This window comes from Mustela nivalis (assembly GCF_964662115.1).
Source record: "Mustela nivalis genome assembly, chromosome: 19".
Classification (NCBI taxonomy): Eukaryota; Metazoa; Chordata; class Mammalia; order Carnivora; family Mustelidae; genus Mustela; species Mustela nivalis.
This window is the reverse complement of record NC_139038.1, coordinates 27,177,555-27,247,017: the sequence shown is the minus strand read 5'-3', so window position 1 is coordinate 27,247,017 and position 69,463 is coordinate 27,177,555. Positions and strand designations below refer to the sequence as shown.

The 69,463-nt window shown below is 48.9% G+C and overlaps 2 protein-coding genes and 1 long non-coding RNA gene across 6 annotated transcripts in view; 2 read left to right on the top strand and 1 right to left on the bottom strand.

Annotated features, from left to right (window-relative positions):
* The window catches only part of ABCC6 (ATP binding cassette subfamily C member 6), a 45,309-nt gene extending 36,337 nt beyond the window's left edge, over positions 1–8,972 (bottom strand). For 2 of the 4 annotated variants that reach the window (XM_082714957.1, XM_082714960.1), the window contains exons 1-6: positions 8,775–8,972; positions 7,514–7,696; positions 5,562–5,687; positions 5,290–5,418; positions 3,458–3,583; positions 2,238–2,299 (exon numbers count right to left, since the gene is read on the bottom strand). In XM_082714957.1, the coding sequence (XP_082571083.1) occupies positions 2,238–2,299; positions 3,458–3,583; positions 5,290–5,418; positions 5,562–5,687; positions 7,514–7,696; positions 8,775–8,810 (662 nt within the window). In that variant the 5' untranslated portion in view covers positions 8,811–8,972. Of the gene's footprint in view, positions 1–2,237; positions 2,300–3,457; positions 3,584–5,289; positions 5,419–5,561; positions 5,688–7,513; positions 7,697–8,774 lie in introns of those variants that run through there. The other 2 variants (XM_082714958.1, XM_082714959.1) reach the window with 2 other exon arrangements.
* LOC309855071 lies at positions 125–5,280 on the top strand. Its single transcript, XR_014306599.1, has 3 exons — positions 125–634; positions 4,363–4,414; positions 4,626–5,280. It is a non-coding gene; the product is annotated as an uncharacterized lncRNA (long non-coding RNA).
* Positions 8,973–11,832: 2,860 nt separating the features above from the next.
* LOC309855044 (BOS complex subunit NOMO1) lies at positions 11,833–66,419 on the top strand. Its single transcript, XM_082714868.1, has 31 exons — positions 11,833–12,110; positions 14,394–14,483; positions 15,948–15,993; positions 18,941–19,041; positions 20,172–20,278; positions 22,385–22,457; positions 24,195–24,347; positions 24,886–25,023; positions 25,343–25,432; positions 28,066–28,171; positions 28,575–28,725; positions 32,990–33,164; positions 34,780–34,921; positions 36,381–36,512; positions 37,523–37,659; positions 39,151–39,238; positions 40,516–40,579; positions 41,582–41,677; positions 44,239–44,457; positions 44,548–44,630; positions 45,466–45,625; positions 45,748–45,874; positions 47,369–47,482; positions 48,326–48,453; positions 49,626–49,767; positions 53,093–53,176; positions 54,357–54,467; positions 56,766–56,867; positions 58,318–58,437; positions 62,992–63,084; positions 65,775–66,419. Exons 1-31 carry the CDS (start codon positions 11,946–11,948, stop codon positions 65,904–65,906), a joined length of 3,669 nt encoding a protein of 1,222 aa, XP_082570994.1. The 5' UTR covers positions 11,833–11,945; the 3' UTR covers positions 65,907–66,419.
* The last annotated feature ends 3,044 nt before the right edge of the window (positions 66,420–69,463 follow it).

Sequence of the window (69,463 nt, the reverse complement as noted above, 5' to 3'; positions counted from 1 at the left end):
TCCGAGTTGGACACCCGAACTCTACCCTAGCTTTCCCCATGATACACACGTTTCCTGAGCTCTTCTTTATAACACTGGCTGCAATTATGATTTACTTTGTTGGTCTGATCATTTACTGAGTGTCTTTCCCCTCCACTGGAGGGCAAGCTCCAAGGGGACAAGGTGTATTTACCTTTATCCTCCTCCTCTATATCCTAACCGGCCAACACAGGGCAAAAGATTTGCCAGATGAAGCCACTCACCAGCTCTGTGACCTTGGACAAGTCACGTCCCATTAGCAGACCTCAGTTTTCTCACTTGAAAAAATGAGAGCGTTTCCCAGCACTTAAGCCTAGGACATGAGATGACTGTAGGTGGCCCATTGTTGGAGGAGGGCACGGAGAGGACGTGACCTCTGGTTCTCGCATAAGCTGAACCTGGGCAATTGGAGCCTCCTTACCCCTCCCCCGTCCTTGGAATGTATGTGGTGCTCACCCTGTCGTTGCAAGGATGCAGCCTTGAGAGAGCGCTATGTCGTCGAGACTGTCTGGACGGTACATGTGACTGAACCGCAGTGAACCCTCCACGTGAACTAAGATTCTGGCCTGCAGGTGTGGAGATCCACTCGTCTTGTGGCCGCCCAGGGCCAAGCCTGGTAAGTTCCCTCACTTATTAAAACTGCCGCCTGCCAGTAGGAATGGCTTGCCTCATTCTATAGTCTCTCCTTGCCCTCCAGGTGTGGGGGCCAGTTTGCGAACCAACACACATACACAAGAAATTAATTATTATAGACTTCTCTAGAGGGAGTGTTGCTTACTTCTCAGGTCTCCGTGATCTTTCTGCCATAACACCAAGGCGAAGGTCTTGTTTGGTGCTGGTCCTTAGCTCCCCATCTGAGACTTTCTAAATTCCTTTTTCTTTCTTTATTTTTTTAGAGAGGTGCAGGGCAGAGGGAGGAGAGAGAATCTTAAGCAGGCTCCAGGCCCAGCATGGAGCCCAATGGAGGGCTCGATCTCACAACCCTGAGATTATGACCTGAGCCGAAATCAAGAGTTGGACACTTAACCGACTGAGCCACTCAGGCGCCCCTCTGAGTTCCTTTTTTTTTTATTGAACCTAGGGCAAACTCGTGCTGACCTAGAAGTCATTAACCTGGCTTGGTTTTCACTGGCATTTTTTGGGAAGGAGATCTACATGGCAAGCGATTCAGGAGATTTTTTTCCAACTTGCAGTGATAGAAAGTTTCCTTTTAAAAAAGATTATGAAAGTCAAAAAAGTGGGTTGATTTCAAGAAAAAAGACTTTAAGAGAGGAAAATACTACTCCAGTAAGGCAAAAAGCTTGAAGAATGGTCCATAAATGCCATGTTTGGGAGACAGAGGGCTAGGTCCTCTCTAGAGCTGGTTAGCAAGCCTGTATGCACTTCCCACCCATTCCTCACCCCCTACAGCATCCTAATTCTTTGTGTATTTACCAGCTACTTTGTAGGATGCTCGTTAAGGACTAGACGCTATGCTAAGTGCCTCACAAGATTTATTTCTCTTAATCCGAAAACCCTCCAAGGTAGATGCCATTATTATCCTTGTTTTACAGGCACAGGGACTGAGACACAGAGTGGTTAAGTAGCTTGCCCAGGGTCACACAGCCAGGAAGTGGTGGGGCTAGGATTCAAATCTAGGTGCTACCAAGATCTGACTGCAGTGTGGCCAAGAGGGGACCCAGCAGGTGGGCACACCCTCAGAGCCTGGTACACTGGCCCTGGAGAAACATCTGTCTTCTCCACCAGCCTGGGAGCCTCTGGGGAGTAAAGATGTGGTCTTTTACCTCTTCAGCCCTGGTGCTCCACACATAGTAGGTGTTTCACACATAGTAGGCGCTTCTTAGATGTTGGCAGAAGGCATGAAGCTGAGTAATTGATATGATTTTGTTGAGCACCTGCTGTGTACCAGCAGAAAGCAATTTACATGTAATGAGGATAGAGTTGTTCCCCTTTTACAGAGGGGCAAACTGAGACTCTGATTGTTTGCCATATGGGCTGGCTCAGAGCGAAAGCCAGGACTCAAACCCAGACCTCACCCCAGTGGGGGAATGGGAATGCGATGTGATATTGGGCATGTTGAAATCTGACAGGGAAGCACTGAGGCTGGGAGGAAGAGAGGCTGGCTGGCCTCCTTAGGCTTGGGAGGAAATGTCTCTGGGGAGAGCTGGGATGACAAATAAGACAGCAAATGCAGGTCCCTTTCCTGCTACTGTACTTACCCAGAAACCCACCAGAACGTGACCCTGGAGGGGAAGGAAGCTTCAGCCTCTGGACATGGATTCTGTAAAGACAAGAGATGGGGTGGAGGAAGGACTCGATCTCACGTTCCATGGTGGTCGTAAGGCAAGGGAACCAAGGTCAGGAAAACGGGATGAATGGACCGTGATCTTGGTACCAATTGCTCAATGGCATGCCCTGCTTATCCGTCAGAGGTGGGCTCCAGTGTGCTTGGAGGTTCCTAGCAGGCAAGGCGAAAAGGGACTATGCTACAAGTCTGACAGCATCCACAAGAACTAACAGCTATCAATACTGAGACCAAGAAGTTCTCAAGGCAGGAGCATGCATGACAGAGACACCAACATCCTCGAAATTATGCCTTGGGGCATATGGCGAGAAGGTGCAGAGGTCCTGAGATCTTGCCAGCTGCTCCAGAAAATTCTCATGCATCTATACCCTTCACTGATAGGGCACAAGACTGCCTATTTCACCATATGTTTGGCTCATTATCAATTTTTTATTTTTTGCTTCCATTCTCATGGAGCAAAGAAGCTCTACCCTAGTTTTCACTTGATTAATCACATAGCTGAGCATTTAAAAAAAATTTTTTTTAGGTTATTGAGGTGATCTCTTCCACAGAGAATTCCTGATTTCACAAGCTAGCTCAGGGCTCCCCAGTGCCAAGAACTCCTCCTCTGGGGTTCTTCCTCCAGTCATAATTTCACACACATTTGTAGAATTATGTGGTGAATGTCTGATTCCTCAACCTGGCTGTTAGCTGCCTGAGGATGGGAACCACATCTGCTTATTCACCCTCAGTCCTCAGCCCCTAGCTGGGGCACAGAGCAGGGACTGGCCAGCTGCAGCCCCCAGCCCAGATCCTGGCACACTGTCTGTCTCTGCAAATAAAGTTTTATTGGAACAGCCACGTTCCTTTGACATACTGTACTCTCCCCACTGCAACAGCAGAGCCGAAGTTGTCACAGAAACCATATGGCCCACAAGGCCTAAAATATTGTCTGTCTTGCTCTGATCAGAAAAACTGGCCAACCCTTGGCATAGAGTAAATGTACAATACACATTGTGCTGAATGAAAGACTGAATGAAACGTTATTAAAGGCTTGTGCTCTAGGCTACCCCCCTTCTGTCCCATGGGGAGAACCCAAGACCAGAACAGGAACAGGGACAAGGGAGGCCCCGGGTTGGAGGCATGGCAACTTACGGGCTGCTGGGGGTCTTCAGGGAAGAAGGGGGGGTGATCGACAAGGCAGGACAGCACAAACTGGGCCGCCACCAGCGACAAGCACAGGTAGGTTGACAGGTGGTAGAAAGGGTCGCTCCGGAAGCCCTGTGGGAGAGAGAGCGGAAGTCCCACTGAGTCTGGCATGCCGAAGTCCACAGCCTGAGGCCTGTGAAGAGCACAGGCTAGGCAGGGTACCTGTGAGGGAAGAGAAGGTCAAGGTCAAGGTCAAGTGGGGGTTTCTGAGATGAAGAGCAGTGCCCTGACAAGGAGTCAGAGCCACAGGGTTTGAGAGCCAGGGCCCCCACATTCCCGGTGTCCCGATGGATGAACACCTGACTTACACGCATTCTGGTTGTACAAATGGTACACAGGGGTTTCTCCTTAGCCCGGTGATAACTGGTGGCAGCCCCTGGAGTGTGAGTTCTCCTTTCTCCTTGCGCCACCCAGGAAAGCCTTTCTCCACAGCAGTCCCCGTCCTTACCTCTCCCATTCTGTTTCCTCATGGCCGGTGTTGTCCGATTTAAGAAGGGAACTGGTGTTGCGGTGCCTGAGTAGCTCAATTGGTTGAGTGTTTGACTCTTGATTTTGGCTCAGGTCATGATCTCAGGGTCGTGAGCTCGAGCCCCACATTGGGCTCTGTGCTCCGTGGGGAGTCTGCTTGAGATTCTCTCTCTCCCTCCCTGCTCCTTCCCCTTCTCATGTTCCCTTTCTGTCTCTAAAATAAATCTAAAAGTCTTTTTTAAAAAGTAGATGGGAACTGGTTTTATGGAGCTTTTATTTTCTCTGCCTGGTGCCAATGCAGGAGTCTTTTTCTTTTTCTTTTTCTTTCTTTCTTTCTTTTTCTTTTTTTTTTTTTTTTAAGTAGGCTGCATTTCCCTTTGCAGATAAAATGATGCATGGTGTCCCTTCACACGGAAATGCAACTTCCCAGGACAGGTAACAGAAGTACAGGCGGGTATGCAGAATGGGTTTGTATCTGTAGATGAGAGCATGGGTGAAGATACGGGAGAACGGGCAGAAACGTACACACACCGACAGAGCGTGCATAGGTGTGTTTTGGAGGAGATCACAGGAGGGGGGCAATCCAGGCTCCTTACTGCTTCCCCTTTCCTGGGAATGTACACTCCACCCACTCTTCCCGCACTAGGAGCCTTTCCAAGAACACAACTTTGAGAGAGTAACACGTCCTGGAGACCATGTGGACGTAGATATGACTGAACCCCACTAAGGCCTCTATAAACTTGGAAGGTTCTGGAAGGTGGGTGCAGAGATCTACCTGTCTTGGGGCACCTGGGATAAGCCTCGTAAGTCCTCGTGCTTACTAACCCTGCCCTGCACCGTCTGGAGGGCCCTGCCTCTTCATCTCTCCTTGCCCTCTATGGATGTGGCCACTTGCAGATTTCACCGGGGAAGTTCCCGCAGTTGTGAACCGATAGTGTGGTTGTGCCCAGGGTTGGAGGGAGGGGGCACTGGGTGGATGGGTGAATGGATGTCCAGTGTGGGAACGGCTGTGTGCAGGGGTAGGTGTCCCAGTCTGTGGTTGTATGATATGCGAAGCGGGGCATAAAAAGGTATGTGTCAGGGCAGTGCGAGCAAACTCTGTGACATGCATGGGTCAGGCAGTGGGAATTTGTGTCCGTGGAAAATGTTTGGGAAGATGGTGGCATCTGTACATCGCTGGAGTTTAAGAGTTTAAACAACTGTGGTGTGTGTTTCTGTGTGCCAAGAAGTCACGTGTGCAAAGGGGAGGAGGGAAGACGGGACCCAAGGCTTGAAACTGCCCTATTGGTTCCCCCGGGGCCTCCACTTACCCCTTGCAAGGTCAGCTGGGCGGCACTGGTAGCCGGCAGGAGAAAACAGAGCAGCCAGTATCCAAACAGCACCCCGGATGCCCGGACCCCCTTCTTCCTCTCCGTGTGGATCAGGAACATGGCGAAACTCTGGACAGGAGAGTTGGGATGGGCCCCTGGAGGTGGGGAGGGAGAAAGGGAGCCCCGCTCTGCCCCATGCCCTCCACCAGGGCGGGGGGGGGGCGGGGAAGCCACTGCCAGAAGCAAGACCCACAAGCCTGGGTCATCCTTACCATCGTGGTGAGCCACACGGTGGGATGAATGAGGAATTCTGGGGCCTGGGGCGTTCCCCGCTGGATTCTCCAAAGAGCCACAGACACGCTGGAGGTGCAGAGGATTATGAGGGCGAGCCCAAGCACCTGGGAAACAGGCTTAGGTAAGGCTGGTAGGCGAAAAGAAAGGTGATGATGGCCAACTGGACAGGGACCCTGTGTCCAATTGAACAGTGGCTCTGGATGGGGCACCTGTTCAGGTCCCAGTGTTATGATTTAACAGTGCCACTGTAAAGGATGCTAAGAAAAAGCATTAAGGGATGTTGCAAATGGACCTTGACCTGTCAGTGTCCTATAAATAATAAGCCACAGGGGTCTGAGCCAGCCCAATATTTCCCAAAATGCAGGGATGGGGTGGGGGTGTGCCAAGGGGTTTGCAGGAGGAATGCTGTAGTATGACAAAGTGGCAGAAACGACATTCATTCCGCAGGTGAAAAAGTTCCACTCGTGGGGCACCTGGGTGGCTCAGTTGGTTAAGCAACCGCCTTTGGCTTAGGTCACGGTCCCGGAGTCCCAGGATCGAGTCCCACATCAGGCTCCCAGCTCCATGGGGAGTCTGCTTCTCCCTCTGACCTTCTCGCCTCTCATGCTCTCTCTCACTGTCTCTCAAATAAACAAATAAAAATATTAAAAAAAAAAAGTTCCACTCGCTTCACTGAGTCCCTTTTGAACCCTCCAGTGAAATCAGAGAAACTTTCGGTTGGGACTGGTAGTCTCTAGACCCTTCTCGAAGATGCGGTGGTGTCTCTTTTGAAGGAAAGAAAGTGACAGGGTGCACGCAGGCGAGAGAGAAGTCGGGACCTGGGTGCATTGGAGAAGCTATGGCGAGCACCTCAGTTAGTCCAAAGCAGGGCTCCAACGACTACCAACAGGCTGAGTTTGACAGGCCGCCTGTTTTTGTATCACCTGTGAGCTAAGAATGGTTTCGACATGTTTCCTTCTTTCCTTTTCTTTTTTAAGTAGGCTCCGTGCCCAGCGTGGAGCCCAATGCAGGGCTTGAACTCATGACCCTGAGATCAAGACCTGAGCTGAGATCGAGAGTCAGATGCTTAAGCAACTGGGCCACCCAGGCGCCACCCAGGCTTTGACATTTTTCCATCAGTAAACAAAACTCAAAAAATTTACGTGAAATTTATCTGAAATTCAAATTTCAGTGACTATCGATAAAATGTTACTTGAAACACAGTCACGTCTATGTATTCACTGTTGTCTGTGGCTGCTTTCCTGCTGCAGAATCCTTGGGGCAGAGACCATGTGACCCTCAAAGCCTCAAATAGATACTATCTGGCCCTTTAAGGAAGAGTGTGCAACCACTTGGTAGGTCAGCAATGGGAGAAAAATTAACAAGGTGTTAAGGGGATAAATGAACTTTGAAGGACATTCTTATAGAAGTTTGGGGAAGGGGGCGGATGAGCAGAAAGTCTTGCATATGGAATGCCAGTGTTTTTGTAGCATGGGAAAACAAGTATGTAACAATTTTAAGAGCTGGCTTTTAGGACTGCGAGTGGAGAAGCATGAAAATCCATGCAAGCCTCTTAAAGAACTTAAAAAGTTCATCCCAGCGCGATCCTAAAATCACCCCGTGGATCCCAGGAGGAGACACCGCACTGTTTGGGGGAATGCCAGGTGTCCATAAACAGGCGAGGAACCCACGAGGGGCCAGATGGGTGTGTTTGCAGACATGGGGATTTTATTATCACGAAATCTTTGTGGGGCGGATCTTGTTTCTCAGAGGTTTTCCTCTGTAGCCTCTGGAGTATTGCTCTGTTTGATGAATTTCTTGTCCCCACACTGTGTATGCTCCTTGAAAAGGAGGATTGCCCACTTCGGGGGTCTCAGCTTGGTTCCAGCCTGCTCCCCCCATCCACCTCCCAACACTTGTCTGCTTACAGGCTCCCAGAGGCAGCAGTTACCAGTTTGGCCTTGAAGAGCAGGGACATCCGGAGGTAGCCTTGGCCATGGCGGTGGAGGTACAGGAGGTAGATGGGGCCAAGGACCCACAGGTACATAGGGGGCACCCAGACCCCTGCCGTTTTCAGGAAGCACACGTTCAGTAGGTGGAGAGCAGTGGGCTCAGGCTCTGTCTCGTTCCAGACCTGAGGGAACACCAGGGCCACCCTTGTGATGGTACAACGCAGGGGTTCCAAACTCACCTGATTAGGGGGCAAGGCAACCTTTTGGACTCCCCTCCGCCCTTTTAAAAAGATTTTCTTTATGTGTTGACATAGAGAGAGACCACAAGCAGGCAGAGCGACAGGCAGAGGCAGAGAGAGAAGCAGGCTCCCCGCTGAGCAGAGAGCCTGATCTGGGTCTCGATCCCAGGAGCCCAAGGGATCATGATTTGAGCCCAAGGCAGCTGCTTAACCAACTGAGTACCCAGGCACTCCAATCTTTTGGACTCCTAACATTGACATGAAAATGGACCAAGCACCCTTTGGAGTACCTCGACATTCTCAACTCCTTTAATGCTAATATCATCAACCCTAAGAAGCAGAGGCAATTATCACTGCGCTTTTGCACAGAAGGAAGCAGAAGCCCAGAAAGTAAATAGCTGGGGTGATTGTCATCCAGGTGGAAAGCGGAGGTGTGGGTTATCTTTCTTGACTGCTCCCCATTTCCCTGCTGGCCAACACTGGGACTTTCAACCTCCCTGTGCCTCAGTTTCCTCCCCTGAAAAGGAGAGGGGTGGTGTGAAGAGAGTCTACCTTTAAGGGTTGCATTAAATGGGTTAATACCAGTAAAGCACATAGTAGGACGTTGGGCACAAAGTAAGCCCTCAATTAACATCAGTTATTAATCCTGCCTTACCTATCGGGCCCCTGAAATCCTGGGATTTGGCGACTCTCGCTCCCACCCCCTGAACGTCACTCCCCAGAGTCCTTTGCTAAGAACCTGGATGAAAGAGAAAGCCAGCCAGAGAGGCGGGGGTCCAGAAGCTTTTATGCAAATAGAGGTCAAAGCCCGCTGGCAGCTGGGAAGTCTGGAGGCCCCATTAGCGGTGCTGGGGTCTGGGGGTGGGGCGCAGGACCTGTTAAAGGGGTCGGTCTCCCCGGGCTGTTCCTTTGGCTGCGAATTTGGTGGTCTCTCCCCTCCCCAGTATCGCCGCCTTAGAGAGCTGTCGGAGAGATCTACCAAGCCCGGAAAAGGAGACTGGGGCAGGAGGGGGACACTTACATCCTGTCCCACACAGGGCTCTGCAGACGCGGCCATCGCGCGTTCCCCAGCGCCCGTCTGTCTGTGCGCCCGGCGGTCGGCCCGTCGGTCCCCGGGCAGCCACCTCGGCCCAGCTCCGGGTCCTGAAAGGGGCGGCGACTGGCAGGCTCTTCTGAGATTTGAGCTCCGGGACTGCCAAGCCCAGGGCAAGGTCCCGCCGCGCAGGAGGGGTGGGGCGTGAAGGGGTGGGAGAAGGCGATTGGAGGGGGCGCTTTGGGTGGCCCGAGAGGGCACCGGGGGAGGGGATCCCGGAGACCCGAGAGTGCGGTGGCATCCCCGTAAAACCCTCCAGCCCCGCAACAAGTGGGACGAACACTGTCTGTTTGTAGGGTGGTGGGAAGATTTTCAGATCACGAGTAAAGAGTTTAGCGCAGTGTGCAGCACACAGTAAATGCTCACAAGAACTAGCGATTATTAGCACTGATGGTGTTATTTCATGCCTAGGCTAAGCAGGGGATCACAGTGCCATACCAGAAATATGATGTGGAAGGATGGTTGCTACATCCTAAATAAGAAGAAAGAAAGAAAGAAAGAAAGAAAGAAAGAAAGAAAGAAAGATTGTTATACAAAATAGGCTATGATATTTTTGCCAAAAAAAAAAATAAATAAAAGTAGAAAAGTATATGCTTAGGTTGGGGAAAGTGGGTAAAGAAGTCAAATCTTATCTTGGCCTTCCTTTCCTGGGTCTTAAAAGCAAGGTGTGTGCTCCCAGCCAGTAGCTCTTTTTGGAAAATCCTCTACGTAACACACATGCATAGATGAAAAATGGAAATGCACGGCCGCAGTGATCATGGGAATCCTAATTTTCTCTTCTTTTCCCTTTCCTATTCTGATGTCTTTCTTTCTGCCACAAGCATCGCATTCTTCTTGCGGTAGAAATGAAAAGACAGCTTTTTCAGACAACGTCGTCTGCACTCCGCATGCTGTCCTGTCCCTTCTCTGCAGGTGTTCACCCCTGACCTCCTGAATGCCTTCCACTGGGTGGGTTCTCTCTTTCTTTGGGGGGTTTCCTAACCTTAGTCTGGGGTCCAAGTCAGTATGCCTTTCAGCTGTCCTCCTGCCTGGGTCTTCTCCAAGAGCAGGGACGCAAAGGACAAACTCAGTTTTGAAGCTGAAGGTGGCAGGTCCGCTGTTTTCATTTACAAGTTTAGTCTGTTTATTTGAGGTGATTTGGGAGGAAGCTGGTGAAATTAGGGGGAGGCTTGAGCCCTCTCTCCCTCTGTGATCCCGCCTCCAGATGGCATTGCCACAGTCCTAATGCTTTATTTTATTGTATGTTTAAAGATGAATTTGAGGGGAACAGTGGAAATTTGAGGGGGAATATTCAAGAAGTGAGAAAGAACACAGAGGAAATCAGTTGGGTGAGCCAAGAACAGGACTCAGGCATCCCAGAGCCTTCTTTCCAGTCCTCTGAATAGTACGAGGCTGTGTGCAGAGCCCTAGACAAGCCCCTTCACGACCCCTCCCCCACCTGCTGGTTTCCTATTTTGTAAGGTAAGAAGTTTCCACAGGCCAGCATTTCCTTTTTTGTTTTTTGTTTGTTTTAAAAAATTTATTTTATTTGACAGATAGAGCCAGAGAGCACAAGCGAGGGGTGAGGGGAATGGAAGAGGGAAAGGGAGAAGACCCTGGGATCATGACCCCAGCCAAAGGCAGACGCCCAAGCAACTGAGCCACACAAGTGCCCCAAGGCCAGCATTTCCTAACTGGTGGCTTTCAACCCCCTGAAGATTTGCCAAGACAAACCAGGGATTCATGCTAGGGAGGAGAAAGGGCATCTGTTTCAATTGTAGTTATGAATAACAAACCCTAAGAATGCCTGGGTGGCTCAGTCAGTTAAGCATTAAGTGTCTGACTCTAGATTTTGGCTCAGGTCGTGATCTCAGGGTCATGAGACTAAGCCTCATACTGGGCTCCTCGCTGAGCATGGAGTCTGCTTGAGCGTTTCCCTCTCATTTTCCCTCTGCGCCCCCCTCCCCGAAATAACTAAATAAGTAAATAACCCAAATAAATAAAATAATTTAACTAGTTTCTCTTTATAACCAAAGGGTTGAGAATTCCACTGTATTTCGAGAATGCAGAGTGAGAAACTGAAATCAGATGTGCTCGCGAGTTGAGATCTTCAGTGGGTGGATCATTCCATTGCACCCACTATGAAAGTTTTCACTGTGGCATAGTTTAAACTCTCCGTGATGCATAATTGTATATAGCTTAAGTTTTAGTCACAATGGCGAATTCCAGGGGGAAAGTTTTTCTCTTACCTGGTCATGTAGAAACAAAATTTTAAAACTACCCAAATAAAGCACTTGATTCTTAGGACAAAAGTGAAGAATTCCAATATTAGGTCAGAAAAGCAATTTTTGTCTATTTTGATGTGGTGACTCGCAGTTAAATACAGTTTTCGTCCTAGTATACATTCGGTCTTGGGACAAAACACCGGATGCTGAGATTTGAACTTATTTTCTGACAACTCATGCTTCAGGTCACAGACAATGCAAAGTAAATTAACTGCTTGGATCTCTTGCTTATGGGAGGAAAACCCTCAAATTTGTTCTTATACCAATGTTAATAGAGATGAGATTAAAATAAGTTTTAAATACCCTTTTTTAAACATTATTATGACTTAAATGACCTATGTGTTGATTTTTAAAAAGTATTGATAGTTTATCACAGGAAAATGCACCGACTTAAATTCCTAACGGGTTTTTGTTTTTGTTTTTTGAGATTATATATCGTCTGCGAAATGTATGTGCCAAAAAGATACGGAAACGTTGTTGCATACTTCGATCAACAGTCTTTCGTCATCTCCAGTTTCAGCGATATTGACTTTCAAAGTATAATTCAACTTTGGAGTTTGTGCCTGTACTCCGGGACCTTGCGACAGCACCGGCCAGACGGTGCGCGGAGTCCTCCAGGCCTCCAGAGGGCACCAATGATTTCGTTTTGTTGCTGAGCTTGTGCCGTGGTTCATTTGTCGGGGCGGTGGGCTTGAAGCCGGAGCGCGCAAGCGCGGCGCCTAGGGGGCGGGGCCTGGGCTGTCAGCCGGCGGCAGAGGAGGAAGCTGCGGGCCGCGCGCGGAGCAAGGGGCGGGACTGGGAGGCCTGCGGCGGGTCGGGCGGCAGAGAACGGGCCATGCGGGCGTGCGGGGGCTTGGGGCCGCCGGGGCCGGTGGCGGTGGCCGCCGCTGTGGTCCTGCTGCTGGGCGTCGTGGGTCCGGCGCGCGGCTCTGAGGACATCGTGGTGGGCTGTGGGGGCTTCGTCAAGTCGGACGTGGAGATCAACTACTCGCTCATCGAGGTGAGCGCCCCACGCCGCGGCCCGGGCCGGAGCTCGCCGTGCGACCGCGGGCCAGTCGCTCAGCCTGTGCGGGCTGCGGTGGCCTCGCCTCATCCGCCAGGCGGTTGGCACCTGCTCCACGTTTTAGGAGTCCTTTCCTCCTTGAAGGCTGCGCTTTCCGCGGGCTCTCCACCGCCCCGGCCCGCCCCGTCCCACCCCGCTGGGGTGGGGGTTCCTGTCGTGGGGTCAGCTGCGGAGTGGGGGTCGGGGGCTTGGAGGTGTGCGCGCAGGGGGTGTGAGGGACATTTTTGGGGACGATGTCGGTGGTTCGTAACTTTTATCAGGTCACTCAAAACGAAGGATCCCTCAAATCAGGGCACCAGGCTCTTCAGAACTCAAACTCCAGACATCCAGAATCCACATCCAGGATGGTAGAGGACTCTGACCGTCCCCAGAATCCAGGCCCCAGATCTCTTACAGTCCACTCTCAGCAAGACCCAGACCCCAGATCCTCAAAACACAGACCCCCTGAAGCTTAGATTTCCTGAAGCCCATATTCCAGAACCTGGAGACTGCAAAGTCTTCTCTAGTCCAAGAACTGGGAGCCCCAAAGGTTCTAATCCACTCCTTCTCAACGCCCCCCCCACCACCCCCCAGGATGCTCTTTGAGGGCTTTGATTCTCATGCCAGAGACCCTGACCCAGTACATCTCTGTTGACATCTCAGGGGCTGGGAATCTGTATTTTTAATCTTCCCCCATTCCTTCCTTGGGGACTCCCTTTGCCTCTCTAAATGGAATGTCTTCAGCTGCCCTGATTGCCTTACCGGGTAGTTATTGGAATTACACTAGAGATTTGTGCAGAAGTCTTTTTATTAAGTTGTAAAGCACCATGCGGATCCATGATTATCAGCCCAGTGGGACTGTGACCCAGAAAGCTTTTGTGAAGAGGAAGGTCACTTGTCAGGATAGATGGGACAGAACCTAATGCAGCCCCGGGCTCTGTTTTAGGGCTCCTGCCCCGATGGTGGGGCAGGAGAAGGGGATTTGAAAGAGAAAAAGGGAAGAGGCTAGGAGATTCCAAAGAGAAGGGACTCTGGGGGGGACCTAAGATCCCAAAGGCTGACTGAAAGCACATATGAGCCTCTCCAGTTCTGGTAGCTGAAGGGCTGCCGTGGAGGATTAAGCCAGTATGTTCTACAAATCTGGTTGCTGAGATTCTCAGCAAATCTGGTCAAAAATTGGTTCCACACCCCACTAGGTCTTTCACTGGGCCTTGTTCCAGATGCCAGTTTTTATTCCTGTAGGATGGTGAGGTTCGAACAGAAACAGCAGAGCCCAGTACGGTCTGTTTCCTGAAGAAGGTAATTATCACCTTCAAGACCTGTCTGTGGCTTCTGTGCCGTTTTTGATCTGAAGTCAGGTGTTCAGTGACTTTGCCCACTGGCAGTGGCAAGGTCCCTAGGTTCTGCTGGGTGCCCATGTCACCTCCTAGATTGCCTCTCAGTGTGTGGGCACAGGTGGTTTCAGAAAGTACCTTGCAAGGCTTTTTGCAGGTTGTAGTTTCCTGGGGCTGTCGGAGGAAAGTGAAGGCAGAGAGAAATGATATAATACAACACGGTAATATAGTAAAATAATAAGAATACTACTCTTTTTTTTTTTTTTTTTTGAGTCGTCCTTTCTGCCAGGTGCTTAATAGGCATAGAATCTGTATAATCACCAGGAAGGGGAGTGGTTCTTTTCTTACCCCTGAACAAATTGGATCTCAGGAGGTTAAATGACTTGCCCAAGGTCACACAGTACATGGAAGACCCAGACTTTGCTTGAACATCTTAAAAGGGTAACAGATTGTGTTGGGATGCAAGAGCTTTAGAGATCTGGAGAAGATATGTACTAAATGTCTTTGGATTTGTTTTTGCCCAAGAATGAAAATAGAAGAGAAAATTCAGAGTTTCTACGAGTGTTACTTCCAATTATTGGGAATCATTTGGGGTTAATAATGCAGATCCTTGGCCCTCCCTCCTGACCTAGTTTAGAAACAGAAGTGGGGCTTGGAGATTGCATTTTAATAAGTACCTTATTAATGGTGAATTGGAAAATTCGTTATAGATAGGAACAACATAGAGAGAGCCTCTAAACATAAACTGAAAAATACAACTTTGGGGGGTAGTCTTTAGATGGTTTCTAGCCAGAACAATATCTGATCACAGTATTTGAAGATACCTTGTCTTTCTCTCTGTCCCTGCATTTGGCGTAAGATACGTAGCTAATTCTCTTATGACTTCTCTTCTTTCTTTGCTTTCTAGATAAAGCTGTATACCAAGCATGGGACTTTGAAATACCAGACAGACTGTGCCCCTAATAATGGTTACTTTATGATCCCCTTGTATGATAAGGTAAGACTCTTGTAATTGTTTATGATGGGAAGGAGTTAGTGTGGCCCATAGGACTGCACTAACCAGACAGCCTTGATACACCACATGAGCAAATGCTGGTCTCTTTTATAAGTTACAAGTGGACTTTGACAATTCTGGCCAGATTTTGAGGGAGACAATTTTTAAAACTGGTTTGAATACAGTGGTTCTCAGCGATACTTGGCAATGCCTAGACATTTTTGGTTGTTACTACTGCTTGGGGTTGGGGGATTGCGACAGTATCTGGTGAGTAGAGGCCAGAAATGAAGCTGGGCTACCTGTCATGGTGCAAGGACAGACCAGATGTCAGCAGAGCTAACCTTGAGAAATTCTGAGTTAGTAGAGTTACGTTTGCAAGCAGCTTAAAATATTCTTTAAAAAATTGATACAAGTGATCTATGAATTTATGAGCTTTGTGGAAAACAACAAAACAAGGTCCTTAGAAGTATATTTTAACCTTTACCCCCCAATTTCTCATCCTTCTGTAGTGGTAATGACTGATAAAAGTTTGGTGCGTATCCCAAAAGACTGCTTTCTTTGTGTTATAAACATGCACACATATGTGCACGTGTGTGAAGATACGTATCCATGCCTACCTGCTTGCGTTCCCCCCTGCCTCCCCTCACAGTGTTTTCTCCCCATCTCAACTCTTTATTTGGAAACAGATTTATAGCATGTTGCAGAAATAATCCATAAACCCACATACTTTTGATTTTTTTTTTATGTCAGATGGAATTAAACAATAGGAGTTATTCTGCAATTTGATTTTTTTTCCCTATGAGATCATCTTGATAAGCTTTCGACATCAGCATGTATGGATTATCTTCTTATTAATGGCTGCACAGCACATCAGAATCAAATAAAAACTGTAACCACTTCTCTGTTGGTAGGCATAGAGGCTTTCCCCAATTAAAAAAAAATTACTACTGACAACACAGCAGTAAATATTCTTGAAGGTACATCTTTAGGCACAATACATAGGACTGACTTCTAGAAGTAGGGTCTTAAAATATGGTTTTTTTTTAACTTTATGTCAACCTCAAGAAAGCAGGGTGTGTGCATAAAATCCAGTTTTAAGAAATGACTTTCGTTTCTAAGGATACGTGCTGACGCTATCAGCCTTGGGCATAGAAGGGGTTAATAGGAGACTCCATTAGTAGTACGCCTGGTATCAGAAGACAAAGAGTGGCTGGGTATCGTCCCTTTAGAGCTTTTCCTTGGGCACTGGGTTGGTATCTTCCGATTGGTCGGGTGGGCCCTCCTGGGCATCCGGCCTCAGCTCTCGGCATCTGAAGGCCATCAGGGAGCCCACAGCTACTTGGAACATGTGCTTAGAATTTCATTGCAGGTGGAAAAATGCTAGATTAAACAGAAGCACTGAACTCTGTTAATCTAGCTGAGAGGTCATCAGTTTTCATTCCTCTATCTTTCTTCCCCCACCCCTAGGGAGATTTCATTCTGAAGATTGAGCCTCCCCTAGGGTGGAGTTTTGGTAAGTGAACGAAATAACCAGATGTACTCTGTCCAGGATCAGATTATATGCCGAATATTAATTTAAATTGGCGAAGTGCAGACACTGTTAAAATATTAAGGCTTCATTTCTAGTGCGGAACAGGGCTTTTTTCCTCTTTTCTCATTACTTTAGAGTAGATTGGATTTATCTGGGACCTGCTCTAGGGTTTTCTGCCCTCTTTCATAAAATAGGCATCTTTTCCCAAACCCCTCTCAGGAAGCTGATTTTGTAGTTCCATTCAGAAAGTGGCGGCAGAACCGTATCTAGAGGTCAGGAGCGGGGATGTCTTTCCTGTCCCAGGATGGCCTCTTAGACCCCTTGGTGCCTTTTAGGGCTGCAATATTAAACACTGTGAGATTTCACATGAAAATCCAGATCTGCTTCACAAAAGAGATCAGGTCTGGCAACCCTGGGTATTACTGGTTCTGCAGCGACCTTGGACAAGTTACTTCCTCCTGGGTCGGTGTCCAGCCTTCTTGCTAGGGAGTCAGGAGCACGGTGGTGGTGCCTCCCAGCCTAACTTGGAGGATTAATGGGCCAGAATATTTACGATGCTGGGGAGGACTGGCACACAGTTAGCAATGAATAAATACTTGAAAGCATTCTGCACCCAGACGCACAAAAGCTCAAAACTTTTCTGATGTATCTGGCTTTTAACAGAGCCGGAGATGTGGGAATGGGGTTGACAGAAGAAGAGAGAGTTCTGCTCTGTCACCGCTGACGTTTCCGAAGAGAGTAGATGTGTGTGATCCCCGTTCTGTAGCTGGGGGGAGCGTGGAAGGGCATGCTTGTTTGTGTCAGGCTTGTGAGTTAGAGGAGGAGGAATCGAGTCCCTGCCATCAAGAAGGCCCAAGTGAAGCTCAGGTCAGCTCATCTGGCTCCGTGCAGGAAATCCTCTTCATCAGAGGTGGCACCTGACCTCTGTGTTCTAGAAAGCAGGAGGGGGAGGAAACCCAAGACAGCACTAAAGGGGAGGTTGCGGATCATCCCTGGCCTGTGGGAGGGTTTTCTTTGAGCCCCCGCTCCCCTGCCAGTGTTTTTTCTCTTGAGGAGCTTTTTTATTGAATTATGTTTTCAGAAAAGTGTACTTGTTGTATGGGTATCCCTTGAATGTTCCCCAAGTGAATGTGCCCATGTAACCTCTACCCAGGTCACGAGGTAGAACCAGTACCCAGTAGGGCCCCATCGCAGGCGCTTCCTAACCGCTCTGCCCCACCCCGCAGGTGACCTCTGCCCTTGCCTCCGGAAGTTCTGGATGAGTTCTGTCTATTTTGATACCCTTGAGGATTCTAAAGGGGTACATTTTCGTGTCTGTTTTTTTTTCTCTTGCCATTGTTAGTGACATTCATCTATCTGTATTACGTGTGTGGCTTTAGTTAGCTCATTCGATCACTGTGTGAGTATAAAGTGATCTCCCCACTTCTCTTGATGGACATTTAGGCCTCTTCTCGACATTGGCCACTAAGGGTGGTGGTCCTGCGAATTTCCTTGTTCCTGTCTTTCGGTACGTGGTTTTGTGTGTTTGCATTTCTCTTGGGTCTGTCCCAGGAGGGAGATTGCTGGGCAAGAGAGCATTTAGATGCCTGGCTCTAGGAGGTAGTCTTAAATATCTAAGGCAGATGTAGCAAATTCTGCTCTCAGAGCCATGTGGAAGGGTTCTAGGTGCTCCACAGCCTCACTGGCCCTTGGTAATGTGGTGGTATCTCATGATTTGCATTTGCTCGATGGTCAATGAGATTGAACCCCCCCCTTTTTTTTAAAGTTTTTAAAAGTTTATTTATTTGACAGAGATCACAAGTAGGCAGAGAGAGAGAGAGAAGAAAGCAGGCTCCCTGCAGAGCAGAGAGCCCGACGAGGGGCTCGATCCCAGGACCTTGGGATCATGACCCGAGCCGAAGGCAGAGGCTTTAACCCACTGAGCCACCCAGGCGCCCCTTGAACGCTTTTTAAAATATATTTACTGGCTAGTTGGATAGCCACTTTGTGAGGTATTTGCTCAAATCTTATGTGCATTTTTTTATTGGCATCTTCCCGTGTGTGTGTGTGTGTGTAATTCTTCATTTCCCTGAAATTCCCTTGGTTTACTTATCACTCTACACTTCTGACCTTTAAAAAACCTTAACCCTTATTATGATGACCTCTTCAGTTTTTTTTTCTTTTTTAGACAAAGTGAATTAGTTGCTAATATTAAAAAATCAGGAGATGGCACGTAAAATCCAGATGTCTGTTTTTTCTTCAAAAGGTTGATATTTGGCAAAAGCTGAGTGGTGGTGTTTCCTTTCCTGTTCACCATAGTCCCCATGTGGCCTGTCCCCGACTTGCTTCCTGTGGGCATTAGAATCTGTGGTCCTGGTTTAATGTGGCTGAGCTCCTGCACTTGGTCAAGGGGCTATTTGGAGCCAGGCTTTTGGAGGTTGAATTGGGACTCCGTCATTCACAAGCTCTGCGACTTGGGGCGGGGGGTGTCGTTTTGTAACCTTTCCGTGTGTACTTTGTTCATCAGTCCGTTGTAAATGTCATTACCAACCTGTTAAAGTAGCTGTGAGGAGCATAAGCATCCAATAAATATATGTGTTGCCGAAGCGAGCACAGCATCCATAAATAAAACAGTTTGGTGCTTACTGCATTTTCAATGGGACTCTGAGCTACCCCTCAGCCACAAGACTGTTATGAAAGCATATTATCCTCCACCCTCTGTTTCATTCTGGGGCAGGAGTCTGGGAGTCCAGGGGAGGAGCTGGGAGGGAGATTTCCCTGCGTACCTTTGGATTTTAAATCATGCGAGTGTATTAAGTGCTCACAAATAAAGAAAATGAAAGTTAACCAAGAAAAGGTGTTTTGCCTACACAGGTTTACCTTGTCTCAGAACTAAACCGGCTCTTGTGTCTTGTCCCCTGTTCCCTCCCCTCCCACTGTCATTTCTCAGAGCCGACGAACGTGGAGCTCTATGTGGATGGTGTCAGTGACATCTGCACAAAGGGCGGGGACATCAACTTTGTGTTCACCGGATTCTCTGTGAACGGGAAGGTTTGGCTTCAGAACATTGTTTTTTGTTTTTGTTTGTTGTTTGTTTATTTGTTTTTAAAGATTTTATTTATTTATTTGACAGAACGCAAGTAGGCAGAGAGGCGGGCAGAGGGAGAGGGAGAAACAGGCTCACCACTGAGCAGAGAGCCTGACGTGGGGCTCAATCCCAGGACCCTGGGATCATGACTTGAGCCAAAGGCAGCCGCTTTACCGACTGAGCCACCCAGTATTTTCTCTGTATTATATACTGAGTCTTCTCCTACCTTTAAAAAAGTAGGGCTCTTTTAACATGGGGCTCTGAGCCCACAAGGGATCATACATAGATAAGCTTTAAGGGGGTCTGAGAAGGGGTAAAGTTTTGTGTAAAAGGCAGTGGGTGTTTCTTGGGGCCAGATCTAGGTTACTTGTCATGCCCTGTGAAGGCTGGGTGGCTAACTGCCAAGGATTGCCTTGTATAGGGGATGCAGTCCTGAGCACAGGCCCCAGGACTCGGGGCAACTTGTAATCAGTGTTGGGGGATGAAGCCGGCCTCTTGCAAATAGGGTTTGCATTTGCTTCCACCACTCTCCCAGGAGCTGTTGCAGTGAACTAGATTGTCCAAGAGTTTTTGGGGCCCCCTTGATGGTGTGAATGTAGAGGGCTAACCTGTGTGAATGGCAGCTCCAAGTTCAGATTCTCAGGGGAGTTCTTGTTCCTCCGCCCATCTGGCACCAGGGCGGACATGTGTGAATCGCCTTGCTGTCCTTTTCTTCATGGCGGTTCATCTCTCCTCCGCCTCTCCACTGAGAGTGAGGCGCCCGTTCTTGGAGAGGCAAGGTGATCCTGCCTTGATGTGTGAGTTGCTTGCTAGTGAGGAGGATCGTGGGTTGTTATTTTTCTTTCTCTGTCACTTATAAAATAACGGTGCATCTTTAGCTATTAGTGTCCTAGATTCGGTGAAATGAAGTGTTTTTCTGTCACTTAGCCCCTCAGCAGTGCCCGGGAAGGGTATCCATAATCTGTCTACTCTTTGCAAAGGAGTCTTGACCCAAAGAAGGGTACAAGCTCCATGTAGGGAACATGAACGGGATGTGCTGCTAGGGGGAGAACTTTGCTGCTGGTTTGGGTCCTGACCTCCTTCTCCTTGGCAGGTTCTCAGCAAAGGGCAGCCCCTGGGCCCTGCCGGAGTTCAGGTGTCCCTGAGAAATACGGGGACTGAAGCCAAGATCCAGTCCACAGTGACACAGCCTGGTGGAAAGTGAGTCTTGCCGGTGTCATGTTGCCTCACAGCTCATGGGAGGGAGGGAGCCAGTGATTGGGCCTGGGAGACCTGCGTTCAAGTCCTTATTTCGCCTCTTACCTGCAGACAAGTTCATGGCTTTCAGTGCCTCAGCTGTTCATCTGTAAAATGGAAGTCATCTGAGCCCTTGGATCTCTCGGTGACGGGATGATTAAACATGAGTTAATGTCTGTACAGCACTTACTGCAGAGCCTGGCACATAGTAGGCCCACATTTAACAGTTGGGTTTGGCTCTGGAACCTGGAAACTTGGGTTTGAATCCTGGTTCCCCCACTGAATCAGGTTGGACCTGGGACAAATTAACAGTAAAGTGTTAACAGTAAAGGTGTTTTTACTTAATACCTTTGGGCCTCAGTTTTGGTCTTTAAAAATGATGATGATGGTGGAACCCACCCCCTAAGGTTAATAGGAAGATTAAATTAACATTATTTCAAACTGCCTAGTATGGAGTATGTGCTTAATAGTGTTAGCTCAATATAGATTTGCTCAATTATGATTTTTTTAATTTTAAAATTTAGAATTTAAAAATTTTCCCACATGCATGCAGTGGCGGGGGGGGGGGTGGCCAGAGGGAGAGAGAATCCCAAGTGGGTTCCATGCCCACCACAGAGCCCAATGCAGGACTCGATCTCACAACCCTGAGATCATGACCTGAGCCAAAATCAAAAGTCAGACACTTAACAAACTGAGCCACCCAGGAACCCCTCAGTTGTGATTTTTCAAAAATCATATTATCACTATTACATCAAAATTATTTTGTAGCGGGAACTGACAACTATTTAATTAACCTTGTTGAGTCAGATTTAAAGTATTTATTTAATGGATTTATATCGTTGAGTTGTAAGTGTTAACAGATGTGCCAAGATTAATTCAGAGTAGTTCCAACTGATAATTTTGAATGCGTTCAAATCATTACTCCTTCAATATACAAAGCTGACTTAACTGCAAATTAGAAATTTATAATGAGTCTGTCAGTAGGCTATCTAGTTTTTCAATGAGGACTGTTGAAATTCTTTTTCAGTGTGGGGATACCATTTAGTTCTGCTTGATGGATGCCTGCAGGAGGAACACAGGGCTTCCATTTTCTCTAGGCTAGCAGCAGTTTGCTGTTGACCTCACTGGGCAAAGGAACTTGAACTTGTTGAATCTCCTTCATCGGTACAGACTAAAACAATGATCATAACATGCACAAAGGCCAAAATCCCATAGTAATTTCAATTTTACTGTAGCAAAGTGATTTCTAAGCTGTGTCCAGTTATGACAGGCAATACTTTATACGATACCACCACAGAAGAAGAAATTAGGTGGATTTTTTTGTGTCCATTTCACTAGAATTAGCCCTCCTGTTGTCTGGTGCTCGCACATGTGAAAGATTAAGTGTATCAGAATCCTGGGGCCAGGGTTTCCAGCCTTAGCTCCTGTCATTCTGGTCTTGATTTGCCCATAGTTACTTAACTGGTTTTCACTGGAGTCTGGTTTGGTCATCGTAGTTTGTGCAAGAGCCCAGAATGGCTCACACTGTATTTGTTTCTGGTAAAGGACCTCATCTCTTCTGTATTGGTTTCAAAGCTTGTTATCATTTTCCCTGCCCACACCATTAGCAGCGTCTTGCATTAGCACAGACCTCGGGCTATCAGCTCTGTTCTCTCTTCTTCACACAGGACGCTTCCCTTCCCATCTCTGGTCCTCTGCATACTTCCTTCTCTTCTCTTTGCCTGTTCATGCCTATCACCTCTGCCAAAACGCACTTGAATGTTCTGTGACTAATCCCTACTGAACCACAGTGACTGGTTTTTAAGGTCAGATATCCTTGGGGTTGAGGGAAACATAAAACCTCCTTCCTGTCAGTGCATGGAACACCTGTTCTTGTACACAGTAGGTACTCAATAAGTGCTCTCCAATGTGGATTTGTACAGTGAAGGACTGAATTTTGTTTATGCTCATTTAACCAACTAATGGCAAGTTGGTGATAATCCAGACCTTATTTTCTAATGCTTCCAATATTAGCCATTAATTAGAACACTCAGGCTGAGAGAAAGTTAATTGGTATTTTGTATTTCTTAGGTTTGCATTTTTTAAAGTTCTTCCTGGAGATTATGAAATTCTTGCAACTCATCCAACCTGGGCATTGAAAGAGGTGAGTGTGTCGACGGCTGTGCCGACAGTGTTCAGGTTTGGGAACAAGCATAGGGGTTCCCGTTCAGGATGTGAAAAGGGTTTATGGTTTCTCTGGAAGTAGATGAGAAAAAGACAGTGCTGCGGATTGGTTCACTGGTATTTATAAGATAAAACTCATTGTAGCAGATGTTCCTTCTGTTGTTTTTGGTTTTAGGTGACAATATTGTTTTCCTGCTGTGAAATAGGTCTGTTATTAACTGTAGCTATTTTAAGCTGAATCAACACCAGAAGGACCCGATGAGATTTATTTGTTGTTCTTTTTCCAGTCTGAAACAGCAACCTATAAATATACTTAACATTCTAGAAACAGTTGTACGTGCGCCCAAGGAGAAAGTAAAGGAATGTCCGTGGCAGTTTTGTTTGTACGAACAAAATATTTTAAACAACCTAAATGCCCATTAGGTGGAGAGTAGCGTGGGGTTTCGTCACACAGAAGCCTGTAGGACAGCAAGAATGAGTGAACCAGAGCTCCACAGATCGGTAGGAGTACATTTAAAAACATAATGTTGAGGGAAAAAAGCAAATTGCCAAAGGTAAAGAGACACGATGTTTCTGCAGTAATTAAAAACACTCAGGGTACTTGCACTTACAGAGTCCTATGTAGAAAAAGGTATGGGGACATGCATGGGAGTGGCGAACACCGTATTCATTATGAAACTGACATCTACAGAGAGAGGCAGGAAGGGAGGTCGAGGTCCACACGGCTCCCGAGTGGTACTTCTGCTTTTCTTTTTTTAGCTGGTTTGAGTGTGTACAGGTGTTCTTCAGAGTAGTGTTGGACAGAAATAGTTTATGATAAAAGATCAAAAAAAGGAAGAAACAGACCAGGTGAGGATTTGTAATCACTATAAGAAAACAAATTGAGATAAAGTTTAAAGGACATTCTGAGACATTAACTTGTATGTTGGTTTTGAGGCTGTGTTTCCTTCTTGCTAAGGCTCTATTAGACTCGTTATGTCAGTTTTTCCTCTATAGGTTTTAAGCATTTATAATTGATGGGACCGTTTCGTATATCAACTTCACTGTGTACTATTCATAACTGTGGATATTCAGGGGGTTAAAAATGTTTTATTTAAAACTCATGGCTTACACATTACAATTCAAAGAAATTTTAAGTCTTATATTGTTAATTGTACGGATAAGGGGATTTGAGTCTATTAATATAAGATTGTGTTCCCGAGTGGGGCATGCTGTTGAAAGTGTGAGGCTTGTCCTGGGCAGCTGGTACCTGGAAATGAGCGTGAGGGGGCTCCTGGTTGCTGGTTACAGGCCGTGTTCAGTTTGTGACGATCACTGCACTGTGCCCTAGACTGTGTGCACTTTCTTCTCTATAAACTTTGCTTTGACAGCTTTAAAATTTCATGCATACATACTGTTAAACATGGAAAAAAATAAAGCACACTCATTTTCAAAAATAGCAGCAGATCAAACAGCAGGAGTGGTAACACAGGTAGAAAATTTGGAAGGTGGAAAAGTGTAAGAGGTAAAAGTCAGCTGTGCAAAGGAAGTCATCCTGGTGGTTGACATTTTGCCACATTTCCTTTCAGTTCCGTTCAGTTCTCCCAAACACGTGGCTCTGATCCTACTACGTTCCCAATATTCTGTGTTCATATTTTAGCTGAAACATGTCTTCGTGGTTGTTTAACACTCTGTGAGGGTTTGTTGTTTGGGAAGGTAAAGTCCCCTTCTTCTGTAGGCGAGCACCACTGTGCGGGTAACCAACTCCAATGCCAACGCCGCCAGTCCCCTCATAGTGGCCGGCTACAACGTGTCTGGCTCTGTCCGCAGCGATGGGGAGCCCATGAAAGGGGTGAAGTTTCTTCTCTTTTCCTCTGTGGTTTCCAAAGAGGTAAGTAAAGAACAGTGGAGAACAGACTAGGCGGAGGTTGGGGGTTGGGAGGAAGGGTGCTTGCCGACTAAGAACACACTGTTGAAACGCCAGTCGGGGGGACGTCTCGTCTCAACGTTGAAGAGCATTGCGTTTCTTGTTTGACTCACAAGGAATGGGATGTCTGTGGTGGGAGTGGACTGTGGTGGAAAGAGCACAGTCAGACCCAGATGCAGACAGATGCTAGCTCTGCCTCTTATTCTCTGAGTGGGCCAGCCACTTGCCCTTCCTGAGCTCCATTTTCTTGTCTGCAGAATGGCGACCCGTATAGCAAAGGACAGTGACGTCATTTTTTTCCCCAAGAAGTCTGTGCCAGTTTTTAACTTCTCAAACTGGAGTGGAGAAGTTGTCATTTGCTTTATCTCCACCACTATGCCCTGTTCAGAAATATGTATTTTGTGATGTAAAACTTGCAAGAATTTTCCTGAAATGTGGCTCTTTGATAGTAATCAGAACATAGTAATGAGAAAGGATGTCCTTTTCTTTTCCCTTGACATAGGATGTCTTGGGCTGCAACATCTCACCGGTGCCTGGCTTCCAGCCCCAAGATGAGAGCCTCGTGTATTTGTGCTATGCGGTCTCCAAAGAAGATGGCTCGTTCTCCTTCTATTCCTTGCCAAGTGGGGACTATACTGTGGTGAGTGGAGATTGGGGTTTTCTGTATGTTTCAGACACTTAAGACACAGCAGGAGCCAATGCCATTTGAGGATTAAGAGGAATAAATGATTGCCCTGCAGTTGTGTGACCATTTTTAGTGTAGTTATTTAGGATGAGACTGACCCTTCAGTAGTGGCTGCAAAAAGTTTGGGCCTTCCTCTTTTACGATCAGCAGCAGTTACGATTAATAGTTTCTCTGGGCTCGCCTCGAACCCCTCTTCGTTTGTGGCCTGCTGGGTCGATTATTACTATTGAATCATATTGTGGGCTCCGAGTAACGGACAGACCCTTCCTTTCAGATTCCCTTCTATAGAGGGGAGAGGATTACCTTTGATGTTGCTCCTTCCAGACGTGACTTTACGGTGGAACATGACAGCCTGAAAATTGAGGTAAGACCTCCCTGCCTTCTGGAGGGACAGGTGTTTGAGTTTCCCATCCTTGGGCACCGGTGTTGCAAACGTGTTTGAGAAGAAGACAACTAATGTTTTATCTAGAAGGGCTGGGCCTTTGGAGAAAACCACAGTCTTGTGCTGTGTTCCAGTTTAGCTGGGATCCACTCTCATGTAATTTCTCCACGTGGAGAAGGTGGAGCCCGAGTTACAGCTGCTTTGTTCAGTGAACGGTGTTTATTGAGTGCCAGTGTCAGACATGAGGTACTGCTCCAGGGGTGGGAGGGCAGTGGGGGGCTCAGAAAAGCACAAATTTGTTTTTTGTTTTTTTTTTCCTGGCGTTCCAGGGCCGAAAGAAACAGTACGCTTATAAATAAATAAATTAGGTGTATTAGAAGGTGTTCTGTAGAAAGGAGGTGACACACTTCCCGGTTGAGACAGGTTGCAGTCTTCCTGGGTGCTCTCAGGAAGTCCTCGCCATGAAGGTGACGTTTGAGCGACCAGCTGCTGGGAGAGGGGGAGAGGCGGGGTGCCGCACTGCCATTTATGGGAAGAGTATTTAAGATGGAGGGAGTGATAGGTGCAAAGATCCTGGGGCCGGAGTGTGCCTAGAGGGCGTGGGGGACCCTAAGGAGGCCAGAGTGGCTAGCTTGGAGGGCATGAGGCAGGGAGAGATGATGGGGCAGATCGTACAGGACCTGATGGGCCACTCTGTGTGCAGTTCTGAGGGGGAGAGATGTGAGCCTTTGGGTGCCATGTTGGGAAGAGGTTGGCAGGGGCAAGGTGTGAGCGAGGGACCAGTTAGGAGGCTGTGGCCGGACACCAAGGAGAGCTGAGAGCTCGGGCTACAGGGAAGGGGAGTGAGAGGTGGGGTGACGGATGGAGTGGTGCATGGCCTGGCAAACTCCCTAGATCCAGAATAAGACAGCGAGTGTGTTTTCTCTTGCATTTATATCCTTAATTACAGGAGTAGATAATGGTTACTGTAGAAAATTTGCCAGATAGAGCAAATCCCCCAAAGAAAATAAGTCTTTCATAAATGGACCTCCCAGTGTTACAGTTATTGAAAAAAATTAGATTTTAATCGCTTTCTTTTAATGTTGCATCTGAAAGCACTGCATTGAAGTAGCTGCATTTGGTAGGAACAAGCTTTTAGGTCACGCACTCGTGGGGTTCTCATGGCTTTTTTAGGGTTCTGTAAAGTGCTTGATGGTTTTGTGCACACTGGACGTGGGTGCGGGTGAGAAAGTGTCCTTGCTTGCTTCAGGGGACTTGCATGGAAGGATGGGGGCATTCCCAGATCTCGACCAAACACCAGTTTTTAAGCAGAGACATGAATGAAATTCCAGGGAGCAGTGTGTAAGTGGCATGAGGTCAGGCGCATCGGGAATGCCTCATTCTTCACGTATTTCTGATGTGACTTAGCGCCTGGCATGGAGTAGGTGTCTGCTCACAGTAGTCGTTGACTGGAGAGAGGAATCAGCACATGAATAAACCACGTCTTTGTGGAAGGATCAAGAAGGGCTACCTGGATTTTTAAAAACCCATTTAATTTTGAAGAAGTTCTCTCAAATGCTTTTGTATGTCTGCATGCATCCATGCATGCATTCATTCATTCATTCATTCATGAGTGCGTGATTTGTTCAGTGCCTGCTGTGTCCCAGCTGATTAAGACATGAAAGGTCACTGTGTTCATGGAACCTACATTCTAAAAGGAGGTAGACGAACAATAAATCAAACAAGGACATTTCAGGTATTGGTAAAAGTTTAATGAAGCTAATAAAAGAGGCTAGTGTCATAGAAACTGAGAGGCTGGGATGGGGGGCGGTGGCAGAGGCCCCTGAGACGGGATGATAGTCAGGGAAGGCCTCTTGGAGGTGGCGGTGGTTTGAGCTGAAACCCGAGTGATGAGAAGGAGCAGCCCCCTCCCCAAACTTCTCCATGTGTGGAAGAGAACTCTCTAAGCCGAGAGGGCAGCAGGTGTGAGCACGCATGTGGTCACCTTGGGGACCCAGAGATCAGGGTGGCTGGACCAGAGTGACCCCGGATAGAGCAGAGCCATGGCGCTCACGAGTGGGAGCACAGACACCGGTAACCCAAGCCCAGAGCCCCGTGGTGAGTGAGGAAGGTGGCCTCGGTGGAGTGAACAAGGACGACTCGAATTCGGGTTGTGGTGGCAGAGATGGGACACCTTGCAGGGGTGGGGTGGGAGGCATAGGGTGGATTAGGGTTGGAGCGTGGGCAGGGGTCCCAGGTGACGGTGTGGTTAGGGGTCAGGAGATAGGAGCGTGGTACCGTTCCCTGGAATGGGGGCATCTGGAGGGGAGGAGGCAGAATGCGATCGAGGGTGGTGGGGGCGGCCCTCTCAAGTTTGGCCCTCTCTCTCTCCCCAAACTTGGGGGAGTAAGCCTGGAGATCCTTTTTATTCAGTGATTTGACAAATATGTATGTGTTGAGAGTGGAAGAACACAGAGCCCTGGGGAGAGTGCAGTGGTGTGGGAGCAGCACGACCTGGGGGCACTGGGGGAGCTGGGAGGGGGTCTGGCTGGCCTGCGGGGCAGCAGCGTGCGTGAGTAAGGAAGGCTTTGGCGCTCGGGCACGTGTGAACCTTCTTCCTCTTCTTCATCTTCCAGCCCGTGTTCCATGTCATGGGGTTCTCCGTCACCGGGAGGGTCTTGAATGGACCCGAAGGAGAAGGTGTCCCTGAGGCAGTTGTCACTCTGAATAACCAGATCAAAGGTTGGCAGCCACATTAGCCCCCGAAACTCTTTCCCGCTTGATCATGGAAAGAATTGGAAAGGGGACAGTCTTTTTTTTTTTTTTTTTTTAAATTTTATATACTTACTTGATGGAGAGAGAGTGCACAAGCAGGGGGAGTAGCAGGGAGAGGGAAAGGGAGAAGCAGGCTTCCCAAAGAGCAGGGGGAGCCCAATATGGGACTCAATATTGAGCCCAGGACTGTGGGATCGTGACCTGAGCTGAAGGCAGTCGCCTAACCAACTGAGCCAGCCAGGTGCCCAGAAGGAAACGGCCTTCATGACTGAAAATATGCCGACTTTTTGTCTCAAGTATTCTTGTGTAGATGGAGGGGTTGCGCAGTTGTGTTTGGCTCATCTTCCGTTTGCCTCTCTCTGTTTTACAGTCAAAACAAAAGCTGATGGCTCTTTCCGCCTGGAGAACATCACGACTGGGACATACACCATCCATGCTCAGAAAGAACACCTCTACTTTGAAACTGTCACCATCAAAATCGCACCGAACACGCCGCAGCTGGCTGACATCATTGCGACAGGGTGAGGGGTGTCCGGGTGTGGAGGTGCCAGGGTGCTCGCTGGGGGAGGAAATTACCTTCAGTCTGACTGTGTCTTTCTGCTGAGGATCCACAACAGCTTTTAGACACCTGTGAGAAGGTCAGGCTGGTCCCCTGAGAAAGATAGTTGCCAAGTCTTAGAAACGGAAGGTACATGTGGCCGCTTAGGGAACATGATCTTGCTTCAGAGTTAACGGGTCTAAGTTAGAAGAAGAGCTCTTGTCTGACCTCCCATCGGTAAGACCTTTCGTGTCTTAACTCTTGACTTTCGCAGAGAGTGTAGTTGCTTGAAAGAAAGTTTGTCCTAAGTTGTGTCTGGTCATTGCGACAGCTCTTCCTGCTTTCTTCACTTACTGTGAGGACAGGAAGGAACATCCGGTGGTTGAGTTTATGTAGTTTTCTCCTACAGTGGTACCGTGTGGTGCAGAGAACCCAGGCCTCATCGCTGGATCTCAGCTCCTTCTCACTGCTGCGTGTTACACACCCTGTAGCATGGGCTTGCCGCCATCTCTCTCCAAGATGGTGCTCACTGAACTCTAACTTGAGCCGGGGTAGGGCCGGGGTAGGGCCTTCCTGGGGAGAGGCAGCATGAACAAGGCACGCAGCCTAGAGCAGCATGGTGTCTGTGGACAGCGGCATACGACTCAGTGTCGTGTGGCAGGCCAAGGAATGTGACTGGGCTGGAGGGCCAGGTCTTAGAGGGTCTTTTCCCATGCCCCACTGGAAGAACGGGGCTTTCTCCCCCAGGAGGCAGGGTCCAGTGATCCATTTTGAACCTGGAGGTGACATGGTTAGATTTTTATTTGCAGAGAGGCTCCCTGGCAGCAGTGGTGGGAGATGACTCTGAAGAGGACAAGACTAGGACGCAAGGGGCATGAAAACAGACTTGTTGAGGGCTTGCCTGATAGGGAAATCAGGGGCGGGTTGGAGAAGTATTTAGGGGTTCCCAGTTGGAGAAGCAGGGGGGCTGTGGAGCCCCGGCTGCAGGCCCAGAGAGGAGCTGAAGGTTCAGCAGGACCACTAGGTGGCGCTCTTCAACAGATGCCTGGACAGATTGAGCCCGGGCTGCCAGGTAGCTGGAACCTTAGAGGTGTCAGCAGGTAGAATTAGAACAGCAGGCCAAAAGTGCTGGGGTGTGAGGGCTGGCCTTGGGAGGATCCAGGAAGTGGGTTTTAGGTACAAGGTTGCGCCTGACTGTCAGGGAGGCCCAGGAGCTGAGTCCTGAAACCATACTGTCGGCTTGGTTATTGAGGAGGCATTGGTGACGTTTTCTATAGACAAGCAGGGGTCGAGGTCAAGGATTCTGCGACAACTGGGTGATTAGGAAGTACGCTGGTGGAACCCAGTACTTTGTCTCTGTTGTGATGGGGCTCAGAAAACCACTTTGGATTTATTCCCTGCCTCCTTTGCCTTCATAAACCTTTTTGAGCACCTCCTCGGGGTGAGGAACCATGACAGAGGCTGGGTGTGTAGCACTGAACCCAACTAGCATGACAGAGACGGGGCTTTTGTCTTCCTGGGGAGACAGACTTGGGCTGAGTATGGTGAATTCTGGTAAATGTGCAGGGAAGAGGGCTGGGGCCCTCACTGGGTCTCTGAGCCGAAGGGACTCCGTTAGCTAAGTGAGGCATTTCCCAGGCAGCAGGAACAGCATGTTCCAAGGCCTCGAGGGGAGGCAGAGGCGCTTTCTGGAAGGTGGCCAGTGTGGCTGAAGGAGCTGGTGAGGTTGGAGAACCCGTAGTCGGGTTGTGGAGGTGGCCTTCCCCCCTCAAAATGGAATGGAAGCAAAGGAGCGATAGGCATCGGGGCGTTTTCAAAACAACAATTTTTTTTTTCTCCCGTGGCTGCTGTGTGGGGAAGAGATTGCAGTGGGGCCAGGGTGTGAGTGGAGGGACTCGAGGGAAGGTTGTGACAGTATCTGGATGAGACGTAGTGGGGGTGGGACCGGGGTGCAGCAGGGTGGGCGAGAGAAGTAGATGCGTCTGCGGGTGAGGTGCGGAGGGAGTCAGTAGGCCCTGTGCTGCTGGGGTCCCAGATTTCTTGTGTGTATTCATTTTTTTCCTTGAAGTGGAACATTTGGGTCGAAGAAAGCAGAAACATACTCGTCGAGCATCTTTGGGAAAATTCGTTTCCCTTTTGGGCCAACGTAGCGCATTTGCCTTTTAATTCATTCATATTTCTTACCTAAAAAAAAAAATCCCAATTTATCTGAGAAGGAAGTGCTTTGACTTTTGTCCAAATGATTATGAGAAGAGAGTAATCTCTTCTCACAATGCACCAGAATTTTGAATTCCTATCCATAAACGTATTAAACCCCAGTGAAGGAATTTGTTGACACAAATCACTTTTTAAGGGACTCAGCAGAAAAAACACTGTCCTATCAGCTTTTCAGTTTATTTTTTAAACTAAAACCAGCTTACATTTGAGGTTGGGGTAACTGGACACTTCTCTTTGAGAGTATGAGCTCAAACAGGCCGGATTGTTAAAATATTAGAGAAGCAGAGAGGTTCAGCTTGGAACAAACAAGACGACACTCCCTGTGACATGTACACAAATCGAGAGAATATGAAAAGTCCTCAAGAATAACTCCTCAGCATTCCCTTTCTGTCCTTTGACTCTCTAAGTGCCCAGAAGAGGAAAATGAGAGCCAAGATGTGTGCCTTCAAATCTGTATTACAGGCTGGCACACTTTCTCTGTAGAGGGCCGGAGAGTAAATACCTGCAGGCTTCAGACAGGCCATGCGGCCTCTATGACCAAACCCAGTATAGCCAGTTTGTACGTGGACAGGCATGGCTGATTCCCATTAATCTTTATTTGGAACTTTGAAATGTGATTTTCATATGATTTTTGTGTGTCAGGATATTATTATTCTTCAGATTTTCTGCCCCTTAGCCCTTCAGAAGTATGGAAGTAGGGGCACCTGGGTGGCTCAGTCAGTTGGGCATCCGACTCAGGATATTGGCCGAGGTCGTGATCTCAGGGTCGTGAGATTGAGCCCTGCGTCAGGCTCCTTACTGAGCGAGGAGTCTGCTTAAGACTCTCTCTCTCCCTTTTCCTCTTCCCACTCCTGCCTTCTCCCCCCACACCCCAAAATGATGGAGGTAAAAAGTGGGAACAGCTTTCCTAGGCCATGGTCCTACAGAAATAGGTGGCTGGCTGGACCGAGCACGTGGGCCTTCATTCCTTACCCCCTGCTCAGGACTGTGAGCTCATGTGGCGGGCTGGTCACTGCACTCTAGTGAGGTGACTGGCTTGTCCTCATTCTCAGATTTCACACGCACAGTCTCCCACCCCTTTATTGGTTTCTGCCCCTTCTTATTTGCAGCAGGGTGGGAGTTCCAGCGTCGAGGGTAGCCTCTAATTATCCCGCATCGAAGCCGCCTTTCCTTATCTTTCCATCATAAGAAGCAGCGGATTTTTATCCAAAATGATCTTGAAGATTAGAAAATAGAACCTTTCGCCAGCTGAGGATACAGGGGTGGCCTCCAGCTGTGGTTTCTTTTTACACTACAACATGTGAGCAGCTCCAGAGTGGAGATCATCCCTTGAGGCTGACAGTCTCTGTTGATCTTTCCCAGCTTGGGGACTTGCCTGTTACGTGCTGTTCCACGAGCTCTTGGTGGCAGCGTGTACTCCTCATTGAGAGCCACGTGTCCGACTTGTTACCTGAATGGGGCCTCTCAGTCATAGGTCGCTTCTGTGCCTCCTCGCTCGTATGGAGTTCAGTTCTGGCTTTGGAATTATTTTAAACTTAATGACCTTTTCTGTTCCCATTGCCCTGATCGCTCTTGTCCACAAATTATATATAATTCCAGGCGAGGAAGGCGTCTTAGATGCCCCCGCCCTGTTTCCCCTGGGTAGGGCCTGGGTTTTGAGGCTGCTGACGTGCTCAGCCCGAGGCAGCTGCACCAACGATCCAGTTTACCTGGAGCATTGTTATCGCCGACAGGTTTTCTGGAAATTGCTTTCGCAGCCAGGGATAACACCGGATGTCACCCACAACCCATAAACCACCCAGCCGTGGGCCTCCTCTGTGCCTTGTCCCTTATACGGAGAGAGGCTCAATCTTCCTTCCAGAGGTTGCTTTCTGAAGCTGGAGTCATTTGGGCTGTTTTCTGCCTCTTCATTAGGGTTAAACTAGTCCCCAGGAGCCGGGCAGGAAGAGGGATGCTTCATTCGGGCTAGTAAGTGCCTTTCCTGCGATGATTGAGTTCTCATGCTGGAATGAATGGTCCCCTCGTTGCAGGTTCAGTGTCTGTGGCCAGATATCAATCATTCGCTTCCCTGACACCGTCAAGCAGATGAGTAAATACAAAGTTGTCCTGTCGTCTCAAGACAAGGACAAGTCTTTGGTCACCGTGGAGACGGATGCTCATGGATCATTTTGTTTTAAAGCAAAACCAGGGGCCTACAAAGTCCAGGTATGATGGGTTTTGTTCTGTTTCAGATATTGGGGGAAAAAAAGTGATTTTTAAAGGGTTATTATTAGCCAGATTGGGGTGTCAGAGGGAACATTTCTAGTCCCAGTTTCTTTTTTCTTTCTTTCTTTTTTTTTTTTTTTAAGATTTTTAAAATTTATTTGACAGAGAGAGATCACAAGTACACAGAGAGTCAGGCAGAAGAGAGAGAGGGGGAAGCAGGCTCCATTCTGAACAGAGAGCCCGATGCGGGGCTCGATCCCGGGACCCTGAGATCATGACCTGAGCCGAAGGCAGAGGCTTAACCCACTGAGCCGCCCAGCTGCCCCTCTAGTCCCAGTTTCTTAGTTTGAGGACTTCACGTTCCTGCGAGTCACTGTAGAGCAGACAGGCACCCAGTTTGGAAAGGGTACACAGGCCTCTCTTTTTTCCAGTCCTGATGTTTATTGGGAGTTAGCTCCAGCCTGCCAATCCGTCCTCCACCTTCTCAGGCTTTTGGCAACTGTAGAATTTCCCTAAGTCCCCAGATGAACCATTTATTAGTGGCACATCCACAGCGCATGGCTTCTGGTACCCAAAGCCGGAATAGAGCTGGTGTGTTTCTTCACCTCGCCCTGAATTGAGGGTGGCCGGTCTGCCACCATCTGACTTCTCCATTGAGGCAGGTGGAAGACCTGGGGTGACCCTGGCCTATGGTCTCGCCATGAGGGTGAAGGCTGGAGCACAGTTGTGGGTGGCAGGCAAGAGAGAAGACAGTCAGAGGTCAGCCCACGGAGCCTCAGGGCCATGGCCCTGCCCGCAGGGTAGACTGTGTCTCAGTGGAGCTCAGTCTCATGTCTGTCCGGTTTGTCCCTGACAAAGGGCAGGTGAGGGGACGGAGAGGGCTGGAAAGGGCCAGCCCCCCCCCCCCAGATGGTGCTCTCCTCCAGGGCACGTAAGAGCCCCCCCATGAGCAGATGGGGTACGAGGAGAGGGGTTTCCCCGCTTCCCCCGAATACAGCACTCTCTGTTCTTTGCTCCTTTACCAGGCAGCCAGCTCTTGAGAGGCTGGCCTTCGATAAGCCTTTGGAAACCCTTTCGAAGCATGAGGGTCTTTTCCAGGGAAGGGCAGCTTTGGGGTGTAATCTTTATTAGGGAGGACGTAGGTGACCTCTGCCCTCTTCCCCAGTCCCTCTTCTTAGCCTAAGGAAGAACCTAAAAGAAAAAGAGGAAAGTGGCTTAATTCTTCTAGGGGGACATCCACGTTGCGTTGACAGGTTCAAAGCTTATGTCACGAGTGATCTCAAGCCAGGAGAAGGTTCTGGGTCTTAGTGTGGTTTGCACCCAGTATACAGATGACTGATGACAGCCCTGTGTGACTGTGAGGTTATGCCGGATAGACTTTCGTGCCCTTGGTGGCAGGGCTGAAGGCTAGTTCTTTTGTATCTGAGTAGAAACACGTTTCCTTCCCATGGCCCGTTTGAGGATTGGTTGTGATTATAAGACTAGGCCTAGAAGTGAACCTCTGTCTGTCCTCTAAGTACTTAGCCTTGGCTTGGGTGAACGTTCTGGTGCACTGTAGGTGCGGGGAGCCACAGCCTTGACACAGACACTGATGTTATCCTGTGTGTCCCTGCAGGTGATGGTTCCTGAGGCGGAGACCAGAGCAGGGCTGACCTTGAAGCCCCAGACGTTCCCTCTTGCTGTGACCGATAGGCCCGTGATGGACGTGGCCTTTGTGCAGTTCTTGGCATCAGTTTCTGGGAAAGTCTCTTGTTTGGGTAAGATGTCAGTTAAAACTGAGAACAAATAGTTTTGGAGGGATTTTGGTGAGTTTTTCTCTGTTGGGCAGTGTTCAAGGTGAATGCCAAAACCACACCTAGAAATGGTTTTTTTTTGTTTTTTTTTTTTTTTTAAAGATTTTATTTATTTATTTGATAGAGAGAGATCACAAGTAGACGGAGAGGCAAGCAGAGAGAGAGAGAGGGAAGCAGGCTCCCTGCTGAGCAGAGAGCCCGATGCGGGACTCGATCCCAGGACCCTGAGATCATGACCTGAGCCGAAGGCAGCGGCTTAACCCACTGAGCCACCCAGGCGCCCTGGAAATGGTTTTTAAGTCCGTTTTGAGTGCAGTTCTTTGAGTACGTGCCACACAGCGAGTCACTGGAAACGTTTCCCTTGAAGTAATTTTGCTTTGGCTCCTAAGAGAGCACATGGGTTTTTTCCCAGCTCTGTCACTTCCCAGCTGTGAGACAGTGAGCTCAGCCTCAGTTTTTGCTTCTGTAGAATGGGAATACTACAGCTCTCAGAGGGTCTTAGAGAGGCTTTAATACAGCCACATCAGGCAATGCGGCACGGATGTTAAGAACGTAGAGTCTGAAATCAGACTGCATGGTCTTACTTCCTTGCTGTGTGACTTGGAGCAAGTTACTTAACCTCTCTGTGCCTTGAGTCTCTCATCTGTACTACACAAGAACAGTGACAGTACCTGCCTTGCAGGGTGGTTGTGAGGAGCGAAGGAATTAGTGTCTGTATGGCATGTGTGAGGGCCTGGGACATAGCGAGAGCCATATAAATCTTTTCTTTCATGAGTAATATTACTACGATGACAGAGGGCCCAGTTCTGTGCCTGGAATGAAATGAGTTCTCAGTGATGTTCTGTCTTCTTTCTCTCTTTTTCTCTGGCTGCTTCTTCTTCTTTTTTAAAAGATTTTATTTATTTATTTGACAGAGATCACAAGTAGGCAGAGAGGCAGGCAGAGAGAGAGGGGGAAGCAGGCTCCCCTTTGAGCAGAGAGCCCGATGCAGGGCTCGATCCTAGGACCCTGGGATCATGACCAGAGCCAAAGGCAGAGGCTTTAACCCACTGAGCCCCCCACATGTCTCGTGGCTTCTGGTGCTCCATGAATACTTCTTCCCTCATTTCACCATCCATCTGACATCGCAGGTGGCTCTGTAATATTGTTTTGCCTCTTTTGGTTCCTGTGCTCGCACAGGGGTTTTCAATAAATGACGGGGTGGCTTTCACTGTTGGTGGCTCCATTGTTGGGTACTGATGACCTGCATGGGGGGAGGTGTCTTAGGGCTGAGCAGATGCATGTGGGCAGGAAAGGAAGCCTGCGCTGTCGCTGCCCTTTGGGACATAAGCGGTGGCCAGCCACACCCAGAGGTGGAGGGTTCAAAACTGGGCTATCGCTGGTGAGGGCAGCTGCCTGAGGTGCTCCTGTCTCTGTTCTGCAGATACCTGTGGTGACCTGCTGGTGACGCTGCAGTCCCTCAGCCGCCAGGGCGAGAAGCGGAGCCTCCAGCTCTCTGGCAAGGTCAACTCAATGACGTTCACCTTTGACAACGTGCTGCCCGGAAAATACAAAAGTAAGACCCAAAGATGGCATCTCGTGGCCCTCATGTACTTCTTGTCTTTCAAAACTTTCCGAAATCCAGCTCTTGGTTTGCATCCCAGCTGCATACCTTTACTTGTCTTCCTCACCCCTTGACCTTGAACATGTGTTATTTAGCAGTGGGTGATAAGGCAAGAATTGCTGTTCCCTGCCCTCACTGACACTTTGTCAGGACAACCCACGCGTGTCTTCTGTTTGGGGAGGGTGCCCTCATTCATGCCATTTTATTTCCAAGTGCATGAAAGAATGACACTGGTGTCCTACCACTTAGCAGCTGTGTGATCTCCCTGAGACTCAGTTTCGCCTTCTGAAATAGGAGTGATACGACTTTCTGTAGAGTGCAGAACAAAATGAAATAGAGTTTGTATAGTGCCTGGGAAGCAGTAGGTGCCGGCCAGCACTGTTTCTCTTTTCCCTGCTGCTCTCAAGAAGTCACCCATGGGCTGTATTTCTGCTTTCTCGAAGCTCAGTTTGGAGCCACTGGCAGTGAATAGCTTATAAAGTAGGCTATTTTATCTGGGAAGTTATATTTTCTCTTCTGTCTGGTGTTGGCACTAGGGCAGGGGGCCCAACTGCCTGGTTTTATAAATAAAGTTTTATTCAAACACAGCCACACTTATTTGCTAATGTATTATCTATAGTTGCTTATATGCTGTGAAGGCAGAGTTGAATATTTGCACAACCTGCAGAGTTGAAAGTATGTATTTTCTGGCCCTTTACAGGAAATGTTTACTGCCCCCTAAATATCTTTACTTGTGAGTGTGCTCTTTAGACACCATCAAATTTCTTTCTTACCGATGTTAATGACCACAAGTTCCATTTTTCTCTTTAGTTCTTATTTTTTTCTAAGCATTACTAGTTATATGGTGTGTGTGTGTGCATGTATATGCACATACACATTTTAAAAAATTAAATCACTGTAATTTTTACTCAGGGAGGTGATGTGCTCTGTGCCCATGTGTGTCTGTGTTGTGGCTTTTCCAGTAAGCATCATGCATGAAGATTGGTGCTGGAAAAACAAGAGTCTGGAGGTGGAAGTTCTAGAAGATGACGTGTCAACGATTGAGTTTAGGCAGACGGGCTACATGCTGCGATGTTCTCTTTCTCACGCAATCACTCTGGTATGCCTGCCTCGTAAGGGTTCTCTTGTTTGGAAAGTGGGAAGGTACTGGCATGCAAAGGAGATTATAGTCATCATTAAGTCAAATGGCCTTTTCTGCCCGCCCCGCTTACTCCCATATTTAGGAAAGCATAGCCAGTGAGCTTTTGAAACCCCTTAGAGGAAGGATGCCTTTGGGAGATTTTCTTGTCCTGGCCCCAAATGAAATTCTAACTTTAATGAATGATTTGGCACAGCTGTAATGTGGAGCACATTAGTTTTTTGGTAGCCCTGGGATCATAATACACACTTCTTGGGGTTTTAGTGAAGTTTAAGTAAATCTCTTCTGTGTTTGGTTTTCTTGGTGTATTCTGCTATTATTTTTGGTAGGTCCTGCCGAGTCAGTTTCTCTGGTATATTTATTCTGGGGCAAAGGACAGAGTGGCTTGGATCTTACTGTCTTGGTGATGGAGTCTCCCTAACAGTCAGTGCCCCCTGGGTTTCAGGGAAGAGTACAGGTGTGTAGGCCTGTCTAGGTCCATTCATGAGTTTTCTAGAACTTTTTGGCTTCTGGTGATGGCACACATCATCGTCAGATTCCGATGGAGAAACTGAGGCAAGTGGCAGTTAAGCCATGGCTCATGTTAGACCCTTGGAGCGATGGCAGCATGTGTTTCCAGTGCCAGGTGACTGCCCTACCTGCTTCACAACGGGTGCTCCCCAAGCAGTGTGGCTGCAGGTGATGGGTTTGTTGGTACCCAGCTGAGAGTAAGTGGTAGACAATTTAGGACTCCGTTCGTCCTTCAACTCTTCAGCGGGTGTCTGTTTCCCTTCAGACGAGATCCACATTCCATAACAGTGGCCAGCAAGGCCCTTCCCTCACCCCCAGCCCCCTACCTCTCTCTCCACCTCGCTGCCTGGTGTCTGGCACGCCAGCCTTCTCTCCACCTCCACACCGGGCTCATTCCTATCTGGGCCTTTGCACATGCACTTCCCTCTGCCTGGACCGCTGCATCTTCTCCAGCAGTGCGCGTGGTTGGTTTTCTGTCGTCATCCAGGCTATAGCCCAAATGCTGCCTGCTCAGGAGAGATCCTGCCCTCAGTCCAGCCAGCCGAGATGTCCCTGCCACGCTCCTGCTCTAGCCTGCTTCCCTGGCTGTTTTTGCCCACCGCTCTATTACTTATTAATTGAAATCTCATTTATTTGTTGACCACATTGATTTTCTCTCTTCCTGTATTAGAATATAAGCCCCCTGAGAGCAGGAGCCACGTCAGCCACCAAGGCCCAGCCCCAGGCTTGTCCCATAGCAGGTGCTCAATAAATATTAGTTGATTGAATGAAAAGCATGTTTTTGTGGGAAGTTTTTGAAGGTTTTTAATTTTCCTATGGCACTCAACTGCTCAAATGATTAATGGCTAAAACACATGACTGGTTCAGAAACAGAAATATTATTAATCATCTTAGTGTCTTCATCTCCTCTAGTAAGTCATTGTATTGGCTTTGGTCTCTTAGGAATTTTATCAGGATGGAAATGGACCTGAGAACGTGGGGATTTATAACCTCTCCAAAGGAGTCAACCGATTTTGCCTGTCCAAGCCTGGTGAGTCTGGAAGGATTGATGGGCTCTGAATTGGAGAATGGAAAGGCACCGAGGATTGTGATAAAGGCCTTTTTTTCCTCCCTGGGTCCTGTTTGCGTCAGACTATCAATTTTGGTTGTGGTTGTACCTGGTTTTTCTGTCTCTTTCCTCTGGAGGAAGCGGTATTTTGACTCAGAGAATTAGAGCAGGGGGTCTGGAGAGCATTCCTGGTCTCCAGGATTCGAATTGGGTAGAGGCAGCTGGGGCCTTTCCCCTCGAGAAATACTATACCGTGGGCCAGTGACCTCTCCTTAAGAGTGATCTTTTGAAGATAAGAGTTGGATCATCTCCCACCTTGCTTGAAATCCTTCAGTGGCTTCTCTCCCTTTGGAACAACTTTACTGAGGTGCCATTTTAGACCATAAAATTCACTCATTTACAACACACACAAAAAAATCCTTTCAAGGATTTCAGTAAACCTACCCAGTTACGCAAGCATAACCAGAATCTGGTTTATAGTATTTCATCACCTGGTGATACTCTTCATGCACATTTCCAGTAAAGGTCTGCTCCAAGCCCCAGGCAGCCACTTATCTATTTTCTGTGTCTATGGATTGGCCTTTTTTGGACATTTCATATACGTGCCATCACAGCAGAGGTACGTGGAACTCATTTCAGGTTTTAGTAGGAAGCATGGCCACCAGATGGGTTAGTGACTGTTTTGGGGAGTAAATCGTGAGGATTCGAATCTTCCTGAAACTGACTGTATTCCTCCAGCAAACAACTTAGCTGTTACCCCGTCTAAGTTCATGGCATACAAGTGTCCTCTGCAATCGTTCCATAAATTTCTGGGCCTTCCTCTGCTCCATGCCCCATTTTAGGAATATTTCTAGGAAGGAGGTCAGGCTGAGTGTAAGAAGGTGGTTATCTCTTGGATCTCTAACAGAATCTGTTAAGTGGAAAATTCTCGGTCTCACTTGTGGTAGAAATGGTAGAAACGTGTTTCCTGTTCTCCGTGTGCACATCCCTGTTAGCTTGGTCTGGGCAGTTGAAACTAATGTGAGCTGTTCAGTTATGGAAAATGAAATCCTGAGCTTGTGAGGGGTTAGGAAATGGACCAGGTCGTTGTGAAGAAGTAGCCAGAGGCAGCGGAAAAGGCATCTGGGATCTCATTACTGTACATCTGCTGTGTGTTTTGTGTTCGAGTGAGAGGTGCTGCCTGTAGATTTTCAGTGCTGGACATGCCCAGGGTGATAGACACCCTCCTCTGAACGTGACTTCTGATTTCCTGGCTGCAGGTGTGTACAAGGTGACCCCTCGCTCCTGCCACCGGTTTGAGCAAGCGTTCTACACCTACGACACGTAAGCTGGGTGGTCACCGCCTGTGGTGTGTGTGAGCCTCTGGAGGAGAGTGGGCGCGCACCTCTTCTTCAGTTATTTCTGAAAACCAAAAGGAGATTTTTTTCTGTATTTTTTCTGGGAGAGGTAAAATTAGGTATTAAAAAAGAATTTCCACGTAAGGATTTTAAGACACTTAGATAAATTATTGTTGTTGTTGTTGTTGTTGTTATTTTTAGAAAGAGAGTGAGAGTGTAAGCAGAATATGGGGAAGGGCAGAGGGAGAGACAGAATCCTAAGCAGACTCCATGTCCAATGCAGAGCCCCACACTGGGCTCAATCATGACCCTGAGATCATGGCCTGAGCCGAAATCAAGAGTCAGGTGCTTCACTGACTGAGCCACCCAGGCCCCCTGACACTTGGATAAATTATTGAGTAAATGGAGTTGAGATCTCTTTCCTTGAAATTCTATAAGCCCAGGACGGAAGGCTGAAGTTTTCAAGTGGCATAACTTTCTTGGTTAAATCCTCTAGCCTTCACTGATGGGAGTTTCTCAAACTCCAGCCTCCCGTTTTTACATTTCTTAAAAACGCTGGAGGGTTTCACTGGGAATTGGAGGTGTCAAATTTTGGAGTAGAAAATTAGTTTATTCTTTCTTTCTTTCTTTTTTAAAGATTTTATTTATTTATTTGACAGAGAGAGATCACAAGTAGGCAGAGAGGCAGGCAGAGAGAGAGAGAGGAAGAAGCAGGCTCTCCACTGAGCACAGAGCCTGATGTAGGGCTTAATCCCAGGACCCTGAGATCATGACCCAAGCCGAGGGCAGAGGCCTAACCCACTGAGCTCCCAGGCGCCCCTAGTTTATTCTTTAAAACACTGATAGGTATGTCAGGAGTACCTCACTTAGAGTAATTCTGTGTAGTATATTTCAGGGTCCAAACGGTTGCCCATAAAGGGTGTGTCTCTGATCCTTTGAGAACAACTAGGTGATGTTACTGGTGTTTTCTTCTCTCTTTGATTTATAGGTCGTCACCTAGTATCTTGACGTTGACAGCCATTCGCCACCATGTCCTTGGAACTATCACCACTGACAAAATGATGGATGTCACTGTGACGATCAAGTAAGACTCGTGCTCTGCGGTGGCCCTGAGCACAGTGGGGTGGTGGACGAGGCCCGGGGACTTCTCCAGCAGACACTCTGGAAATTATTTTTGATTTCTTATCTCTAGGTTTGTGTACAGACGGCCTTTCCTCTTACACAACATAGCCGTAAATTCACCATAGCCTTGATCTCTCCTTTTATGATTCCGGAATTAACTGTGGATTGAGGAAGAGCCTTCTGACAGCTCGTTTCTGTGCCTTAAATTTCTGTTTGAACCCTTTACACTTCCTGGCTCAGCTAAGGGGGAAAAAATTCTCTACCTTGTTCGCTATATTTCAAGTGTTTTAGGAAATTCAGAGAAATTGCCTGTTTTTCTTGAGACCGTTTCTTGAAGGCTGGGCAAGTAACGATGGCACCTGATTTATGAAGGATCATGAGGGAGAAGGTCTATGAAAGGCAGTCCTTCACTGAGGGTCAGGTTCATGTGAACATCATCTTTGAGAGAAATTTTACAGTGTGGCAAGGTGCGTCTGACACCCTAATTTTCTCGAGAAATGGGAGAATTTTGGCCATGTGACTATCTTTGTGAGAGAGAATGGAAACCTGAGTAACTTTTCCCCTCCTTACCTTAAGTGATCTTCTTAGCTGTGTCTCCATCTCTGCCTTTTCTACTTGTCCTCCTATGCCAAAAGTGTTTGTGGAGAGTCTTTGGTGTTCAGGGCCAGCCCCTGCATATGTGGGACTTAGAAGCCACAGGGGACACGGACAGTTGACCAGGTGTTGCACACAGAACTGTTAGGTTGCACCTGCTATGAGGGCTTTGTATTGGGCCCTGTGAGGATTGGGGCGACCCGCAGGGGAGGCAGGCCAGTAGCCCCAGCCCGTGTTAAGGGTCTTTGCTTTATCCCAGGGACACTAGGATGTGTTTTAAGTAGGGGAGTGACTTTTTGCTTCAAAAAGCTCCCACTGGCTGCTGAGTGAATAGGTAGAAGCAGCCCACGGGTGGACATCCCTTGAGGCAGGAGTCCTGGTAGGTGCTGATCGGGGTTCAGTCAGACAGATGGTAGTGGGCTGGGGGGCAGTGGGCGGCCGGGAGGGCTGTTGAGCAGATGGAACCGACAGGATGTGGCAATGCACCGAGCAGTGGGGTCAGGAGGGACGCATGTCGGGGACAGCCCTTGGCTGCTGGCTGAGGAGAGTGGAGTGAAGGGCCCCACATCCCTCAGGGGAGCCAGGTGTCTCGGAGATGGACTTGGGAGTGTTTCTTGCAGACCCAGAACTGTGCCCGGTGCTGGAATAGCGCCTTTTGCTATTCTCCTGCTTGGAAAGTAGCAATTAACTGGTGGGACTAGAAATTCATGTTCTTACCAGTCATGACCCTGTCTTCTCTTATTTTCAGTCTTTATTGAATCCATTTTTGTCACCTCAGAGGGTGTTTTGTTTCATTTGCTTGTGCTGGGGATTGTATGAGATGCATGTACCGGCGGGACACGGCTGCCTGGATCCCTCCCGGGGCTCTTGTGCTCACTGTGTCCCACACTGGACTCCTGGTTGTTGCCCTCCACAGACCCAGTCTTTGTCTCTCTCAAGATGGTCCTAGACTCTTCCTTCTCCCGCGTCCCGTACCCAGCCAGTCCATGCGCAGATCCTTGGCCGTACAGTGAAATATGCCTGCCATCTTGTCCCTTCTCAGCACTTTGCCTACATACTCTCTCTTGTCTGGATCGTTGCTACAGCCATCGTCCCTGGCCAGTCTGCGTTCTTGCTTCATGACGGTGTGTTTTCCATGCAGAAGGCAGAGTTCATCCTTTTGAAGTAGAGATCATGTCATGCCTTTGCCTGTAGCTCCAGTGGCTCTCCGACCCACCCCAAGTGGAATCAGGTTTACAACAAGGCTTGCAAAGCCCTACTCTGACACCTGCTCCACGGTGACCCTCTGACCCCTCTGGTTCTTCCCTGGGTCCCTCTTCCCAGGCCACCTCTGTCTTCTGGCTGTCTCCCCAAGAAAGCACCCTCCCAGGCTCCAAAGGCTTTGAACTTGCTATTTTCTTGCCCACCATGCTCCTTCACCAGGGAGCCCAATGAAGAACAGCACCCCCATGTTCCCAGCACTCTATCCTTCCATGCTGCTCTGTTTTTCTCTTGTGCTTACCTGACATCATTTTCTGTTTGCCCTCTGCCTCTTCCCACCGGAATGCGGATTCCACACAGTCAGGGAATGTCTTCTGTCCAGCGCACCGGTTCTCTAGCAGAGTGTTCTCGGTTAGGGTTGAATGAAAAAAGATGGTGGTGTGCAAAGACTTGCACATCCTACGGGAAATCTGACACTTTCTTCAAGTCAGAAGTACTTCATCCCAGCCGAGAGCTCCTAGATCTGCTGCCATCATAAAGAAGTTCAGTTTTTATTTTTTTAAGAAATGATTGGTATGTTCGAAACTGAACTGGAGTGTGCCACTGTGGTGGCCTTATAAGGGGGTTGGCTTTTTCACTTGTGGATGACTCCTTGTTGAAATGTCAGATTGCCACCGACTGCAGGGATAAGTGACCACCTGCTCTGGGCGGCCCCTTCCTTTCTTCCAGATCTTCCATTGACAGTGAACCCGCCTTGGTCCTAGGCCCCCTGAAGTCTGCGCAGGAGCTGCGGAGGGAGCAGCAGCTGGCCGAGATTGAGAGCCGCAGGCAGGAGCGGGAGAAGAGCGGCAAGGAGGATGTGGGGGAAGGGAGGACCAAGCCCCCCGTCCAGGAGATGGTAGAGGAGCTCCAGGGCCCCTTCTCCTATGACTTCTCCTACTGGGCGCGGTAAGCTCGCGCTCTCCACTGCCCTCCGTTCTGATCGCCTTCCTAACGGAGGGCAGCACCAGCTGCATGGAATTATTTCCATTGTTTTAGGTCTGGAGAGAAAATCACTGTCACACCGTCGTCCAAAGAGCTGCTCTTCTACCCGCCTTCCATGGAAGCCACTGTTAGTGGAGGTAAGCGTCCACTTGGGGACCCAGCGACACGTCTCTGCAGCCGTTCCTTGACCTGCATTTAAAAACATTTCTGTGTATTTGTTCTCATGAAACCGTCTCTGTACAGCTTCTGAAATCCCCTTTGGCACAGAGCTGTGACTGCTTGGCTAGTGAGGGAGTGAATGGAAGGTCTTTGTCGATGAAAGTGACTCTGGTTATTAGAACTTGGGCCATCTTTCTGGAGAAGGACTACCAACTGTTTTCCCTGCATTTTTAGTTTGCCACCAAAAGGCAGGTGAAAAACAAAGCCGTTGCTTACTGAAATGTGAGCATTAGCCACCAGATGTCTGAACTCTTCGTGGTGTTTATACTTGTTGGTAGGGGTGAGGGAGGGTTTTCTTCAGACCAGACAATTAGAATTATGGCTGGTGGAATATTCGTATTTTGGCTTCTGATCATTTCCTCTTTTTTTTTTTTAAAGATTTTATTTATGTATTTGATACAGAGAGAGAGAGAGATCATAAGTAGGCAGAGAGGCAGGCAGATGGGGAGAGGGAAGCAGGCTCCTTGCTAAGCAGGGGGCCCAATGTGGGGCTCGATCCCAGGACCCTGAGATCCTGACCTGAGGCGAAGGCAGCGGCTTAACCCACTGAGCCACCCAGGCGCCCCGTGGGCCTTTCAAGGATAGAGGCATGGGTTCCCTGATTCTTGTGGTTTCTGTTAAATGTTAAACAACATTATTTGGAGCTAGCTTCAGATACCTCTGTTTCAGGCCCCTCTTTAGTGGGAAGCCCCCAGCCAGAATGCCCCCTCCCATGACAGCTAGGTCCCATTCTTCTGTTTCTTCTCTGTTTAGAAAGCTGCCCAGGAAAGCTGATTGAGATCCATGGGAAAGCTGGCTTATTTCTGGAAGGCCAGATCCACCCAGAGTTGGAGGGAGTCGAGATCGTCATCAGTGAAAAGGGGGCGAGCTCACCCCTGATCACAGTCTTCACTGATGACAGAGGCGCCTATAGGTAAGGCCTGCTGAAGAAGTATTTGCTTGGGACCTGGTGGAGAGCCCAAGCTTCTTCGGGGCTGATGAGGCCTCCCGCAGGTGTGACACACAGCCATCCGGCATCTCCTTGCTTTTGTCCAGTGTGGGGCCCCTGCACAGCGACCTGGAGTACACTGTGTCCTCGCAGAAGGAAGGCTATGTTCTGACTGCGGTGGAAGGAACCATAGGAGACTTTAAGGCGTATGCTTTGGCCGGCGTCAGCTTTGAGGTAACACGTTTTAAAAAGTGGTTTTATTGAGGTATAATAATTGACATACAGTAAACTGCACATAAAGCCTAAAATTTGATTATTTTAGCATACGGGTACACCCTTGAAAACAGTGACAGTCTACCACGCCACTGAGTTTCCTTGTACCACCCCGCCCCGCCACACCCCTCCTGCTGATCTGACCTGCTCTCTGTCACTAGTGGGTTAGTTTGCGTTTTCTAGAGTTTACACAGCTGGAATCATACAGAATGTTCCCTTTTCGGGGGCTTCCTTCCACCCGGTATAATTTGGAGACCTGTTGACTTTAGCTTGTTTGTGTACCTTTTGGCAAGGGTTTCAAGCTCTCACCCTTAACTGTGCTGTGTGTAAAAGGAGAGAATGTTCCTTGAGTGGTATTTGAGGTCATTCTTTCTTCCCTCCATTCTTCTTGGGAAGAAACTTGCCGTGTAGAGTCCAGAGTCCAGTCTCAAGGTCCTTGAGTGTGATTCTTTTCAACATAGAGGTTCAAGGAAAAGCAGTACAGATGACCTCTCGTACAAATTTCAAATTCTCTTGTGCAGGATGCATTTTAAAGTATATCAAAATACATTCCAAGTGGGAATAATTGTTGAGCCATAAGAAATACCCTGGATTATCAGGAACTGCTAAAATCCGTAAGAAAATGGCAAACCCCATCGAAAAAAGAACAGCAAAGTATAGGAAAAAGCAATTTGCAGAAGTCATCCAAGTGACTAGTAAACATAGGAGCAGCACTCAACTTCACCAGATGGAAAGGAAGTTAGGGGAGAAACACTGAGTTTTCGGTTAGATTCGCAGTGCTTCAGACAATGGCCATTTTTTGGATCGTGTGTAGGGCCCTGGGCATGGATGATTCATGGAACTGGAGGTGGCTCCCGTCACTTCGGTGTACAGTATGGTGGCATCATTTTGAATTCAGAGGGCATGATGTCCCGGCCATTCCCCTAGTAATAGAGGAAATCATAAGTGCACAAAGATACACCTGTTTTGGGACGCTTTGATGGTCCCTCCTTTTCTGTTGCAAAAGTAGGTTGCCGGTCTGTGTGCCGCGGTCGGCCACCCCCTGCTTTAGGGTGCTGTGCGTGAGGACACAGTGCACAGGCGTGTTTGGCCTGGCAGTGCGGGAAGTAAGAACCAGTGGTCGGGGAGAAGGGGTGGGGTGTGGTGCAGGGACGTGTGGCAGGGTCCTGTGCTCGATCCACCTGCCCTCCCCTCTCCCCTGCCGTGAACTTGCCTGTCAGTCAACACTAGCCTGTGGTGTTTACACGCTCATGTGGGCACAGAGGCAATTCTGGAAGACTGCATGCCAGACTCTTAACAGGAGTTACCCCTGAGGTCAAAGAGTAGACGTTCTGTCCCCCAGCAGATCACGATAAAGAAACACAACCCAGAAGAGTTGCCTCTTGACTTTTGAAACGTTGTCTTCAGTGGGGAATGGGAGTCTACGTTGCTCATGCTTTCCCTTCTCGCCCCCAGATAAAGGCCGAAGACGACCAGCCCCTCCCCGGGGTCCTCTTGTCCCTCAGCGGTGGTGTGTTCCGTTCCAACCTCTTGACTCAGGACAATGGCATTCTGACTTTCTCCAACCTGGTAAGGTGACCTGTGGTTTAGCGCCCGCCAGTTAGCCCCCCTCCCCGAGAGCGTGGGGAACGGCCTGCGTGACTTCTGTGGTGCTTGACAACGTGAGAACAGAGCCCCGGTGTGGAGTGTTTTACGTTTCTTAGGGGACCAGCCGTAATTAGAGTATTGCTCTTACTAGAACTTAATGTTGCTGATTCATGTTCCCTCCGCCGGCGCGTCTTGTCTTCCGGCCGCTGGCTTGTCACGACGACAGTGTAATTAATTACCGTGGCCGCAGCGGCTCCTGTCCTCGGCATCCCTCTGCTAGACCACGGCGTCACGTTGTTGACAATGCCAAGGCTCATTTGGGGGTTAGCTTGTGTTTCTTCTGCAGACTGTGGTCCGCATGGTGGGAGGATAGCCCCATCTCCCACGAGATGGTGTCCGGGGCCCTGGCCGGTGGGGCCTCTAGAAGTGTACGTTCATAGGCCGTTCTGTGAGTTGTGGGAATAAAGCGACCGCCGCAGGGACGTTGCCCGCAGGCAGTGAGGCAGCTTTAAATCTTCCCTCCGGGGCTTCCTTGCTGGGTCATCGCAGGGAAGCTACTTGACCTCTCTGAGCCTCAGTTTCTTGATAAAATTCAGGTTGGTTGCTACTTCACAGAGGTACCGTGGGCACCTAATTCTGCCCAATTCTGTTGTCATTGTTGTCACTATAACCCATTTACAGGGGAGTTAGAGTCACTGTTTCTGTCTGTGTGGGAAGTGCCAGAGCTCTGGTGGCCACATCCCTGTCCCTGATGCCTTGAGTGTCCCCGGTTCAGCCACACCTAGAGGTGGCAGCAGAGACTCAGTTTGGGCTTTCTCTCGGCAGAGCCCTGGCCAGTACTACTTCAAACCCATGATGAAGGAATTCCGGTTCGAGCCGTCCTCGCAAATGATCGAGGTGCAGGAGGGACAGAACTTGAAGATCACCGTCACCGGCTACCGAACGGCCTACAGGTAAGGGGCCCACCTGCTCCCTGGTCATCCAGGCCTGAGCTGGGGAGTCCCACTCAGGCCTCTGTTTCCTGGGAACCCCACCTCCCCCTGTTCGGGAGTCACAGGAGATAAGAGAGCAAGTCCAGAGAGTGTTAACTGCTGCCTTTTTTTTCGAATTCCTCAAATTAGTGATTCCGTCACAAAGTTCCTATTCTGAAATTGGTCTGAGCGAGCCCATTTAGTTGCTTAAAAGTTTGATTTTTACAAGGGCTTGAAACTCAAATTAAATTTTAAGAAGGAGGAAATGAACCCACTTGAGTAAGGCCTCCAAATGTTGGAGAGAGGAAGAAGTGTTAAGTTTTCCTCCATTCCTTGTCTCTCGGCCACTCACATTTTCTAGTGTTTCAGAGACTGGTGGAGATGGTTTGCACAAATGCTAGTAGGCATAGACGATACACTGTGTGTCAGCTGTGTTAGCCCTGTGGAGCTGTAAGTATAGACACGTGTACACACACCACACGTATGTATTTATAAAGGTACACGGAAGCACTTGAGGTGAAGACCGATTAATCAAAAGGTTGAGGAAAAATGGGCCGTTTTCAAATGAGTATGTGGAACGAGAGAGAAACTGATTCCGTTTCATGGGATGCTTCATTATTTAAAATACAACTTAATGAAAATAAGACCAGGTGGAATAAATTAAGGCTTAGCTCTTTTTATTTATTTATTTATTTATTTATTTGACAGAGATCACAAGTAGGCAGAGAAGCAGGCAGAGAGAGAGGGGTGGGAAGCAGGCTCCCTACTGAGCAGAGAGCCCGATGTGGGGCTTAATCCCAGGACCCTGAGATCATGACCTGAGCCGAAGGCAGAGGCTTAACCCACTGAGCCACCCCAGGAGCCCCAAGGCTTAGCCCTTTTTAATTGTAATTTTCTGGAGCATTCCTTCAAACGTGTAAACAAGAGCCATTGATGACAGTCTTCCGGCTGGCTCGAGCCTTCGGGCAGGAAGGCTGGATTCAGAAGTGACCAGCCTGGACTGAATTGCCTGGGTCGCCAGTGACAGTTCTCTCTGGACTGTTCAGCACACTGTAAATTGCTGGTAAACGCAGGACACTTGACTGCAGATCCTTCGTGTGCTTCAGAAAACCATGGGACTTAACCATGGTCTGTGTCTTCTCTTGTCACTCTAGTTGCTACGGGACCGTTTCTTCTCTAAACGGAGAACCGGAGCAGGGTGTGGCCGTGGAGGCAGTGGGACAGAATGACTGTAGTATTTATGGAGAAGACACCGTGACAGATGAGGACGGGAAGTTCAGATTACGTGGATTGCTGGTGAGACTTGGGACGTTTTTTGTTAGTGGGTCCTTTCACACTGTGTGCAGAGGTGTCTTGTGGTGCCCCCAAGACTGGTATGAATGGGCTGGGCAAGGGGCTTAGGGTTGGGGAGTTAGGGCTCTAGAATCCTCCTAGTCCCTGTCTTACCTGGCACAGTTTACCTCTCATTGAGCTCACACATTGGGTTGGGGTTTTGTGGCCAAATACAGTAGGAAAACGGTGGGTCTGCTGGAGCTTCTGCCTGGTATTGGGTGGTTGTGGCCTAGGCCAGGGCGCTCAGACCAAACGTCTGTGGGGCCAGAAGAGGCATGTGAATGGCTGGAGCGGAGGATGCTGGGTGTGCACTAGGGAGTGGTGAGGACTGTGGTGAAGCCCAGAGGGCAGGCACTGCCAGATCATTTGAATTGTCAAAAGACAAGTCAGAAGTTCAGATTTCCATGTGAAAGCTCCTGATTTTTAGGTGTCAACAAGTAATTAAGAAGAAAAACCCCCCACAAACGCACAACTTTTTTGTGTGGGTCAAACAACCAGCTCATTTTTCCTTTTGGAGGCTCAGTTGCAATGTTCGGTTCAGGGTTTCTGGTGCTTCCTCAGTCTGTGCTCGTGTGTTCACGCGTTTGCTCATTCGGCAGACATTACCCATATCCTGCGTGGTCGCTGTCTGAGTGTAGGTTGGACCGCACCCACTGCACTGGGCCCCTTCCCCGGGTTTTCACTCTCACATACAGCATACTCCTAGCTGCCCGCATGGACAGGCACGCACAGCTTCGCAGCAGGCTCCTGTTTGCCCAGATCATCTGAGCTGAAATGTCAGCCAGGTTCCCGGTTGATTTAGATATTTAGTTGGGACACGGCTGTTCTTGCCCCCAAACAAAAAGCATCCCAGGGTCACATACTGGGGTACCTGGGAGGCAGGTCGGAAGGTTGCCTGGTGAGCTTGGGGTGGAGGAGAATGGACTTGGCGGGGTCTTCCTGGCTGTGCCGAGGACTGGGATTCTGATGGTCCGGCTGAATGCACACGAACTGGGTGGGCTCTGTGCATCACTCCATTCCATGTTCTCATGGCATGTTCTCAGCAGAGCCATCAAGATGACCGCTTCCTTGCCAGGCTTCGAGTCTGCACAAGTCTTACCGCAATGCTCCTTTCTCGCTGTCCCCTGCTCTGTGTTTGGGGGGAGCCCTGCCCCCTAGGAACACGTGGCCTCCAGGCCTCTGCCTTCCTGTGCAGTAGTTCTGAGAACTCACAGGCGGGAGGCCGTAGTCTCCAGCCACTGCAGCCAGGGTAGGAGAGAGGCCTCCGCTAGTGGCAGCCAGGTGCTTGGCCTCACGAGGCCAGTGCAGGCCCAGTCTTTGCAATTCCGTCATTTGCTGGCTGCACGGACACCCTTCTGCTCTCAGCTGCCTAGGTGTGAACCCCGCCTCCGTCATCGCTTAGCTATTTACGTTCAGGCAAGGGGTTTGTCCTTTCTGTGTCTCCTTCATCATCTGTAAGACAAGGATGAGAGTGAGGTCCACCTCAGAGCTCGGCCGTGGGTGCTAAGTAAGTCGGTGTTTCTGGCACACGCGGCAGTCGGGCACTGGGACTCAGTGAGTAATTGACAGCGTCGACACACACGGCTTCCCCCCGAGAGGGCCCTCATCCACACTGCCAGCTCAGGTCTTGGTTTGTAGCTTTGTGGGCCAGCAGCTTGAGAAGGGGTCTGGTGGGTGCCTGTGTAGGTCGAGCTTAGGTGAGCTTCCCTTACCCTGGGTGGACTCTGTGTTCTTGGCCTGCTTCACTCTCACGGTTGCGGGAACACAAAATCTACATCCCCTTCTTGGTTCTTCCTGTGTCTTGCTGGCCCGGACGTGCTCTTCTAAACTCACCAGCTTAACACGTTTTGTGTAATTAAACCACAGAGAGCTAGTTTCCTTTTCCGGTGCAGTAGATTTCTGTTTTAATTGATGCTCTAAAGACACACTCCTCCTCCTCCTTTTAATATGTGGTAATTTATTAGCACTCTTGGTAGTTTTTAGAATTACCCTGGGGGCCGCCCACGTGCCAGGCCACAGTTCTGGGGGACATCCTGGGCCATTCCTCAGCCAGTGTTTGGGATCAAGTTTACCAGTCTCCCGGAGGACACCAGGCTAGAGATCCCTTGTTGGAGCTTTCCCGGCCCCAGTCGGGACTCGTTCATCCATTTCACCTTGAGCGAGAAGCTGCGACACTCAATTCCACTGCCAAGGGATGAGGGCAAATCCCCAAGTCCATCAGCCTGGGCCTCGAGTGAGGAGGGGGCCGGTTGGGGTGGATCAGCTGCCTGGCTCCCAGTGACCCAGGCGCAGGAGGGACTGGGCAGTCCCTTTTCTGCCCAGGTGACTCCTCACGTCCCTTCCTCTCTAGGGCACAAATGGCTCTTTTGAGCTGAACCCAGTACTGCCAGCCCTCACTGAGCTGTAAAGTCGATGAATGTGTCTACCGGCAATCATAAATTTGTTCTCAGTTTTAAAAAAAGTAATGGCTTTATTGTCTTTGTAAAGGTGCCATGTGCTCATTATGAAATAGCTCAAGGAAGGTATCCAGACAGTCAGAATCTTAAAAGAGAAAAAACACACCCTATAGCTATCAAAGCACACAGTATTTTAGGAGACCAGAACCTTTTTATCCATGCTAGTTTAAAAATCAATGATTAGATCTTAGGGTTGTCCCCTGTTAGCTGCATATAGACGCCTCGAACTCGGCCCAGTGCTTTAGATCCTAACCTGTGAGCAGCTCAGTTGTGCCATTGATCGGGAATTGGTTCCTTGAAAAGCATCTTAGAATGATGATTTCTTTGGTAAACGTTGTGTCCGCATGTAAAATTGAGCAAGAGAATAAAAGGTTTGAGAACTGATTTTTCTAAGAAGGAAATTCTCAGATCTCACTTGGCATAAGTCATTTCCGTGGTGAGCATTTGGGAGTATCATGGGTGATGGCCTCTGTGTGTAAATGCGGGTGGGGAGAGGGGAGCATGGGGGGTGTGGTGTGGAGTGGGGGTGGGGTGGGACAGCCAGGGAGACTGATTTTATCAGAATAAGCATATTGTTCTTAGCAGCTTTGAAGCAGGAAGCCACATCTAATTTTTCTTGGAGCTTGAAGGAACTACAGACCTCCAGATAGATGTTTCTTCTTCAGGGTGTTTCTAAAAGGGCCTCTTAAGAAGGTTAACAGGCCGCAGACAGGGACCGGAGGTGGGGTAGGCATGGCGGCGTGGTTATGTTGCGGGCCTGCTGTTGGAGCAGGCTTGGGTGAGGTTCGGGCGGTAGGCCCCTCTAGACACCTGACGCCTGACTTCGCTTGCAGCCGGGATGTGTGTACCATGTGCAGCTCAAGGCAGAAGGCAACGACCACATCGAGCGGGCCCTCCCCCACCACCGGGTCATCACGGTAAGGCACGAAACCCTGTGGCGGACGGAGAGCACTATGAGTTCTTCTTCCCCGATCAGAAACACTTTAGGGCTCCCCTGGGTGGCTGCCTTTCCTCTGCTGAGGGGGGGAGCTCCGGGGCCCAATTAAGGGTCCTCTTAGAATGGTGTCATCTTCACAAGCAGCGTCTCCTGCAGGGTTTTAGTGAGCAGCATCGCTGTCCTGAATCCAGAGAAGTCTGAGCAGTTGCCTCCTCACTCTCCCCCCGACCCTGGCAAACTCGGATCGTTATTATTCTCCAAGTTGAGGACCTCAAGGTCGAGGTGGCATTTGAGATCAAGGGAGGGTAATAAAGACAGCATGGGCTTAATTGGTGGCAGGGCCCCCGATTTTCTTATATCCAGATGACCCTGTTTTTAGGTGGGCGGAATCTTGCTATTCTGGGTCACGACTTAGCTTATTGGTCCCTAAAGAGGCAGCTCTCCCTCCAGGTCACAGGAAGGAGCCCAGGAATCATGTGAAGTGAAGCTTTTCTCCCACGGAGTGACTTTCATTTGCTTGACTGGAGGGTTTGGGTGGGATGGCGGGGGTGGGACATGCTGCCTCGTGGTGGCTTGGTTAGGTGGCAGTAGGCATGACGGTTATGAGGCGCCAGTTTAGGACCATCTGGATAAGAAGTGGATTTTCTTGATGTCTTTATGGCATCTGGCATTTTAAATGGCTGTGAGGGCAGCATCTTACAGTCACGTGTTTCCCTGCCACAGTGGCTAAGTGCAGGGTCACGGAAAGTCATGAAGACCACGGCCTGGCAGATACAGAGAAAGGGACCGACGGGAGGGGCACACACCTACCCGTGGGGCAGTTGTGCCTCAGCCCCTGCTGATGGCCGCCAGGCAAACACATCTGTCTCAGGTTCCAAGAGAGGCTGGAAAACCTGGCTTTTTATGTGTATGCAGTTTATCTTTAAAATTGTTGGCAAATAATGGAAACTTAGGGAAAAAAGTTCTGTGCTAGTCCAACAGAACGTATCGTGGGCTCGCTGTAGCCCCACTTCCTACTACCAGTTTGTGTCCTTGGACTTCGGTATAGACAACTGAATAGTGAAGTTTGCTATGAAACAGCACCTGGGATGTCACCCACTAGAGTAGAAGTTCCTCTCCCGGCTTCGTTGCCACCAACATTGTTCCTGATCTCTTTCTAGGTTGGCAATAATGACATCGATGATGTGAGCATTATAGTTTTCCGGCAGATCAATCAATTTGACTTAAGTGGAAATGTGATCACTTCCTCCGAGTATCTCCCTACATTATGGGTAAGGCCAGCTTTTTACGGTGAAATTTCTGCATTCTTTTTGGCTCTGAGAAGAGTAGGAGCAGGATATGTAGACCTGCCCAGCACCCGCGAGAGGTGATGAGGGCTGAGGTTGAGATCCCGGCGTGCGCCTGGGAGAGTGCTTGCTGATGGCCTGGGGAGAAAGGCTTCGTACTTAGAGATAACTGTTTGTTTAGCTATAGAATAAGTCTTTGGAAGCATTGTGGTAGCAGCCTAATGAATGCTCCATACGACCTAGAGTCTAAAGCGGAGAGGTAATTTTAAAGCAGAGAGCCTTGTAATTTTTATTCTATATTATTTAAAAAAAATTTTTTTTAAGCAGGATTTTTCTTTCTTTCTTTTCTTTTCTTTTTTCTTTTTTTTTTTTTTTTAAGATTACTTATTTATTTATTTGATAGAGATCACAAGTAAGCAGAGAGGCAGGCGCGGGGAGCGGGAAGCAGACTCCCCGCTAAGCAGAGAGCCCAATGCGATGCTCGATCCCAGGACCCTGCGATCATGACCTGAGCCGAAGGCAGAGGCTTAACCAACTGAGCCACCCAGGCGCCTGAGCCTTGTAACTCTTAAAATTCTGTCCCTGGGGGCTCCTGGGTGGCTCAGTGGGTTAAGCTGCTGCCTTCGGCTCAGGTCACGATCTCAGGGTCCTGGGATCGAGTCCCGCATCGGGCTCTCTGCTCAGCAGGGAGCCTGCTTCCTTCTCTCTCTCTCTCTGCCTGCTTCTCAGTGTACTTGTAATTTCTCTCTGTCAAATAAATAAATAAAATCTTAAAAAAAAAAAAAAAATTCTGTCCCTGGTGGAGGCAGTGGGGTCTGGGGGACTAGTATCGGGCAGTCTGAGCCGCGTCCTGCTGACCCTGCTGCCACGGGCAGTCACTCTGCTCTTGTAGACCATGGTTCCACCGCTGTGAAAGGCAAGAGCTGAGACTCTGCGCCCTCTCAAGATATCTTCAGCTCCTGACCAAATCTCCTTGTGTGCCGTTAAGGAAATGTTTATACCCTGCTCTAGGATCCCTTCAGAAATGTCCGTGAATTGCCACAGGAGTGTGTTTTTCAGAGATGGTTGTAATTTTATACACGATGGCGTGTTTGGCTTGGGTGAGAACATGCACTGAGGTTTTAACTCCCCTCTGAGCTTCCTCTTCCTTCCAGCTTAACAAGCATGTTGCCTGTGGGGACCAGACGGGCAGGGCCAGAGCAAAGTGGGCTGGGTGGGCTGGGGGACAAACTGTAGCAGACAGGAAGGGATGGCACGTCTCCGTGTGATTGTTGTCCTATTGGAGTCCTGGCTCATGGTGGGCTCATGGTGGGGTCACCTCCCAATTTCCCAGAGAGGCTGGAAATTAGAGTTACCTGAAATCATCTGTTTTTTTAAACATGGCCAGTGAACTCACATTTGCTCAGAACACCATATAGGGCACAAGAATGCATACATGGTCTTGGATGTGACCCCTGGTCTCCAGTCTGTGACTTTTATTTTAGGAAAACGCCTTGTGACTCGTGTGTTCTGTATACAGGTGTCTACTTGGGCCCTGGGGAGGGGCGTCTCTGGCTTCCTCCTGTGGCAGGTGCAGGGTGGAGCCCCTAGAGCCATCAGCATCAGCCAGGACTGTCCCTCCTTCGCCTGTCTCATTTCTCGCAGTAGTGACAATGAGGACAGGCCAGAGAGAAAGGCTAGAAACAGGACTGAAATCCTGGAAGCAGCTTAGGCAAGCCGATGCGAAAGGAATGTTTTGAGCTTAAGGAGTACTGGTGGAGTTGAGGGTCCAGCATGTGGAGAGGCCATGCTGGGTGGCGCCTGACCTTCAGTGATGTGGCTTGAGCCCCAGGTGCCACCATGTGCAAATTGTGGAACTTTAGGAGGTACAGTCTCGGGGCCTCCCTACGGTAACAATGATGCCCTTCAGAGCCAGTGTTAGTGACGGCGTGTGTGCAGAGTGCCTCTTGCTTCCCCAGCGTTCATAGCTGTAGTAGAAACTTCCTTTTACTCTTGTCGTTATATTAACTGTTACCATCTTAAACATTAACCTAAGTTGCCACAATCGATTTTAAAATCTTAACATTTCTATGCAGGTCATGGAACTAGGAGTCTCAGGTGATCAAAGGAATTATGTATGCTGGCCGGGGGTGGGCGGTTTCTCTCTCAGATATCTGCGTTCCCAAAGATCCTTCTCTCCGCCAAGAACTAGGCCATCCTGAGGAAGAAATGAAGTATTTGAAATGAAATGTTGATCATGTTTTCATATCGAAAGCACGCCCTGCTTTGTTTTCTGCTCTCCAGGTAAAGCTTTACAAAAGTGAAAACCTTGACAACCCAATCCAGACGGTTTCCCTGGGCCAGTCGCTCTTCTTCCACTTCCCACCCCTGCTCAGAGACGGCCAGGTAACTAACACCGGTGGCTGCGCTCCAGCCCGCGTCTCCGTCTAACTCGGCTTCTGTGTTTAAGGAAGGAGTTTTCTCCTTCCTAATACCTCTGCAGAAATGGTTGACATGCTCTCTGATCAGAGGAGTTTGGGTTCTATAGAGTTTGTTTTCTTAATTGGCTCTTTATCTGTTTACAAAAAATCATATACATCCATGCAGGAGATTTTTGGTGGGGGAGGGTACATCCAGAAAGGTTCCCATCAATTAGAAGTAGCCCCTGTGGGGTTTCATGTGCTGATGGGTATCCTTTCGTCTTTTTCCATTGTGTGCTTATGTGTCTGTAAATAAAAATGTACAGGTATATTTATTGTAATAATGCAAGGCTGGGACTCTTCTGTACATTGTTCGGTATAGTCTGTACTTCTCAATGAAGAATATATCAGAAGTCTTTTCCCTGTGCTTAAACCTTTGTAACATGGTTTCTTGTGGTTGCACAATAGTCTCTAATACAGGAAATGCTATAATTTATTTAGCTAAGCCCTTAATGGTGGACATCATTTATACTGCTTATGGAATGTTTATTATCAGTTGTATTTGGACAGAACAAGCTATTGCAGTTGTCATGGTGACAGCAAACTTTGTAAAGAATTCTGTTCTTTCATGGTGGGCCTGGCATGTGGTTTATCAGTAGTGAACCTACCTAAGACATTTTCTGGCCCGGTTTCTTACCACCTGCTCCAGGGATAATAAACTTTGACCCTTTTTGGACAGGAAATGGCTGTAAAATAATGAAATAGATTCCGATGGACCCTTGGAGTCGCTCCCCATTTCTCAAGATGCCCTTTACACTCGCCATCGTAGGCAGCACAGCTCTGTGGAAATAGCATGGGCTTTGGGGGCAGACTCCCCCTGGGCTCACCGTCCATAGTGAGATGGGAGCAGTAAACCTGACCTTGTCCGTGGCTGAGAGCAGAGCAGGTGTCTGCCTCATGTAGTGCTCGTGGCGTCTAGCACACCACTGGGGCTCCGCATGCAGGGTTGGGACCACCACTGGTATCATTCCAGAGATGCTGTGTTCTTAGAACTCGGCCAGCTAATGAGCCACTTAAGTTCCGTCCCTTAAAAGTCAACCTCATTTTGGATTGAAAGAAGGCTTTCTCAGTTGGATCGTGTATCTCCCTCATCAGAAGTGGCTTGTAATAACTTTCTATGTTTCATAAAGTCAGATCCTCAAAGGACCACAGTTACGTCGTTGTTGAATATGCTAATACAGTAATGCCCCAGGCTTTGAGAGCTTTACCGGAAGATGCCATCTCCAAGATGCTGGGGACATCGGCTGTCACTGATAGGATAGCCCACTGAGCTTCCTGCTCTGAAGTTAGCGACCTTGGTTTGGATGTGTAAACCGAAGGGTTTCTTTAAACGCAGAAAGTCTTTTGTAAAAGTGAATTCTTTTGCTTGTGCACAGAACTACGTTGTGCTGTTGGACTCGACGCTCCCCAGATCCCAGTATGACTACGTCTTGCCTCAGGTTTCTTTCACGGCTGTGGGCTACCATAAACACATCACCCTGATTTTTAATCCCACGGTAAGGAAAAGGGAGAATTTGGAAACAGCCGATCGGGGTGGCGAGAGAAGGAAAACTGCACGACCCATGCCGGGTTATTAGCGAGGGAGAGCAGCTGTTTGAAGGCTGTTTGAACTTCAGGTCCCTTTTGCATTCTGGATTTCTCTAGATGCTTTTCTACTTTTTCGAGTTCCGGTGTCTTCAGTTCCCTTTGAGAGGGAAGCTGTCAGTGAGGGGAGGGGATGTGTTTAGGTCAGTGGCTCAGATGTGACTTTCTGGGAGAATGGTCACCGCTCTGTTGTAGTTGGGGTGTTGTGGTCCTTCAGCAGGAGGCACAGGACCCCTGACCTGCCCAGATTTCTAGAACCAGGTGCCAGTTTACAGGAAATAGAGAGGACACAAGCCTATAAAGGATGCTGCAGGGATATAGTGAACTAAGTGTAGGTTGTGGGAAACTGGGGGACATTAACCCCTGGAACCTGATTTATTCGACAAATTGCAAGAGAGAGAAAAAAACAGCACAAATAGGTGGGATACTTGTAGATTAAAAGAAACTTGCTTGTTTTCAAAATTTTTATTATTTTTAAAATTATTTTTCAAAGATTTTATTTATTTGAGAGAGTGTGAACAGGGAGAGGTCAGAGACAGAGGGAGAAGCAGATTTTCCACTGAGCAGGCAGCCTGATGAGGGGCTCGATCCCAGGACCATGAGATCATGATCTGAGCCAAAGTCATACGCTTAGCCTACTGAGCCACGCAGGTGCCCCGGAACTAGCTCATTTTACCAGCCTCTTGCAATATGTAGACCTCATTGGATCATGTGTCAAACACACTAAAAAACCACAGGACAAACAAACCACACACTCATGAGACGATTATTTAGATCAGCGCTTCCCAAAGCTGGCGTGCAGTAGAATCACCTAAGGATTACACACACAGAAGTCCCAAAAATGGGCAACGGGGCCCAACCTCAGACCTACTGATCCTGAACTTGGGAGGCAGTGAGAGTAGAGCCCACAGAGCTACAATAAAACAGAAGTCTGGCCTCCGAGCTACTGCACTGGTCACTGTCAGTGGGTCTTTTCAGCGTGAAGAGTCAGAATTCTATTTTTTTAAAAAGGTAACTGTGTGCAGAGGACCATATTTAGCTACTCCTTGTTCCTTTTTAACAGCTGCGTTATAAAGCACTCCTCCATGTGGCTATTCCGCAGTACGTTCAGTTAGCCCCTGCTGGATGGAAGTTCGCGTTGCTGCTGGTTTTCTGATGTTCCAGATAACCCGTTAGTGATTGCCTTTGTGCAGGCGTGTGTCTGAGTGCTTGTCAATCTGTCTGTGGAACAGACCCGGAGAAGTAGAGGGGCAGGATCACAGGGTCAGTGCATCTGGAATCTTGCTGGCCGGAGCTGCTCTCCCTCCGTGGGGCTGTCCGGTTTGCATTCCCGCTAGCAGTGTAGGATGGCAGCCCTTCCCCCAGCAGAGCGTGTGCTCAGACTGAAGAATGTTCATAGTCTGGTACATGAGAAATGGCATCTCCGCACCGCTGTCCCCTGCATTTCTCATCCTTCCACATGTTTAAGAACCGCTTCTGTGTTCCCTTTCTGGAAACGGTTGACATTTTTCTAGATTGTTGGTCTTTTTCATTTGTTTTGGAAGCCCTTTGTCAAAAAGGGAGTCTCACCCCCTTTTGTGATACATGTTGTACCTATTTTTTTCCCAATTTGTTTTTTCATTTTGATTATGAAAACATTTATTTTATTTTTTAGGTTAAATATGTCAGTCTTTTTTTTTCATTGCTTCTGAATTTTGAGTCCTAGTTCAGAAAGTCTCCCCTACTCCCAGATTTTAGAGGCATTTCTTTTTCCTCCGGTACGTGTGTGGTATCCTTTTGTACATTTCCATCTCTGTCCATCTGGAGTTTTTCCTTGTGTAGGGTGTGAAGAGTAGTTCCAAAGTGATCTTTCCCATGTGCAATCACGGTACCCTTTTGTGCTTTTCGACACCGTCCTAGGTGGGAGGTAGGTAAGAATTATTTTCCGTCATCTGTCGATGGGACCCAAGGAGAGACTGGGCCGTCCTGGTCACCTGCTCGTGCGCAGCAGAGCTATGATTTGAATACAGTTCTTCTGCTGCCTTCTGGGCGTCTCTGACAAGGGACTTGTGCTCAGTTACTTGGCAAATAGGATTTTACCTGAAGTAGAGTTTGCTGATGACTCCAGGAGGAAGCATTTTCCTTGCTGTCCGTGGTGGACACCTGGTTAGAAGGTGCCAAAGAGATGAGTATGTAGGGACTATTGGTCCCTGTGGAGGCAGATTGCCAGGCCTGGGAGAGCAGACAGTCCCCGTGAAGGGCACGGATGGTGGCTGTTTTTGACATTCCCTAGGCGCCCCCCAGGAGACTTATCTGGATCCAGGGGAACACGGGCAGCCCCCATGTCCCGTAGCTGCGGCCAATAATGTGTCTGTCACCTGGTTGCATGTGAGACCAGGGCACCAAGTGACAGGTGCAGGGCGTGCCTACTCCTGCCGGGCCCATGCAGGGGATTCACTGCTGATCCCCGCAGCACACCTTGTGCCGTTGCTCACATTTGACTGAAGCTCAGAGAGAATAAGTAACGTCCCTGCGGTTCATCAGCAAAGCCAGGACTCAGAATGACGTGGTTTGTCTCACATCCCGCGGTGTCTGGAACACTGCAGCCTGGTGACGGGTGGCTCCGTGTTGTGCGCTTACGAGGGCACACGTAAGCACTCCGCTTTCCTCTTCTGTTGACGTGCAGACCGAGAGCCACCTCACTGATGTTTTTACTCAGTGTTTCATGCACTACTTGGCACTTTACGTAGCTGGTCTCGTTGAACCTCATGTTCCCCTGCCGTGGGTGCCGTTCGGATCAGGGCCACTTAAGACTGAATGAACCGCGGCTTCCCATGAGTGCCCAAGGTCACGTGGCCAAACCCAAAAGCCTGCATCCCTCTGCAGTGTCCCCATTAAGTATTTACTTCCGGGGAGAATGTGCTGGGACCCAAGACGTGTCGGATAATCCAGGAGTAGGCAGTGGGAGGTGGAAATCTGCTCCTGCCCTGATTCTTCCTTTTTTTTTTTTTTTTTAAGATTTTATTTATTTATTTATTTGACAGACAGAGATTACAAGTAGGCAAGAGAGGCAGGCAGGGAGAGAGAGGAGGAAGCAGGCTCTCTGCAGAGCCGAGAACCTGATGTGGGACTCAATCCCAGGACCCTGGGATCATGACCTGAGCTGAAGGCAGAGGCTTTAACCCACTGAGCCACCCAGGCGCCCCTGATTCTTCCACTTTTAAGAGACCATCCCATTCTGCCTCAACCGTCTCGGGTAAAATGGCCCCATCGTCATTCTCCAGCCCAGATGCTCTCAGATGTTTTGGTCACAGGACACTATTGCTGTGTTCAAAGTTGTTGAGAATCTAAGAGAGCTTTAGTTTATGTGTGTGTGATCTCTCTTTATTATATTCCATGAGCTGTCAGAGCGACGAAGTCATCATGTAGCTTCTGGAATAGTCCACTGTTCAGTTGTTTGAGAACAAGAGCGAAAAAGATGCATGATTTCTTAGCATAGCCATGAAAATAGTTTCACCTTGAAAAATCCCCTGAAAGGGCTTTCCCGGACCACACTTTGAGGACTAGTGCTCTGTCCCCTTAATTTGTTCTGTAATTATCTGAAAATTTCCATTTAGTTGTTCCCTTTGTGCGGGTGGAGGGAGCTAGGGTGCAGGTTCCTTTGCCAATACAGAGACTCAGCATCTCAGCGGGGTTAGGAAGATGGAGGTTTCTGTCTTTTGTCAGTATCCAGGCCTGAGGAGTCCCGGGATGGTGTGGAAGCCCCAACGTATTAGGGACCCAGCCTCCCCCTCTCTTGGGGCTTTGTCATCCCATGGCACTTCCCCCTTCTCACAGATGACACATCTGACTGGCAGGAGGGGAGGACATACCACTGCTCTTCTAGGGAACGGCATGGATGTGTTACGGAATACTTTTGTTCATGTAGCCTTAGCCGAATTCCACAGCTGTCCCAGCTGCAAGGGAGGCTGGGAAGTGTGTGTAGTCTGATGGCCCAGGTGAAGGTTGGGGTTCTGTTGGAAGAAGGAGCAAGTGGCCAGTAGGCCACAGGTGGCAGTCTGCCTCTTCTCCTCATGGGGATTAATCTCTGGGACCATATCCTTTGTCACTGGGGACCTGAGCCTTGCACCCCTGGTTCCCAGTACTCCCTTGTAGGAAAGAGCCCCTGTGTGTGGCTGGGGCTTTGCACAAGGTGGCCCTTTTCAGCCACGGGGATGGCCTGCTCTCCACAGCTCTTGCTTTCCTCGGGTAGGGGAGGAAACGTGCCTGGTTACCGGCCTCGGTCTGCCCCAGAGCGGCAAAGAGCAAGCCGGGAGAGTGTGGGGAGCAGAGTCACCTGACAATGTATCCCGGGCACTTCCCTTGCTGCTTGTGGAGAGCAAGGGCTCCCGGCAGGGTGGGCCGAAGCGGTGCGGTGGGGAGAGAGGGGGTGGGCTGCAGGGAGTGGCAAGTGTATAAAGCAGTGACAGTTCTCTTGGTGTCTGCAGAGGAAACTGCCTGAGCAAGACATTGCACAGGGGTCCTACATCGCCCTGCCTCTGACGCTGCTTGTCCTGTTGGCCGGCTACAACCACGACAAGGTAGGAAACCCAGAGGCCTGGTGAGAAAGCACCGTGTGCCGGGGAGCGCTGTCCCACGCCACCGGCAGCTGTCGCGTGTTATGGAAGTTACGCGAAGGCCTCAAGTCCCGTCTCCCAGCTTCCTGTCTTTCTTTCTTTTGCTATCTTTCTTTTTAAATTTTTATTATTTTTTAATGTTTCAAGTTTTGATTTAAATTCTAGTTAGTTAATATACAGTGTAATAGGAGTTGCAGGTGTAGAATTTAGTGACTCCTCAGTTGCACACAACAGCCAGTGCTGAGCACAAGTGCCTCCTTAATCCCCACCACCCATTTCCCCAGCCCCCACCCACCTCCCATCCAGCAACCCTTAGCGTGTTCTCTGTGGTGACCAGTCGGCTTCTTGGTTTCCCTTTCCCTCTCTTTTTTTCTCCATTTGCATATGTTTTGTTTTTTCAGTTCCGCATATGAGTGAAATCATATGGTATTGGTGTTTCTTTTACTTACTTCTTTTAGCCTTCTGTTCTCTAGATCCATCCACATTGTTGCAGATGGCAGGATTTCATTCTTTTTGATGGCTGAGTAGTATTCCTGTGTGTGTGTGTGTGTTTGTGTGTGTGTGTGTGTGTGCGCGCGCGCGCGCAATTAACCATTCATCAGTTGATGGACACTTGGGGTGCTTATGCAATTTGGCTATTGTCGATAATGCTGCTATAGACATAGGGGTGCACACACCCCTTCAAATCAGTGTTTCTGTATCCTTTGGGTAAATACCTAGTAGTGCAATTGCTGGATTGTAGGGTAGTTTTTAACTTTCTGAGGAGCCTCCAAACTCATCTCCAGGGTGGCTGCACCAGTTTGCATTCCCACCAGTGGTGCACGAGGGCTCCCCTTTCTCCACATCCTCACCAGCATCTGTTGTTTCCTGGGTTAAATTTAGCCATTCAACTGGTGTGAGGGGATACCTCACTGTAGTTTCGATTTGTCTGTCCCTGATGATGAACGGTGTTGAGCATCTTTCTGTGTGCCTCTTAGCCATCTGGATGTCTTCTTTGGAGAAATGTCTATTCATGTCTTCTTCCCATTTCTCAACTGAAGTATTTGTTTTTTGGGTGTTGAGTTTGGTAAGTTCTTCATAGATTTTTAGATACTAATCCTCTAGCAGATACGTCATTTGCAAATATCTTCTCCCCTCCCGTAGGCTGCCTTTTCGTTTTGTTGACTGTTTCCTTTGCTGTGCAGAAGCTTTTTATCCTGAGGAAGTCCCAATAGTTCATTTTTGCTTGTTTCTCCTGTCTGTGGAGACGTGTGCAGCAAGAAGTTGCTGCAGCCAAAGTCAAAGACGTTACTGCCTGTGTTCTCCTCTAGGATTCTGTTGGTTTCCTATCTCACATTTAGGTCTTTCATCCATTCTGAGCTTATTTTTGTGTGTGGTGTAGGGGGATGGTCCAGTTTCATTCTTCTGCATGTAATTGTCCAATTTTCCTAACCCCATTTGTTGAAGAGGCTGTCTTTTTCCCATGGGACATTTTTTCCTGCTTTGCCAAGGATTAGCTGACCATAGAATTGAGGGTCTCTTTCTGCTCTCTCTTGATCTGTGTGTCTGTTTTTGTGCTGTACTGCCTTGATGAGGACAGCTTTGTCATAGGCTTGAAGTCTGGAATTGTGACACCTCTAGCTTTTTTTTTATTTTCCAGGATTGCTTTGGCTATTTAGGGTCTTTTGTGGTTCCAAACAAATTATAGGATTGTTTGTCCCAGCTCTGTGAGAAATGCTGGTGGTGTTTTGATAGGGTTTGCATTAAATGTGGAGATTACTTTAGGTAGTATAGACATTTTAACAATATTTGTTCTTCCAATCCATGAGCATGGAATGTTTTTCCATTTCTTTGTGTCCTCTTCAATTTCTTTCATAAGTGTTTTATAGTTTTCAGGATACAGGTCTTTTTTCTCCTTGGTTAGGTTTATTCCTAGGTATGTTAGGGTTTCTGTAAAAAACCATTGTACATTGTATTCCATTGTAAATGGAATAGATACTTTGATTTCTCTTTCTGCTACTTCATTGTTGGCATATAGAAGGGCCACGGATTTCTGTGCATTGATTTTGTTTCCTTTGACTCTACTGAATTCATGTATCTGTTCTACCAATTTTGTCATGGAGTTGCTCAGGTTTTCTACGTAGAATATCATGTCATCTGTGACTAGTGGAACTTTGACTTCTTCTTTGCCAATTTATATGCCTTTTCTTCTTTTTCTGTTGTCCAATCACTCTGGCTAAGAGTTCCAGTACTATGTTGAACAAAAGTGGTGAGAGTGGACATCCCTGTCGTGTTCCTGCCCATAGAGGAAAAGCTTTCAGTTTTTCCCTCGTGAGGACGATATCAGCTGTGGGTCTTTTATATGTGGCTTTTATGATGTTGAGGTATGGTCCCTCCAGCTCTACTTTGTTGAGGGTTTTTATCAAGAAAGGGTGCAGTACTTTGTCAAATCCCAGGCCTCCTTTCAAGGCCATTAACCTCTGGTGGCATCTTCCTTAATGCTCCATGGCCCTATCTCTGCTGACCCTCCCCAATTAAAGGTCTCGGCTTTGTCTGGAACCTGGGTGGTGGCCGGACAGAGGGAGGTGCCCTGATGTGTGAGGTTCCAGTGTCCCCCTGGGCAGAAGTGTTCTCCCAGCATCCCCCTCTCTCACTCTCTCTGTCTTTCTTTCTAGCTCATTCCCTTGCTGTTGCAGCTGACAAGTCGACTGCAGGGCGTCCGAGCTCTTGGCCAGACAGCCTCTGACAATAGCGGCCCAGAAGATGCAAAGAGACAAGCCAAGAAACAGAAGACAAGGCGGACGTGAGGAGGAAGAGGGGCAGGTGCATCTCAGTCGGGACGGGCCACTGCCAAGGGGCCGCCACCTGCCTTTGGCGTCAAGTGTGCATTCGACCAAGCTCGGTTCGAGCCGTCTGCCCCACGAGGCCGTGGCCCTCACTGCCCGAGCTCTGCCCTCCCCGCCCCCTGCTGTCCAGCCCCTCGGTGCAATGCAATGAATGGACCCTCCTGTCACTCTGCTGAGCACAATTTATTTTCTGAGTTGAAGATAATTTATTATTATTTTTTGTCAAAAAGTATTTAAGCTGTGCTAGTGGTGTGAGAATGTATCCCTTAATCTTTAGCATTCAGTTTATAGGAATTCCAGTGAACTACAGGTTTCGGTCCAACTCACGAAGGACCTCTAGGATTCGCCTTGTCCTTTGACTTCTCTCTGCATCTGCGATCCCTGCTGGAAACCGCACGGCCTGTAGCTACTACTAGGAGGGTTTGTGAGGAGGTAAAAATCAATAAAGTCCCCGTTCATGTGTGTTGTAGCGCATCTTGGGTGTATCTCTTCGGTGACACAGGCATAAAGCAGGGGTCGTAAACTGTTGCCTTGAGAGGCAGGAAAGTGCTTGGCAAGGGGGAGTGACCCATGGCAGCTGTCTCTGGTTTCAGTGGTAGGAGAAAAGGGGGAGGGGAGGATTTGTGGCAACATGAGGCTTGTGCCCACCTTTTCTAAAGGTGCTGGAGCATCGGGCCTCAGCTCTCCGGTGCTGTCAGAAGGTACGTTCTTGTATCCGCTGTTCATGTTTTGGGTGAAACTAAAAATTTTAGTGACCAATTCAGTTTATTAAAACACACACAAACTGAACAAAATGCATCTGTGAGACAGGTGAGGCTTGAAGCCTGCGTGTTTGTGTAAGGGATCCATAGGAAATCCCAGCGTTCACTGAGCACCGTGGCTGACCGGCACTGGGGATACGAAGGTGGCGGGAGTTGGCGACACTCAGGCCCAGACCGTGTCTACTTCGCTTCTCATCGTATCCCCAGGGCGTGGTGTGGGCTAGCATCTGTACGGAGTGGACCAGTGCACGCAGGCACACGCAGATCGGTGGGCACACGGCGCCTGCCTTCACAGAGCACACCCATCGCCGAGTGGAAGACCTGCCGCTCAAGGGGCAAGGGTCATGTGGTGACATGAGGGCCTCCTGGCTGAGGAAGCGCAAGTGGCCCTGGGGGTCTGGGCCCAGAGCAGAGGTCTGAATCCCCCTGAGGACATGCCGTTTAAGTCTGGTTAGGTGTCGGTCGCCGGTGCAGGTCAGCCTGGGGGTTCCCCAGTCTTGGTGGCCACCTTGGTGGTCGCCGTATTTCTAGCTGGTGGCTTCTGGCTGTTTGCCATTTCATAGGTTTGCTTTTCTTCTTCTTTAGAGAGAGAGAGAACATAAGTGCGTGGAGGGGGGTAGGGACTGAATCTCAAGCGTGAAGCCTGACATGGGGCTCGATCTCCGGACCCTGAGATATGATGGGAGCGGAAATCAGGAGTCAGACACTGCCCAAGGAGCCGCCAGGCACCCCTCCTGGGCTCGCTCTTTTACTACAGGAAGTCAACTCTCCACTGAATCTCAAGCGTGAAGCCTGACATGGGGCTCGATCTCCGGACCCTGAGATATGATGGGAGCGGAAATCAGGAGTCAGACACTGCCCAAGGAGCCGCCAGGCACCCCTCCTGGGCTCGCTCTTTTACTACAGGAAGTCAACTCTCCACTGAATCTCAAGCGTGAAGCCTGACATGGGGCTCGATCTCCGGACCCTGAGATATGATGGGAGCGGAAATCAGGAGTCAGACACTGCCCAAGGAGCCGCCAGGCACCCCTCCTGGGCTCGCTCTTTTACTACAGGAAGTCAACTCTCCGAGATCTGGGACAGATAAACTACATAATCCGATTCTTGGAGTGTTTTCTAACTCTTACTCCAAGTGGACACCCAGAAACATCCCTTTCAAATGTTAATGGGGCCTTTTATTGACGTGGTGTAAAGGTTAAGATTGTGGAAGATAATAGGAAATGTCACTAGGTTCCAGCCAGTTCCGGCCGCTGCCAGTAAGTGGCAGTGTTCCCCCACCATTGGTCATGGGTCACCCGGGGTGTGGCTGGCACTTCGAAAGGGCTCTGCTCCTGGTGTAGGGAGAAAGCGGACGCATTTCTCAGGCCACTTGAAGTGGGCTTACTCTGTCGCCTGTAATTTTCTCATTTTTGGGCAATCTCTGGACTGAATTCTTATGATTCCCCCCTGGGAGGTGGACAGGTTAATGGTGTTAGAGGATTTTGAATGGGACCGAAGGGTCCCCAAGAGATTCCCCCCCCACCCTGGGAAATTTCTTAAATGTTCAAAACGGTGGGTTCTTCACTCCACTACTTGTCCATTTTTGCTTATGGAAGTGTCCATAAAACTTCACGGAGGACCCCTGAATACCTTCAGGGAAGTGTGATTCTCAGGTCCTGGCTTCCCTCGGCTCCTGTGGGTTTCCTTGTATTGAATGGTACCAAGCCACCCACGTGGATTGTTGGTGGGGGCCGGGATCTGTGGGTGCACATGAGGACAGAGGGAGGAGGCAGTCCTGTGTTAACTCTGCAGGGTCTCCCTGTGAGCAAAGATTCATGAGAAGAGGCTGAGGTGAGCGATTGCTGTCCTGGGGGAAGAACACTGGCAGGAAAGTGGCCACCCTGTGTAGGGCACTGTGCTCGCTGGGCCCCCACATGCGTAGTTCATTGGAACTTCATGATGTCGTGAAGCATGCATGTTTCAGTCCCATTTGACAGAGGAGGACACTGAGACTCAAGGATCTCACAGCTGCTCAGTGGCAGAGCTGGGATTTGAACCCAGGCCCAAGAGTTGTTGCCCCCTGCTACACAAAAGCAACGGTGTGGTTCCATGCTGGGTTGTCTGGGGCTCGGTCAGGGGTTTAGAGAAGAAACACCGTGTGCAGGAGAGACAAGCATACCTATGGTGAAGTCAGTAAGGGCCTGGCGACACGTAGCAATGTGTGCAACAGAGGGTTGGGTCAGGGAGGGACTGTCAGCATTGTTTCTGGGACCAAAGAACTATACGACTGGATACTTAAATCCAGTTCCTTAATAGGATTTCCCTTTCCTTAAAAGCTGGAGCATCCTGAAGGGAAGAGTTAGTCAGGATCTGGGGGACAAAGTGGTTGCATTCTGTTGAGTCCGAGGCTGAGCATTCATGATGGGTGCGAACCCTGTCTTAGCCACCTGCATTTCCAGCCCCCAGCATGTGGTAGGCATTTGGAATAGGTACCAGCCTCAGGAGGGGACCCAGGGACCCTATGTGGTCCCTTTCTATGCTGGATTGGGGCTGGCCTGGTGTGGTTGATGGAATGAGGCAGAAGTAGGCGGTGATATGTGACTTCTCAGGCTTGGTCAGGAAAGGCGTCATACTTCCCACTTTGGCTCTGGGTGCAGCCAGCCTGCTTCCCTGGTGTGGGGTCCTCATGCAGTCCTATGGGTAGCAGCCCATCCTGCCTCCCAGCCACCCATGTGGGGCACCTTGGAAGTGACCCTCCAGCCTTAGTCAAGCCTTTGG

What these genes read in the sequence shown, in the direction of transcription:
- LOC309855044 (XM_082714868.1), top strand. Translation starts at nt 11,946, where the DNA reads ATGCGGGCGTGCGGGGGCTTGGGGCCGCCGGGGCCGGTGGCGGTGGCC. An exon ending in TTTCTCACGCAATCACTCTG is followed by an intron (nt 37,660 to 39,150) that starts GTATGCCTGCCT and finishes TTGGTCTCTTAG; the next exon opens with GAATTTTATCAGGATGGAAA. An exon ending in CCCTGCTCAGAGACGGCCAG is followed by an intron (nt 56,868 to 58,317) that starts GTAACTAACACC and finishes GCTTGTGCACAG; the next exon opens with AACTACGTTGTGCTGTTGGA.